A 55663-nucleotide genomic window follows, 5' to 3' on the forward strand; every position below is an offset into this window, starting at 1 on the left:
TCTCTCTGCAACACTATTCATGTGGTCCCCTTTCTCCACTAACCCATTTTGTTACCATTTTAACTCACAAAATATCCGCCACAAATGGTGACCCGTCACAAGGGAGACCAATTGTATAATAAATATAATAATAAGAAAGTAATATAAGATGATCCTCTCTATTGTGGAGGAAAAAAGATGTAGTAGAAATAAAGAGGATGTAGATAGTGGGAAATGAGGTGGATGAAAGAGGAAATGAGGTGTCAAAAAAAGAGAAAGAAAGAGAAAAAAATAAGAGGATGAAATCATCTTCTCTATTGTGGGTGCTCTAATAATATACTCCTTCGTATTCACAATAACTTTTCCCTTTCATTTTGACACAAAAATTAAAGAAATACAATACCCCACTATATAATTAAATTTGAATCACACAAATATACCACCCTACCATACAATTAAATCTGGACCCCACAAATATTTACCAGAAAAGAAAATAGGGAATATATTGTAAATAAACAAAAAAAAATAGGGAAGTTTATTATGAATAGAAGGTAGTATCTTATTTTACATAGGGTTTTTCTAACCTATGCCCACTAGGCATGTAAATATATTTTCTTGTAAATCCAAGTAAAAGTAGTTGATATCGCAATTTCCCATACAAATATCATTTATTACTTTCTATTTTGGGTTTCTTATCCTATGCCTAGTGGGCATAGATTAGAAAAACCGTTTTACCTATGGTATATTCTAATAAGATCCCATATTAATGTGAATCTTTAACTAGTATTCAAATGGTTAACGAGTATTTACTCGATGATCAATCCCGATTAATCTTACACCTGGCTGGTACTTGGAAGAAAGGAATGAACATGCCAAGTGGGTCCATTCGACCAACCATTAGAATCCTTTGCAAAGACCCAAGTAATTATGTCATCATACCTTTGCAACTATATTCAATTTATGATCCCCATAAAAAAAAACTCTTTGAGAAAAAGATTTTTATGTCATTTTTATCGGCAAGTCTTCTTAAAACGAACACTATTCGTCTTAAATATAAAACTAGTCAAATAGTACCTTATGATGGTAATATAAATAAAAATTTGATATTTTCTAGATAACTTATTATCTGATTTGGTATGTATTTGACTCATTTTAAGGTTAAGATGTATAATACCCATTTTAAATGAAAATTTGTGCATTTTTATGCATCTATCTACATGATGCTCCATATACTATTGTTTGGTGATGAGAAACACAACGACCTTAGCCAACTATTGGCTTAACCCTTTTGAGAGATCTCTCACATACCTAACATTATAATGGTTGGTTAGGAGGACCCTCAAATCTCAAGGAATGTATGCTTTGTTTAGCAAGAACCCTTTTGTACAATGGATTAACAACTAGAATACGGAGTATTAAATAAAAGGTGGTCCAAATGCCCTTAATGATGCACAAGAGTATTCATGTTCCCTCTATACACCCTCTTTATCTTGTAATACAGCTAACTAGTGGACTACTTTCTAGACATTTATGTATTGATTGTGAGCTAGATGGGACGAAACTGACCTGATTTCGATAATTTAACGTAAATTGTTCAAATTAAAACTTCTCATAGATAAAAATTGTAAGCTAGGAGGCTATACAACTTAGGAGATAGAATATCAACTGTTAAACTTAAGAAAAAAATAGATAATGTATGTAACAACCAAGAAATTAACTAACTATCGGCAACTAAAAAACGGTCCTACAGTCAAACAAAAGGATGGCTCGATCCGAATCATTCGAGGTCAATTTCATAATTATATAATATCAAAATAAACCCCATATATATTTTATGATAAAGAAATTAGAGTAACAAATAACAATCCATTTCTATGTTATAAATTATTCATAAGACTAGTAAATTATGCTTTATGAATCCAATGTGATAAGCATTTTTGTATTTAAGAGTATAAATAAGAAATGTAACCATTAATAAACAAAAAAAATGATCTAAATATGTAGAGTGGCAAAATTATTAAGTATAATAATAAGATCATTGATTCAATTTCAACTAATTCACTCACATGATATTAAAGTCTCACTTGACTACATAAAAGTCAATTCAAATCTAGGAAAATTCTTAATTCCAAAAGTAAAATTTTATCACATAATATGCATTATCCACTCTTCAACAAATATACTATCATCTATTTAAATGTTTTTAAGATATAAAATTATTGATTAATGATAGTCAACCATTAGTATAGGCTTTCATTGTTAGATTACCCAATGCCTAATACAAATTTGCAAATCCTTCAAATTAAGTAAACTAATATTGGTGTCCGGCCTCGTCCAGGCTACCTTAATTTACCATTTAAATTTTATTTTATATAAAATATAATTGTGTTAGCTTGTCTAATTCATATATTTATAATTTATAATACATCTTTATGGCATTTAATTCCGATTCAAATAAAATTTATTAAACAAATTATAAGACACATTTTTGTTACTTCTTACTCTTATTAATTTCACTATTTTTGTTGTTATTATCGCATGTTATTTTAACTATTCTAGTTGCTATTAAATTACTATTATTATTTTTTTTAAGGAAATAAATTACTATTTTTTTCATTACTCATCATGCTACTGTATTTACTTTAATTACTTGTGTTGTTTCTATTATAACATTTTTTTTAAATTATGATTAAAAAAATATAAACCAAATTATGAGATATATTCACTACTCGTACTGTGACTATGAGGTTACTTTTACCATTGTTGAAACTAAAATTGTTACGTTCAACACTCAAGCTACATACAACTATTATTACTTTCATTACTCATACTGCTATTATTTTTAGTTTCATTACTGCCTCATCTACTACTGTTAATAAATAAATAAATCATATTGACATCACAATAATGCCATTATTATATAACTATGGAAAAGTCAAGTAAATCTTGTTCTTATTCCAATTTTTCAATTTATAACTGTACTTATAAATTTTAGTTGTCTTTTCTAAATTAATTACTTTCTTAATACTATACTCCCTTCATACCACACCAATGGTAATATTGAGAATCTTCACACTATTCATGGTCGTAGGGAATCTTCAATATTATACTTAATCTATAAGACAAAATATAGTCATGTGAGATCTTGTTTGATGTATCGTCATGATGCTATAAAAATATCAAATTTTTATAATTTTTAATAATGTGTAACTAAAGATATTCACTTTGAAAAACGTGTCTTGGCAAGTGTGAAAAAGTCAATGTTACCATTGGTGTGGTATGGAGGGAGTATAATTTATTATAAAAAAATTTGTATATCTATACTATACTATATAGTATAATGAAATTTTATACTCCCTCTTATTCACTATATTCTTCCCCTTTACTTTTTACCCAAGAAATAAGGAAGTGAATTTGGACCACACAAAATACACTACCCCACATGCCATTGAATTTGGACTACACAAATCAACCCAAAAAAAGAAATAGGGAAGAAAACCCGAATAACCGAATAAGGAAATAGGGAAGAAAACCCTGAATAGGAGGGAGTATATTTATCTCATTTATTGAAGTCCGTGATTTCCGGTTTATATATATTGTATTGTATGTATTATTTTTTTTTATTCTTTTTTATGACGAGGGGGTTGAATCTCCCCCGGGCCCATGCATTCCCGCACCACCACTCGGGACCTCTCACCTCCTGCATTTCTGCAAGTTTCAAGGTTTAACCCGGCTACCACTGGGCTACCACCACTTGGTTGTATTGTATGTATTAGATAGATGAGTTTTTGTACAACCATGTACTCCGTATTTTCTTAAGAAAATATTTATTAAAATGAGAAAACCTATCGCTGCCCACTTGCTTTGTTGCTTTGTTGGGTTTGTGCCTTCAATATGTTAATCGCTGCTTCGAACGATTATACGGGGGTTTGTCATTTTTATTGGGCTAGGATTTGTCTTGGTCATTATTAGGTAATTTTGTATTAGGTCTTAGAAAATATTATTATATAAATTTTCTGAGCCTCTCCCTAACAGTCGTGCTTATTATACCGTCTGAATCTATAATCTGAAAACACCTCACATATCAATAAAAAATCTCTCCCTTCTGCCCTATGGACGTAGCTAACACACCGTTAGTGAACCACGTAAATCTGTGTGTTGCTTTCTTTATTGTTTTTATTTGTCTTTCTTACTTCTGTTATAGCATGCTTTAGAGAAGAGAACTTTTACTACTCACATCAACCAACTTTGATATCCAAACAAGTTATAAATATACTCCCTCCGTCCCGGTGAATTGTTGTCCTTTAGTTTTGGCACACAGACCAATGAAAGAGGAATGAGTCAATTACTAAATGACAAGTGGAACAAATTGAATGTGAATGATCAGATTGTTCATTAGGTTCATTCTTAAAATAGAAAGGACAACAACTCACTAAGACACCCAAATATAGAAAAGGACAACAAATAACTGGGACGGAGGGAGTATTAAACTAATAAGGATCTTGCCCTCTACATGACTTAATGATTATCAATTCCGAAATTGTACTTAAAATATATTGGATCGGGTAATCCACCTCGGTCAATTCAGTTTACACCCCTCAAAGAGGTAAGTCTTGGTTTAAACATCGTAATTTTTGCTAAAAATAAGATATTTCAAATGAAAATATTTATAAAAAACGTACTACTAGCAAAAAGAAAAACAAAATTATATTATACGCATGCTATAGATTTAATAGACCATGGACCATGTCGTTAATTAAACAATAATATAAGCATATAATAACAAGTAAGATGAGGACATAATAGCAAGTATTATAATAATAGTATCACAATGGAATTAATTGTACATAAATAGTGGCCTTTTCCAATTGCTATATTAGTAACCTCAAAGACATCACATTTTGCAACAATAATATGAACCCTGAAAATTGTCTCATGGCTTCTTCTACTGTTGCTTCTGAAGCACATCCTGAGACTATGGATTTCCTTTCTAATGCTTGGTGCAATTTCGCCGTCCAAGCCCTACAACCCGAGCTGTTGCAGGATCAATCCTGCAACAGCATGACGACGGTTATGTACGAGGGCAGCCCTAGTCCTCTCGCCATGGTATGTTCTCTCAATTATCAAATATCGCGTACATGTACATATTTTGGTTTGTGTTATTCGATTTAGTCAGAATTCGAACCAGATATTGAGACTTTACTTATTTACGTGTATTAATTGTGTTATTTTCTCAGTAATCAAGTACTGAGTATACACTTTAATCAGGATTCGAACCAGATATTAAACTTTACTTATTTACTGCATGAAAAGCTCGAGTTTTGTGTTAAAATTGTGTTATTTTCTTCTATGGTAGAAAATGGACAATTGTGCAAGGATGGATGACACAGACTATGGGAACTCCATGCCCTCTTGGCAGTCCAATGATCTTAAGGTAGTGGTGAAACCTGTATAATGTGTTTTTACTGTATTACTTTCTCCGTCTCATTTATTTGTTTTTTTTTTTTTTGTTACAATCCGTCTCATCATTTGTAGTATTATGGAAAATTGGTTCCTGATAAGTGTATGACTCGTAACTACTTGTTTGGCAGGTTGGTATAGACTAAAGACTACAGACATGAAAATGAAGTACAATGATAGAATATGTGATGTCCTTGCACGTAAAATCAAACTAAATAAATCCAACACAATGTCTAATTTGATCAACTTTGCATATAAAACTGTCCCATATTCGTACATATTATTACGAGTAATTTTTGGATGATAATTAAGTTATTTTTCTTAAAATTCATTATCAAAATACACTGACTGAAAAGAAAAATGAACCGTCCGAAAATTAAATAATTTAGTTATTGTATGGAGAATCATAAAAGCATTCACGTACACTCATTACTCATTCGATACACTATTCGTCAATAATTAGCACACCAAATTAAAGAATAGCTATGATTCTAAATTACTTTAGAAACACCATTGGTATTATTTAATCAAAAAGACAAACTCCATCTACTTTAGAAACACCATTGGTATTAACTATTAAACCAAAAAAAAAAAAAAACACCATTGGTATTTAATACTTCTAAGTCTTCTATGTACAAGAATTATGATCACAATATTTATTGTTCTCAACCTCGGAGATGAATATGATATATATTCCTACGGGACAATGGACAATGGACGACGTATTCTAGTCCCGCTGATAATTTAAGTTTATATACATTTCACTACTTCAGTGAATAAGTTATCATTCGACCTCTCTTAACTTAGTACTCTGTAGTTAAGTAAAGTATATTCACTTATGAGCTGATAATTTAAGTTTATATACATTTCACTACTTTAGTGAATAAGTCATCATTCAGTCTCTCTTAAATTAGTGGTTAAGTGAAATATATTCACTTACGAGATTAAGTGTTAAATGTTAAATTAAATTTCAGTCACCCCCATTTTTTATTTGAATATCCGCCACTACTAACCAACCCAATACACTAAAAAGTATAAAAACTATTACTTCCCAATAATTAGAAAAATCAAATTTTTGAGATTAATCATGTGTCTAAACTAATAAATTACTATAGTGATTCAGGTAGTTAAATGATTCTGGATTATATTGTTTTTCCTTATTTTCGTCTCGATTCTTTCATCTCAGTCTTGGATATGGATGCAACAAGCAATGCACCCTGAACTTAACTACAATGGCTTTTTTAAGAAGAAAATGGTATGCCTTTCGATTTAATTCCTTCTATTTTATCGGTTTCCTAAAATTAATCAAATATATTAACTATAATTATAATTATTTTTATTGATTTCTATAGTTCCAATGGAAAATGCCCTTTGGAAAAATGTCGATAAAAAAGTGGGTGAAGGAAATAAAAGAAAAAAGAAAAGAGGAAAAAAGGGTACAAAGAGCTGAAGTTCATGCAGCTCTATCAATAGCTGGCCTTGCAGCTGCTCTAGCAGCTATAGCTGAAGACACCACAACAAAAGGAAGACTCGACCACGAGCCTGTTGCAAGTCCATCTAGGGAAGCGGCTATGGCTTCAGCAGCTGCTCTTGTTGCATCTCATTGTGCACAAATGGCTGAGTCGCTTGGGGCGAAAAGGGACCAGCTTGGCTCTGTGATCGGCTCAGCTGTCAGTGGGACTAGAACAAGTGACATCCTTACTCTCACTGCTGCTGCTACTACATGTATGCTGATCTTACTTTATACTGCAATATATAAGTATTAGATTACATTATATCAGTACACACGGAAAGAAAAAGGTTATCGATAACATTAACAGTGTCAGCTACAATACAAAAGGAAATATATATGATTTACGATTTACAAATACTTCGTAAAATTTATAGGACATCAATTGATATTCAATCTTATTTCGCTTCAGTCGTAACTTTTGTTTTATGTCTTGAATGTCAAATTACAGCATTAAGAGGAGCAGCCACCCTGAAAGCAAGAGAAGGATGCAAGAAAAAGCTAAGTGGTACACCAATTCTTCCAATTGAAGTGAGTCATACCAAGCTCGACGAGGATTTGGACTTTGAGAAATGGAGATCTATACTTGCTAAGGGTGTTCAGCTCACTATTGAAACACCTGATGGTAATTACATCGCTCTTTACTTCCTACTGTCTCGATTTTTTTTATATTATATATATGTCATTCTCACGTTTCGAGACATTCAATTCTGCCTTCAATCCCTCTAAAAAACGACATGTTAAAAAACAAATTGATTTTAGAAGTTTATAAAAGGACAAATCAGTCACTAGTATTCCCTTTATGGGGAGCCCATAGTACAAATTCTAGATCATAGAAATCTATGGCTGGAGAACTAAAACAATATCCTAAAAGACAACAACGATATCTAGCCAGAGAGATTATTGAAAGAATCCAGACTAGTGCAACATAGTCCGAGCCTATTAACTATTTCTATTATTTTAAAATGTCATTTATAATTATGGAATTTTCCAATAATAATGCATGTTGCTTCGACTTATCAAATATTGTGCAGTCGCTTTCCGAGCCTCCTAGTTATATGCAGGCAATATAGCACAAAACAATTGCAATTGAACCACTCGTTCACAATAATAAGCTATTAACACTCCAACATATTTGTCTTTTAGTATTTTGTATAACCATTATGTGGTGTATCAATCAAGATTCAAAAAACAAAAAATATGTGGTGTATAATTGAAAAACAATTCATGCCTAATTGCCTATAATTGAGGACTATGACTCCAAGTGAAAACAATTCATACCTATAATTCAAACGTAGTCCACATGACATATGGATGCTACAACCTATGAATGCTTCGGAGTATGACTAGTACTCCCTCCGTCCCAATCACGGAATGATTGGGACGGAGGGAGTAGTAAAGATTCACCAAGCAGATAAGTCTCCCTACCAAACTGGGTCGAACTAAAAAGTACTCCCTCCATCTCAATCATTTGTTTACCTTTGATCAAAAATACCGCTCACAAAATATAAAGGTAGATAAATGAACGGGACAACGGGAGTAATTGTCAAAAAGGGAGTATTTCGTGGTTGGTATATATTACTTCTTTCCTTGCAAATCTTCCCTACCAAAATTTATGCAGTCCAAAAGAAAGGCGTTAACAGCATTTTTTAGGTTGCGATTAAAAATCCGGTCCAAACTGAAACAATGTGATTCCAAATGAAAAAATCTGATCTGAAGTGACTGGAAATAATCCTGACCACCTAATTTGAAAGAAGCCGTGTCCACCTAATTTGACGCTACACGACTTGAAACGACCAGGACCCATATTTACCCAACTTGAATGATATGACATGCCCATTTTACATTTTCCCCAAGGATCGAATTTATACGGTCTAACTATTGCATTCGTAAGGTGTCTAATTGTAATTTGTGGGATGTACAGGCAGATGCATGAAGAGAATTGTATCCCTGTATCTAACCAACGAAGCAAAGGTTTGAACCATAAACAACTCTACTTCCGACAAAATTGCTATCACAGTAACGTTAATGTTGCGTAAAAACACCCTTACCGATTTCATTTTAACACTTCCACAGGTGATTCTGATGTTAATGAAACGCAACATGTTGAACATCGTCACAAGCAAGAAAGAATGTAAGTCACTCCCCAGCCTGCTTCTACCTGAAACTTCATATCAGGTTCAACCCTGAATCTATACTAACGGGTCATTTTGGATCACGTGTCAAAACTATGAAGGCATAACCTTCAAAAACGTGGTCCAGGTTAGGTCAGATTTTGACAGGCCTACTATTAACCCATAGAATAGGTACCCAGAAACAACTCTTAATCGTGAATAGATTGACACTAACACACAAAAATTTCAGGTCTAGTTTTAGATCAGCATGCTGAACTGTACAAAGATTCAGAAGGAGATGAGTTTGATACATGTTACCAGATCGTGCTAACCACGACAAGGGGCGCAGTCAAGCTGGACATGGCTGATGATTACCAGCGTTATAAAATGTGGGCGACAACCATTAGTCAAATGCTGATGCTACCTCCGATCACCAAGTATGAACTTCAGTTCTGCAAATATTGAATGTTTATACTACTGTCTGTACTTTTGTATCAGTATCCTTTTCCGCTTTTGTATAATTACCCCCCATATTGTAAGAACTTCTTAAAAAAACTCTCTCTGTTTTTATAATTTCACATCTATGGAGTACCATTTTATGTAATTTACTATCACAACTCAATCCATACTCCAGAAATGCTCCAATTTCCCTCACTTCCCAAAAAGTTGAAGTACTAAAAGAAACTCAGCACAAGCGCACAACTGAACAGCGTACTTAGTTTTTACTACAGCCACAGATATTAACAGAATAACAGCTAATTCTCAATGATGAACCCCAATAATGGTTTGCTGGTAAACTTCCCACCCAAAAAACTTGGCACAACTAGACAGCCCGCTTAATGTTGTTCAACTACAATCAAAAACCTAGTTTTCACTTTTCACTCCAGCCACAGATACAAACAGCTGATCGTCAATGATGAACCACAAATCCACAATAATGGTCTATTAGTAAAATCCCTACCCATCTCCTACCGACAATTGATAATTAAGGCTACTACATGCCAGAATCAACAAGAGGCCATCTTGTAACAGTTGATTATTGTCCATTAGTAAATCTTGCACCCATGTCTGTCCTTTGTGACTTCAATTCTGAGAAGTGAGACCCAAAAATATCTTTTTCTTCCAGTGTGAAGTAGCAGGAAATGTTTCGTGTGTGTCTATGTGTAATTGGTTCAGACCACAGTAGCAGCGGGGTTGATGTTTGTATAGAACAGAAAATACAAAAACCAGAAGCTGAAAATGTCACAATCTTTGTAGGGTGCAGATCCTAGAATCCTAGGTTGGTGGGAGCCTTAAAAATCTTATACCTCATGTCATTTTGTAGTCTAATGAGTTGAATTTCGAAACGAAGTTTTTGTATTATACTTCGGAAAGTTAAATTTAATGTCGGTGGAGCCGCAGACTCACTATTATTTGGTTTTGGATTATCATGGGATGCAATTTTCATTATAGGGCATCCAACCCCACTTACAATGCCACTTGAAGCACTAAGGTGATTTAGTTGTTGTACACTTCAGAAATAAAAATGTTATACCTCTAATAATTGCTCTGATGCTTTGTAAATGAGAGAGGGAGTGCCTAGAAGGTACCTTCATCCTCCACTTTTGCTTTTGGCGTAAGGGTTTATCTTATTTCCAAATACTTCTTCCTTTAAAGTGAAATCCATCCATCTGTATAATATACGTGAGGTATATTTTGTATTCCCATAGTTGAATCCACCAAACATAAAGGAATATTAGCATTCGCTGTTTCACCATAACATGTCTGTAGGATGTAGGGAACACTAAAAAATGCACCTGTACCACAAATATAAAACCTTCCCCGGTAACACGAAGTTCACATATTTCCTATGGGTCTGAAACGGTACCAATGAGTTTTTTAGCAAAATAAATTGGTCAGCTGAACTGTCTATATCTCTGAAGTGTGAACAAGCAGAGAGAACAATCATGACCCTTGAAACTAAATGCCAGATCTCTCCAAACCCCTCCAAAACAACAACCAAGCTCATTCAGACAACCAAAATCGCCGTGTCTAGTGCAACAGATCTTCAAGACCGTTTAAGCTTATGTTCCACCAAGTAACTCTAAGTCTCTAATGACTATAAATAACTACACACATGGAACACCTAAGACTCTCCAAATCCTCTTGTGTTCCCTGGAATGCGGTCTTTGAGATGTTTAAGTTCGTGCTCATGATCCACCAAGTAACTTACACACAGAGACCATAAAATTGGTGTCGATTTTGCACGTAACTGTAGCCTATGCACCTACCAGATGAATTTTCAGTACCAAGAGCAAGCGACGATACAAAAATGCTCATATTAGCCTACATTTGATCAAACAACGGCACATTGAAATCCACATTTTAATCTTTTACCCCTAAAACACATATACCATTACTCTTCACCTATTACGTCTAAAATACGAAATTCAACATGAAAAGGAAGTTAATTCCACTCCAAAAAAAAAGCCACCCTCAGCCAACCAACCGGTTACTACCAGCATTGCAGCATCACCTTCTTCCATTGCAACCAATCAAACTCTACTTTCTACACCATATCTAAACACGGCACTTTGATTCCACATCTCACCAAAATCCACAACAAAAATACACTACATTTGCTCATCCTACCCAATATAAAAATAGGCATAGAAACCACAAACTAACCACAATCTTAAGCGCAAACTTCATTAGGCCTTCACTAATTTGGAAATTGATCTTGTAAGTCCTAATTAAAGTCAAACTCAGCCAAACCGTTAGGGTGATAAAGGCAATCTGACTTTACATTACATTAGCCAATACAACTAATATAAGCCTAATACCCCTAGTAAATACATACAATCTAGGAATTATATAGTACCAGACATGGAAGATGGGTAGTCCCATTTAGGGGATGCTTTGGCAAATACAAGTCACCTAGTAAATACATACAATCTAGGAATTAGCTAATACAACTAATATAAGCCTAATACCCCTCTCAAGTTGGAGCATGGAGATCAAGAATGCCCATCTTGTGGAGAAGGTAAGCAAATTAGTGTGTGCCTAAAGCCTTAGTGAAGATGTCGGCTAGCTACTCATTGGTGGGAACATGAGACAGATGGATTAACCAATCTATAATGAGCTAATGGCATCTCGGACAGACAGTCAATTTCAATGTGCTTCATTCTCTCATGAAAAACTGGCTTTTGGCCAAGATATAAGGCAGATTGACTATCACAAAACAAGCGCATAGGCAGCGGAGGAGATACCAAACTCTAAGCGATTTCAGTTCAGAGACAGCGGCAGCCATGGAACCGCTTATAAATGGGACTAGCTAATACGAGTATACGACTAATCTAGACCTAAGACAAACTCTGCTAGCAGCTTACGAATAATTCATCAATTCAATTCCGGAAACATATCTCAGCATTCTAGCCAAAATCAAACTAAAAGCTCATGTACTACATTGTTATCAGGATAATTAATCATTCACATAAACAAAATCTCAAGATTTATAATCAAAGAAATGCATGAAGTAATTAAGTAAAAGGTAAGGAGGTAAGTAATGAGAAAACGGAAAACAGTCACCTGACTAACCTCGATGGAGAAGGAGCCGTGCATGGCATGAACAAGCTGAAATAGCGGACTATAAGGATTACAGAAGCGGCGACTACAGCGACGGCAATGGCGACATCGGCGATGGCGGGGGCGGCGATGGCGTCAGAGGTTAATATGCTGACGCCTGTTATATCTCGCCCCTAATTTCTTCTTTTATTTTTTCAATTTTGCCCAAGGTCTTATTTTACTACCTACCCATGCAATTTTAAGAGAATATATATTTATATATAAATATATTACATATATGTATTAAATCAAATCGAAAAAATTATGCAATCTATATCTATCTATCTATCTATCTATATTATTAAAGGAAGCTTTTTTCGAGTGATTATAGAGTCTCCAAGTTTTATAAACTACATACCCTATATTTAATTCAATGAGATAATATCTAATTTGGTAGATAAAATTTAGCTTACGTTGAAACTCTACCATGATAACATGTATAGTTGGGAAAGATGATACTCATACACGAGGTGTATGAGTTTTTTCATACACGACCAATGAAAATGCGCCACATGGCAAACTAGAGTTAACTTGTAGAGGTTAGAGTAAGGTTAGATTAGTAATTTAACATATTGGGTTAATAAGTTAACTATAGTAGTTAACCATTTTTATGGAAGTTTTTTAATTTGTTTTGACTTTCTTTAATTTCTTTTAATTACCTAAATTTATGTTATTATTTATATTTTTTTTGTTATTTAGCTTTTATAATTAGGAAAATCGGTTTTTTAAAAACAATAAAATAAAATAGATAAAAATTGAATTCAATTAATCAAACCCTAATTTAATTTATTAATCAAATTGATGAATACCCTAATTTAATTCGTGAAAATCAATTAACCCAAATTTAATTAAAATCAAAATCGTAACCCTATTGTTATTTCGGTTAATCAATGAAATTCGATTATCCTATTGTTAATCAATGAAAATCGAATTAATCCTAATTTAATTTGATTAATGATAACCTAATTCATTTGTATTAATCAAATTGATGAATCCTAACTCAATAATCAAAATCGTAACCACAATTAATCCAAATCGTAACCTAAAACTTAATCAAATTGTTTGCGTTAGTCAAATAGCAACCAAAATTAATCAAATATTTTTAAAAATCGTATTCTTAATCAATTTTTAGGGTTTGCGTTAGTGTGGAATTAGGGAAAAAAGGCAAAAAAAAGAAAAAAGTGGCTATTAAGATTCGAACACGGGTGGACTTAGCAGCAACTTTTGGCAAAGCAACTAATAACCAAGTATGCAAGGGTATGAGCACATAATACTAACACACTACAAATCTTTATATTGTAAAACTTCCACATTTTCTAATTCCGAATTTTAAATTTTAAATTTTTCTTTTGTTAAACATATTTTTTCCTCGATTTTAGGAAATTAGGTTCTTAAGTATAGAAACTGCTTTTTTTAAAAAAATCTGATTTTAAATTTCAAAGTTTCCTTTTTTTAAGTATTCTTTCCTTGATTTTAGAAATTTAGTTTTTAAGTATGGAAACTGCGCTTTTAAAAAGATTTTTTTAATCTTTTAGATTTCCTATTGTGAAAATATTTTTGCTTGTTTTTAGGAATTTATTTTTGAAAATTTGATCTTACTGTTGATAGGCACCAAAATCTTCCCATATTTTTTAATGAATAAACCTTATCAAAATAACCGTAAAAATTAAAAACAAAATTAAGTGAAGAAAAAAACAAACATTTCATTAAAAAAAATAATAAAAATATTTAATTAATTGAATTAGGATTAATCAATTTCTAATTAATTGAATAAATCGAGTTTTATTAGGGATAACTGATAAAAAAAAATTGTAATTAATAATAATAATAATAATAATAATAATAATAATAATAATAATAATAATAATAATAATAATAATAATAATAATAATAATAGTTATAATATAAAACAAGAGAATAAAAAAAATTACCCTAAATAATGTTAACTACATGTGGGGAACAAATTAACTATATATATTTAATTACCAATTTAACCCTTAATTAATCACTTAAAATTGACTCAAGTTAGCCACATGTCACGAAATCATTGGCCGTGTATGGTTTTCTCATACACCTCGTGTATGTGTAGCCTTTTTCTATAGTTGGTTTATGGTTGCACAATCATAGGTGAATTAGATTTGTATTAAGCATACAACTCTATTAAAAAAACCACCAGCACGCACCGTCTAATGTACTCCGTACGTAATAAGACCTACTATTTATGTATATATATACTTAGTAAGAACAAAGAAAAATCCATCAATTTATGTAAAGCTTTTTTTTTTCTTTACTTATTTGTATATGCCCTCTGATTATAATTCAGAGACTACTATTGCTATCAGTTTTATTGTCCGAAATTCCAGATTATTTTCGAGAATTTGATATTTTCGAGCGATCTGAGAGCGTCCACATCATCAAAAATCAATTTAGGAAAGTATAATTTTTTATGTAAAAAATAAAGTGGAAAATCTTTTAATTATTATAATATGTATATTTCCTAAATTATATTCAAGTGATATTTCCAATTTTTATATCAAACTTTTACATTTCATTTGGCAAAAAAATATCGTTAAAAAAATTATGAAAATAATATAATTAACTTTGTGTTAAAAAATGCTATCATTAGAGTATAAATTTCATATTATTTGCACATGTTAAAGATGGTGTACTTCTTAATACGTAAAATTGTATAATTTTTAGTATGTTTTGTCCCACATTGGAAAATAAGTAGGTGTGGTGAATATACTACATATAAATAGTAGAATTGTCCCACATCGAAAGATTAGTATAAGGTGATGTGATCCTATGATTATAAATAGGATGCATATTTGGAACTTATGTATCCACCAAAATTGGTTGAGTCTCATAAATATTGTTTTAAAGAGCTCTTAAGATTTTCTATCGTTATCTACGATATGATATAAAAATAAAGTGGAAATCGTTGGGAATTACTCGGGAAAGAGTTAAGAATATGAACAAGAAAATCAAAAAATAACTAAAGGTTGAACAAGAAAATCAAAAAATAAAAGGTTTTACTAATGGTAGTCTCCTGACACAATACAAAACTAAAGATTTTACTAATGGTTGTCTTCTAAATGCAGTAATAGAGCTTCAATGAGTCGTTATATGTACGATGTAGAGATCCATATCTAATGATCGAGACTAAGTGGTTTTTACCTTCAAAGAAAAATAATATGTATACAATAGTGGTTTTTTAAGAAGAGACATGTATTTCTTGATATGTTATATCTTTCACATTGAAAAATAATGTAGGCATTATGAACATACTACGTCTAAATAATTAAATTATGTATCTCACATTGAAATAATAGTATACGGGTAGGGTGATTCTATAAATATAAATAGGAGGCATCCTTGAAACTTAGGTATTAATCCAAAAATTTTTTGATATAAAAGATATAGACTTTTTAGTATGTTATATGTCTCACATTGAAAAATAATGTAGGTGTTGTGAATATATTACGTATAAATAATAGAAATGTCCCATATATATACATTTTCTATATTATATTAAAGTGATGTTTATTATTTGATATAAAAACTTTATATTTCATTTGAAAAAAAATATCGTATGAAAATTATATAATTAGATTGTGACAAAAAAAATGCTATCATTAGAGTGTATATTGTATTGTATTTTCTCATTATTAAATCGGGTTGATCTCAAAGTAGGTACAAAAAAAATGGTGTACTTAGTAGTTAGTATGTTTTTTGTCCTACATTGAAAAGTAACGTAAGTGTGGTGAATATACTATGTATAAATATTAAAATTGTCCCACATTGGAAGATTACCGTAAGACATGGTGATCTTATGATTATAAATAGAAGTCATAACCCAAAATCTTTTGATTCCCTTAAGTATTGTCAGAGATAACTCTTAAAAGAGTTTATATTACTGTTTCTACAATAATGATTTCTAACCTAAGTTAATGTTTGGAAAATCTTTTAGTTATTATAATATATACTATGTATTTCTTATTTTACATTCAAGCGATGTTTCTAATTTTCATATAAAAACTTTTAAATTTCATTTGACAAAATAATGTCGGTAAAAAAATTATGAAAATAATATTATTAGATTCAAGGTAAGAAATGCTATCATTAGAGTATATATAGATTTCATATAATTTTCACATATTAAAGATGGTGTATTTCATAGTATGTTATATCTCCCACATTGAAAAATAATATAGGTGTGATAAATATACTACATATAAAAAATAGAATTTTCCCACATCAAAATATAGCATAAGATGGGTGATTCTATGAGCATCCTTGGAACTTACGCATCAACCCAAAATCTTTTGAGTCGCTTAAGTATTGTCTTCGAGCGCTCTTAAAAGTTTATATCATTATATTTTCTACCTATAGAATTTATATGTCCCATATTGAAAAATAATGTAGGTGTGGTAAATCCGTAAATATACAATGTTTAAATAATATAATTAGAATTGTGTTAAAAAATATTCTATCATTAGAATATAGGTTCTTATCATTTGCACATATTTTAATTATGATAAAAAAATAGAAAACAAACGTCAATGGTAGCATGTGTAATCTATCAAAGTTCAAGGTTACCATGAGAAATTTCCAATATTATAATGATATAGTTAATTAAATTTGCATTTAAAAGAGAAATATCCGTACCAATAAAACAATAAAGGGGGTATTATTTCTTAATTGTTATTTTATTGCCACGCCATCAAACTTAACGTCCATTTAACAGCCTTTACATTAGAGGGTACCATGGGCAAAAAAATGGAACCTCAAGGGTACCATGGGCAGATTTTTAAAAGTAGGGGTAACATGGAAAATCTAACAAAACTAAGGGGTACTACGGAAAATTTCAGTATCTCAATTATTTTAATTTTTTTTTTGAAGAAAAAACAACGTACAAATATTAATGGATCATATTATTAAATTAAATATAACTATTAGATATAATGAGTAGCAATTATCTGTATTCGGTATTCGAGATCTGGTTGGATGTCGAACTAAGTGCAAAAAAGATGGTGTAATTCTGAGTATGTTCTTTGTCCCACATTGAAAAATAATGCAGATTTGATAAATATATATTACGTATAAATATTAGAATTGTCCCAATCAGAAACAAAAATCCAATTTTTGTGAATATATTACTTATAAATAGTAGAATTGTCCCACATCGAAAGATTAATATAAGGTAGGGTGATTATATAATTATAAATAAGAGTTAACCCACGTATATATTAATCTTTTTTTTTTGAAAGAGATATTTTAATAATATGTAAACAAATCATTAGACATATAATGTAAACATTAAACTCTTATAACGTTTTTTTTTTTTTGCATTATAAATAAGTTAATTAACCCGTTGCAACGCACGGGCATTCAAACTAGTATTATATATTATGAAATCTAACTTGAATTATTTATAACCTACATATATTATATTTTTGTATGTTAAATAATAAACATCTCTATACATCTAATAAACTATAAAGTTTAATAAACATCCCTCCGGCTTGCTATATAATTTTATGATGATAATAATTAATACCATAAGTGTGCATGTTTATACTAATTAATTATTTTATTTTAAGAAAATTAACCATCTTCTAGTCTTCTATAAATATTTAGGAAAATTACGAAGCATCTTCTTTCTTTTAGTCTCCTTGAAATTGACCATCTTAATTAATTATTTTATTTTAAGGAAATTGATCATGTTTTAGTCTCTTACAAATGTTTAGAAAATTACCAAGTTTCTATATAATTTAATTTTAACCCAAACTATATAATATTTGCATTGAGATCCCTTAATCGGGTGCATCATACGGTGCTAGTGATTTAAACTATATAATATAATTAATTTGTATAACTTTCTTTAATTACGTGGAAGTCCCTTGGTTTCTGGATTTAATATATAGTATTGATTGATTGATATATTACATATGTGCATTAAATCAAATCTAAAGAATTATGCAATCAATACTATATATTAATTCCAGAAACCAATGGACTTCAATGTAATTAAATAAATCTATACAAATTAATTTTACTATATAGTTTTTAATCATAGCACTATGTGATGGACCCGGTCAAGGGACTTCAATATAAATATTATATAGTTTTGGTTAAAGTATAAATTTAGAGAATATTATAATATGGTGAATTTCCTTAAAATAACATGTCCTACTTATGGTATTAATTAGTATAAAGATGTTAAAATATAATATTAATATATATTTTGAAAACTATTAAAAGGTAAATAAATTAATCTAGATTTCCAAAAAAATATAATATTCCATAATCATTAGATTTATAATTTAATTAGTAAATAATAATGATTACTCTTAAATAATATTCTAATCTAATATTTTAGATTTATTTAAATATATAACTCTAATATAATTAGATAATCAACTATTATGATATGATAGTAACCACTATGTGAGTAGTAAAAGCAACAATAATAGCAACCGGAGTAGTGAAAGTCGTACTAGCAGTAGGGAGAGTAGTGAAATTAACAATAATAAATGCGGGAGTAGTGAAAGAAATAATTATAACGGCGGGAGAAGTGAAAGTAATAGTACTATAGTAGACACAAAACATGTAATGAAAGTAACAGTACGAACAACGGGAAAAGTATGAAAAATTAACTAACAATTCGATTTTAAGAAAATATTAATTTATTTAAATATATGAGTTCGGCAAAAGTAACAGGTTAACCGTAAAAATAACAAGGGTAATTAAACAAACAACAGTAACCGAAGAAGTTGTGAACATAATAGTATATATTAACATGGGATGTAGTATATATTAACATGGGATGTAGTAAAAGTAATAATATTAACAACGGGAGTGGTGAACGTGTCATATAATTTGTTGATTAATTTTACATTTAATCATAATTTCAAGATATAAATTGTAAATGTATTTGTTAACCAAATTAGCGAAACATATTTCATAAAAAAATAAATTTAAATGGTAAATAAAGAGCCCGAGCGTAGCCGGGCACCAAACCTAGTATTATATATTATAGAATCTAACTTGAATTATTTATAACCTACTTATATTATATTTTTGTATGTTAAATAATTAACATCTCTATACATCTAATAAACTATAAAGTTTAATAAACACTACTACAAAAACGCGGGATACCGACGGAAATAATCAGGCCGTACTGACGGCTTTTCCGTCAGTATTTCCATTTCCTGACGGAAATTCCGCCAGGAACCAGGGTCAGCGTATTTCGTCTTTAAAATACCTATCCTGACGGAATTTCCGTCAGTAAACACAAATACTGACGGATCACTGACGGGAAAACCGTCTTTGTTTCTAGCTTGCAAGTGACGGAATTTTCGTCAGAAAATGGAAATACTGACGGAATTTCCGTCACATCCTGACACGTAGCATTTTTTTGGCGCCAATCTGAAACACATAAAAAGGGGGATCTGACGGAAATTCCGTCAGCTTTTTCACATTACTGACGGAAATTTTATTTCGTCGATGTGTGGGACATGTGGCAGTCTTATGAAAATTATGGGAATTGGTAAAAGCATCGGAGCAACTCTTCCGACCAAGAGTGTGGGTGCCCAATGCTTTCCCGTCTTTACCACCCGACTTCCTATTTGCCGTGTTGATTTTCGAATGTTTGGCAAAAGTAGGATCTTGTGGCCTAGTCTTAAGGTTATCCCACCAAGTATCAGGCACCCACTTTGGCTTTTTCTTATTATATTTTAGTCCATTAATAAGAGTGGTTTCCTTTTAACATCTGCTTTCCTTTTAAAACCTAGGTTTTTGCATTTCTTACACGGAAACCTCATTTCACCTAAATTCTTGTACTCACTACTTTCTTCCGCGAATTTAATAAACTCTTTCACCCCCTCTGCAAATGCTTTCTTGGGTTTCTTTTATTCGTCTAATCTTTCATACATTCACTGTCGTTCTAATATTTTCATGTCATTAAAAAAGATAATAACCTAACAACAATCACAATCAAGAATAATACACAATAATTTAACATTTTAACCAATATAAATATTGTATTTCTTTGAATTGGGTCCTTGTCACTCCAACCTAAACCCATCAATGTACGTTTCAAGTCACTAGCAAACATGTACTTGTGATTTATTAACGAGGAAAAAAAATTCGGCAGCAATTCCCATCCGTTCTCCAAATACACAATGTAGAATAAATAATTACTCTACATATGCATTTAGAGAACATTAAAGAAATTGTCACCAAACTCTTTCCTCATTAACAAATCACAAGCACATATTTACTACCTAAGTGACTTAAAACGTACAAAGACAGTCCTAAAACGGGGACTATTCAAAAATTACTCCTAGTGAGTAATTTTTGAACGGGTACTAGGTCAGTATGAACAATAATTTTAACAATATTAAAAAAAACATACAACAATGACTACTTTTATTTTCAATTAACAAAAACTAACATGACTAATTTTTCATTTTACATATCTAGTCTAATTATCATTTTAAAAATATTAACATCTCACAAAATTTAACAATAATTTAATTAACAAAAATTCCAATTTATAAAAATATTATTTGTTATGAAATATTATGGTATAATATTATATGGATGTCCATATCTTAGAATACTCTAGAATATATTGTCTTATGGAAACTTTCTCCCATTGTATTGTATATATATACCCTTCATAATGGAATAAGAATACAGTTCTGTCTCCCTCCATTCTCTCTAACTTTCTCTCTACAATCTCTTGTCTTTATTTCACAACACGTTATCAGCACGAGTCTTAACCATCTGAGTAAAAAGATTAATATGTCCATCTATTAAAGATCTGATAATCAGGAGGTTCATGTCATATCTTATTCTATTATTTAGCTTTATTCAGATCTGATATTCAGAAGGTTCATATCAGATCTTATGATATAACTTCGATTAAGAATAATGATACATCAACGTATATCCCTCACACATGCATTAACCATAGTAATTTGAGCTTGATTACTCACTTGAATGTTGCTAAAATCATGATGTATTATGAAAATTATTAGTTATATATGTATATTATTAGACCTCGAGTTTTACATATATGGCCAACAATTTTTTACAAAGGACATATCATATACAAATTTTGGACCCGAAGTTCCAAGAGATTTATTTTACAAAGATGAGAGATATGTTCATATTATGACTTTGACCTGAAGTTCAAAGTATTAAAGGTGTGTAATAATTTAACACCGTCTCATCAGTACAATATATTCATATTGTATAAGTATAAGTGGCTAGAAGTCCACGTCTATGAGTATATGAATCGCTGTTCAATTTAAAGCGATCTTTATAAAAGGCAAATTTATTTGCGAATTGATTCTTGTTCACCTGAAGTTGAACAGTATAATGAGATATGTAATTTAATCCATTCTTTGAAGTGAATGTGACATCTCATAAAGACTCTGTCTGTAGCAGAGATCAAAAATATGGCGTTATGATAAGCCTAACATTGCGGCCTTAATTGAGCCTAATAATATGGCATTTGATGAGCCAAGTAAAGAAGCCTTAATTGAGCTTAATGATGTGGCCTTATTGAGCCAAATCTGTTCATTGAAAGAAATGAAAATATCTCATGAAAGTGAATATTTCATGAAAGGTCATATGAAAATACTCAAAGAGGAATATATTCCCTATTGGAATATTGATGAGTCTTGCATATATTTATGAGACACCTATTGTGTCCTATTGTTACATCATTTATTCGGTTGAATAAAGTATTGTTAACCACAAGATTAACATGAGAAATATAGTCAACTAAAAATGTGGCGTGTGATAAGTTAAAATATTGAACACAGCCAATTCTTTTGAAAGATTGCCATTGATTGTGGGCAAACTAAGAAAGTTGACATGAAATGATTTAGATGTGATAAATTAAAGCCATCCGGGTTCTTACTATACCCGTTTTGATAAACCTTGAGTTTATCTTCAAGAAAAGATAAGTGCTGAAATTCTCTCGTGTATAAATTTTATGAAAAGCAAGACACTACACTGAGATTGAGTATGTATGATGTTGGAGATCTAAACACTACTCGATATTGAATAAAGAACTTAAATGTTCGTGTATGGATTGACATTATATTGAGAGTAATCACATAATGATTTTTCTGAGTAGTTTCCGTGATTAAAAATCACATTCAGATTTTTATATAAAATCGTTGATCTCTTAAACTGGGCATTGTGAATCAGCACATTAAAATCCAACTGCATTGTACATTTCTTCCAGAAATATTTTGTTATTGTACAAAGATGCCCATATAAATTCTCATCGATGATATGAGAAATTGATATCTAAGGTGGTTATGATAAATATTTAGACTATACATTGGTTATAGTTTTTACCATCTTAGGGGGAGAAAAGTGAGTTAAAAGCTGGTAAAAACAAATATGATCTCATACTGAACCAGAAGTTCAGAGAAATGTTATACATTAAATTCATTGAGTAGAGGTTTTTGAATTTGATATAACAAAATGTTTTACCAGAAAATAATACAAGTACACATTAAGTGTAGTATAATAAAAGTCAAGATGAATTGACGGTTCCAATTAATGTGAAATAGCAAGTTCAAGCAGTTGGTATGACATATAATTGCTATATTTGAAGTGTCCCTGAAGTGACACGATATCTGAAGGATAATAGATGGCTTAAATGAATATAATGGTACCACATACATATTCAAATTCAGATATCATTAAACAGTACTGATATCATCAAGAAGTGATGAAATTATATCGATATATTTATGGAACCTACATACATTTGCGCGCGATATTTTATGGACTTTATAAATAGGGATCATAAATTTAAGTCCATTTTCATTGTCGACATATAATCTATGATTATAAATGAGCTCATGGACTAGATGTCCAGTTATTGACTTGAAGTCAATTTAAATTATAAATATTGGAAAAGGAAAATGTACAGTTTGCATTATCGAGTCATCATCAAGTGCATATAGATAATAAATTCATCACTGCATTTAGTTTTACTATATACATTATTATTATTGGATTATTTTAGGATATGTTATTTTTAACTTAGTTTCATATCATATGCATGCACATGTTTCATAATATAATTTTGAATGGATAATGTTGGAAAGGAGAAATATATTATGATCTCTACTCCTTTGAGGATAACTCCCTGTAGGAGCCTCTTATAAATGATCATCAATTGTTAATGGTTGATCAATTTGAGTTATTGAAAACTCTTGATGAAATATTTAAACCTCTACAATACGATTGAAAGATATCGTGATTAGTTCCAAAAGTGGAACATCAAAACTCCTATAGAGTTTATTTGAAAAGTTATTGTCTCAACCTGAAGTTTGAGCATATAGGAATTCATATTTAAATGAGCTTCTTGCTAAACATGTGAAATTAGTTTATGGTCCAGAATTACCATAACGATTAGAATAATGTAGTGGAAATCTACAGTGGAAAATGTCAATCCATACATATATGGTTTAGCAAAGAAAATCGCTCAAAAGTATTGGATGATTTATTCAATAATTATCGGATTGTTCTCCTTAAGACAAGGATTAAGGAATGATGGCTACACTCTTTTTCCCTTCGACTAGGTTTTTTTGTCCCAAGGGGTTTTTCCTAGCAAGGTTTTTAACGAGGTAGCACTATAAGCGCATTATTACGCTATAGTCATGAACGTCATTATATTTGAGATGACAATTATTTTCGACATATAATGTTATGTTACATATTGAGGAGAAACTCCATCATAATTATGGAGGTATTATTTGAAATGAAGATCCAAGAGTTATTATGAAATGATCATATCCAGATTGTGAGTTTCGATGAAATATGAAGATTGAAGTTATCAAGAATTTATACTAATTGAAAATATCAAGTTAACAACGAAGATGGATTATATTTCAACAATCGAGAAGTTATATCAAAGCATGAATTATTTCAAGATATATCAAGTTATGTAATCATCAGGGGGAGTGGCACGCGTTGTACTCTTTTTCCTTAGCCATGGTTTTGTCCCACTGGGTTTTCCATGGAAAGGTTTTAACGAGGCAGCTTGTTATGCGTGTTTGAAGATTAGTGTACTCTTTTCCTTCACTAGTGTTTTTCCCACGGGGTTTTCTAGGAAGGTTTTTAACGAGGCATCTTCTTCAGCGATGGACATCCAAGGGGGAGTGTTATGAAATATTATGGTATAATATTATATGGATGTCCATATCTTAGAATACTCTAGAATATATTGTCTTATGGAAACTTTCTCCCATTGTATTGTATATATATACCCTTCATAATGGAATAAGAATACAGTTCTGTCTCCCTCCATTCTCTCTAACTTTCTCTCTACAATCTCTTGTCTTTATTTCACAACATTATTAACAATAATTCTAATTTTTAACAATAAAATTACATGCATACATTAAAATATAACAACATACATTTAAACAAAATTGGCTTCTATCCTAAGTCAACATGCATCAATATCAATAAAAGTTCAACAATAATTAAAACAATAACTAATATTCTAAATCAATTAAGATAATTAAACAAAAAAAATTAAAAGGAGAAATACCTAATTAACTCCACAAAGGAAAAAAAAAATGAAAAGGAAGAATGAGAAAGAAGAAAGATGATGGCAGCAAGGGCGGCAACGGCAGCAAGGGCGGCGGAGGCAGCAAGAAGGGTCAGCGGCGGCGGCGGCAGGGTAGGGTGGCTGTGGAAAAAAAAAAATTAAAAACAAGAAAAGGAAAAGGAAAGGGAAAAAGAGAAAGGAAAAAAGGAAGAAAAGACAAATATAATTACCTTATAGTGACGGTGACGGCGTGGTGGTGTTGGTGGTGGTGGTGGCGCCGGGATTGGAGGAGGGTGGTGGTGTTGTTGGGTTTTAAGGTGGTGGTGTTAGGGTTTGACGATTTTTAATTTGGGCGAAAATTGGTAAAGTGATGAAGGAATGATCCCGTGTTTGAGTTAAAAGGCACGACTGACGGAATTTCCGCCAGTTAAATAGGATTCCTGACGAAAATTTCGTCAGTATTTCCAAAAAACTGACGGAAATTCCGTAAAAGGCCAACTTTATCAGATCAATAATGCATATACTATACACGTCACCTTATTTGACCAACTGACGGAAATTCCGTCAGTATTTTCAAATTACTAACGGAATATCCGCCAGTTGGTCAATTATTGTGACAGCTGTAACACCCACTGGATTCAAATATCTAATACATCTGACGGAATTTTCGCCAGTTTTTTTATTTTACTGACGGATATTCCGTCAGATATCCTAAATTATCACCAGCTGTCATCCACTGTTGCGTGTGAATGCCAATGACGGAAATTCCGTCAGGTTTTTGGAAATACTGACGGATATTCCGTCACATGTTTTTTAGCGCCATTGACTTTGTCAACGCGCCAATTACAACTGACAGGAAATCCGTCAGGAATTGATACCGACGGAAATTCCATCAAATAGCCGTCAGTATCCCTTGTTTTCTGACGGCTTGTTTTTTCAGTCGGTATGCCCGTCACTATGCCGCGTTTTCGTTGTAGTGAAAATTGCATAGATTTTAAATTTAATATATAATTTTATGATGATAATAATTAATGTCATAAGTGTGCATGTTTATACTAATTAATTATTTTATTTTAAGGAAATTGACCATCTTCTAGACTTCTATAAATATTTAGGAAAATTACCAAGCATCTTCTCTTTTTTAGTCTCCTTGAAATTGACCATCTTAATTAATTATTTTATTTTAAGGAAATTGACCATCTTAATTAATTATTTTATTTTAAGGAAATTGACCATGGTTTAGTCTCTTACAAATGTTTAGGAAAATTACCAAGCTTCTATATAATTCAATTTTAACCTAAACTATATAATATTTGCATTGAGATCCCTTAATCGGGTCCATCACACGGTGCTAGTGATTTAAAACTATATAGTATAATTAATTTGTATAACTTTCTTTAATTATATTGAAGTCCCTTGGTTTCTGGATTTAATATATAGTATTGATAATAAAAGAGGATATGTGGGTGACAGTGTGACACTATATTCAGTGTGCTTGTATCCTTTGCTGACATCACTATTTACAATACTGCCATTTTTCCATATACATGAATTCAATAAGCTTTCTCCTCACTCCTCACCTATTCCTATATCCTCCTCAGCCACCGCTTAACTCATGCTTTTATTTAGCGATTGGTTAGCTTTTTGCGCTGCTTTAATTTCCATGTGTTACGTCGGAATTAATCAGGTGCCTGCACTATTAACGGACAGCGATTCGTGCCATAGATGTTGCATTTTGAGGTCAATTTTACACCATCTTCTTGGTTTATATAATTGCTTGTTTGCTTTAACGAAATAAATTGTGGGAGATGCCACCTTGTAGTATATGCCATAATTCAACGAACTACTATTGTGTTCGGGGATTTAGTTGGGCGTATTGAATGAACACAACTTATTATACTTTGCTCTTTCTTTTGTACCGTGTGCATACATCTTTTAAGTTTGCCCGTCTTTTGTGAAAACAAGACCATTTCAGTATATGAAGGTGCTACGCTAACTACTACAATACAATAGTCTAGAAGGAGTTTGTTTTTTTGCATTCATTGTTTAATTGTTATGCAGTAGCAATGATAACCCTTGCACAGTTTTATTTGTACTTCTCATGTACACTGCTGTTAGATCTGAAGTTTGGACCACGAATCTTTGAGTTTTATTGCTTGACATAGGTTGGCGTTGGCTGCAGTAGTGGCAGTGTAGTGCATTGCTGAATTTGTGCTGAAATTTTTGGTTGTCTACTTCTGTGATTTGCACGTTATACGGAAGACTCGGGTTAGAGTCGGTGACAATTATGTCATCGACGTAAACAAGTAAATAAATGGTGTGCGATGGTGTCGTGCATATAAACAAAGACGGGTCAGTACGTGAGGCTGTGAAGCCGGTGGAAAGAAGGTGAAGCTTCAGTGTCGTATACCAGGCACGTGGGGCCTGTTTCAAACCGTATATAGCCTTGGTGAGCTTACATACATACGTGGGGTGTTCGGGATTTGTGAACCCCGGTGGTTATGACATATATACTTCATCAGTGAGAGCACCTTGTAAGAAGGCATTATTAATGTCATGTTGGCGAAGACACCAACCATTAACAAGAGCAAGAGAGAGCAGAGTACGAACCGTAGCAGGCTTGACAAATAGACTGAAAGTGTCCGAATAATCAACCCCGGGACGTTGAAGAAACCCCTTAGCAACAAGTCGAGCTTCGTATTTATCAATGGAATTGTCGGGTTTATATTTGATACGATAGATCCATTTACATACAATAACATTATAGGACGGGTTTTGAGGAACGAGTGTCCACGTTTGATTGTTTTGCAATGCATTAAACTCGGCAATCATAGCATCGCGCCATTGTGGATCAACCAAGGCTTGTTTTGTGGTATTAGGGAGACGAGATGGGGGTAGGATGGTGGCTAATTTTGCATACTTAGGATTGGGTTTCCGGATGTTATTTGCTAACCGGGTGGTAACACGAGGTGGAGGAGGTGGGGGAGGTGGTGGAGGTGGGGAAGGGGAAGTGGTAACAGTGGGTGAGGTGGTGGCAGGGGTCGTGGAGGAGGGAAGATCAGAGGAGGCAGGGGAAATGGGTGTCGAGGCTGGGGTTGTGTGTGGAGAGGCAGAGGAGGTGGGTGTAGTGTGGGTAGGCTGTCAAGGAGAGGAGGGTGGTGTTGAGGATGGAGAAGAAGATGGTGGGGCAGCAGCGGGAGGTGGGAGAGTATCATGGAGCCAATTTAAGGGTGTCGTGGTAGTGGTGGAGGTAGTAGAAGAGACAAGGTCGGGGTAGGGAAAGTGAGACTCGACAAATTTTACGTGACGAGAAACATAGATTTTGCGAGTAGTGGGATCGAGACAATAAAAGGCGCTCTGCGTGGGTGAATAACCAACAAACACGCAAGGTTTTGATCGGGGTTCCAACTTGTGAGAAGTATAGGGTCTAATCCAAGGGTAACAAAGACAACCGAAGCTTCGAAGCTTGGTGTAATTGGGTTCAGTACCGAATAATTTGTAGTAAGGTGTGGAATTGTGTAATGTGACAGTAGGGAGTCGATTAATGAGGTAGGTGGCAGTGGTAAAGGCGTGAGGCCAAAAGGAGTTGGGTAGGCGTGCGTGGGATAGGAGGGCAAGTCCGGTTTAAACTATATGGCGGTGACGGCGCTCAACAAACCCGTTTAATTCGGGGGTATTTGGAGGAGTGGTGAGATGGCCTATACCATTATCATTGAGTGTATGAGCCATTTTAAGATATTCGCCTCCATTATCAAAGAATAATTGTTTGATGGGTCGATTAAAAAAAAATTCAACAAGTTTCCGAAAACGAATAAAAATAGTTGTAGCATCGGATTTTAATTTGAGAGGATATAACCAAATATAATGCGTAAAGTGATCAACGAAAATTATATAGTACTTAAAATTATCATAAGATACGGTTGGATATGACCATACATCGGTAAATATTAAATCTAACGGTGCTTTCGAATTTAAAGTGGAATTGGAAAATTCTAATTTATGGCTCTTGTGTACATGACAAGAGTTACAAAAATCAAAGGATAAACTAGGAAGCTTAATTGAAAATTTGGAAAGTAAATGACTAAGTATTTTTGCCGACGGATGTCCAAAACGATGATGCCACCCATAATCTTTGGAAAGTCGGCTAGTGTACGCGGTAGGTTGAGGAGGATGCCATTCATAGACTCCACCATTAGACGTCCCGCTTAGTAGAATCTGATGCGTTTGAAGGTCCTTTATAGAAAATGAGTTTTGTGAGAATTCAAAATAAGCGTTGTTATCAAAACAGAATTGTGAGACGGATAAAATATTACGTGAAATAAGAGGAACAAATAAGACGTTTTTAAACAAAAGAGGCGAAGAGGAAGTTGGCAGCGGAATAGAGAACGAACCTATGCGAGAAATAGAAAGGGCTGAGCCGTCGGCTATGATAAGTTCATCGCTACCGTCATAGGGTCCATGAAGGGCGAGGTTTTCAAGATCATTGGTTATGTGGTGAGTGGCTCCACTGTCAACGAGCCAAGGGCGAGAGACAGAGGAGGATGGAGGTTGAGTGGTGGCGGTATTAGCCTGAGGTGAGGTGCGGGGTTGACGAGGAGGAAAGGCACTCGAGGGTGGGAAGACAACATTAGGATAGTCAAGTTTAAATTTGTAACAACTCGAGATAACATGACCTACGGCACGACAGTATTGACACTTGCCTTTGAAAGGGGCAGGGGTATTGGACTCCGTGAAGGGTGGTGGTGGTGAGGTCGAAGTGGATGGGCGGTAGTTGTTGGGTGTGTAGGGTCGGGTGGTGGCACGATTGGCTTGGGCAACGTGAGCGGAAGCAGGAAAAGGAGCGGGTTTGGTGCATTGTTTTTGGGTAAGGTCGAAATTGATGAGTTTCTCATGAAGCGCATCAAAGGAGATAGAGTCGTCTCGAGCATTGATGGCGTCGATAATGGGTTTGTAGGTTTCGTAGTCGAGTCCACGAAAGACTTCAGCAATAATGTCATCGTGGTCCATAGGTTTACCTAATATGGTTAGTTTGTCGGTGCAGGATTTGATGGAGTGCATGTAGTTAGTGACGGATTGGGTAGCCTCTTTGGAAAGGGATTTGAGACGGTCTTTTACTTGAAGGATATGGCCACGAGTTGATTTAGCATAGGTGTTGGTAAGTATGGTCCATACGTCATGCGAAGTTGGTGCACGCATAACGAGGGCATGGGTAGGGCAGAGTACGGATCGGGTATTTGATCCAAAGTGCTAGTTCGGATCGGATATCCATATTAAAAATCCTGAACTTAGATATCCAATATCCAAACCAAATGTTTCGGATATCCAATGTTCGGGAATCCAAAACAATCGGATCGGATGCGGATATCCATCGGATATTCATACTTTAGAATTTACTTTAAAATTAAGTTTGAAACACGATTATATTCATTGTCTTACATGATGATTTTCTTTAGTATTCTTATTCCAATGTTCTCGACATAAAATTTAAGTACCACCTAGATATTTCTCTAATATTTTAAAAATTAATTAAGTTGCATAAAATAAAATTTTATTTTCTCGAAATTATACTAGAAAACTATAGTTTCGGATCGGATCGGATATCCAAATGTTTTAATTCTAATATCCATATCCAAACCAAAACCAACGATTTCGGATCAGATATCCAAACCAAACTTAACTTTCGGATCAGATATCCAAACATTCAGATAAGATCCGGATCGGATATCGGATCAGTTTGGATAATCGGATTTTTTGCTCAGCCCTAGGCATGGGTGTCCGGGGTGAGAGTGCCAAGTAAGGCGCCTTTGAGGAGTTGATCTTGGCGAGTCCAGGTGTGGAAGGTTGGGTTTGCGGTGGTGGCGGTTTTGTTGGATTCGGTTGGGGCATCGATGGTGGCGGGTAGGCATGGGTGAGTACCGTCGAGGTACTTAAGAAGGTCATAACCAACAAGGAACGATGCAACTTGGTCTTGCCATAGCATGAATGTTAATGGTGTAAGTTTATCCACCATGGTGAAATTGACGATGTAGAGTGAGACACTCGGTTCATGAATGTTTTTGATTGTGTTGCTTGACATGGCTAGCTAGGGTTTTAGAAGAACGAGATTTTGGTGTTTTATGATCGTGAGGATCGAGAGGCGATTGATACCATGTAAGGTTTGAAAAGATTAATTGTTATTGATGAAATTTACAAGGGTTACAACCATAGTATATATACTATTACAAGGCTTGGTAGAGAAGAAAGCGATTAACATATTTACCTAAAATAAACAAGCTAGCTAAGGTAATTACGAGAATAAGGTAAGCGAGAATATTAACAAAATATTTACAATACGAAACTAGGAAATATTCCTAACATATTATTGATACTGTGTTTGTCTCACTGACATCATTTTTATGTGGAATTTATATACTGTTAATTTCATATATCCAAAGTCATAAAAATCTATTATTCGATAAAATAAAATAATATCTTTCACAAGAGTTGAATTTATGAGACACGTAATTTAATTGAAAAGCTATACAAGTCTGCGTTGCTGCTTATCTTGTTTTAAAAAAAGGGGGTACAAATTCACGGAATCACTTTGACGTCATTTTATGTAAAATATACTATGTACTTTTAGTTTAATCTTTGATAACTCATACAAATCCATTTGCCGATAAAAAAGAACTCATATCCTTCCCAAGAGCTGAATTTGTGAGACACGTATTTTAATTGAAGAACTATTCAGCTACACGTGTCCTACATATGTAAAATAAGTAAGAACGAAAGGTCATGTTGCATGCACGTAAATCGATAAATACAATGCATAGGGTGACAACCTAACAACAACTAATCATAGTAAATAGTTTGCGATAAGGATTAATTTCATCTATACTTTTTTACATTATTTATACAACGTAGTTCTTTCGATTATACATCTTTACGTACGTACTAAACTGACTTTGTTATCTGATTTATTTCAGACTCTTCAGGAGTACAACGATATCTACTATAAGTAAACTTAAAGATTATTTTAAATGATATACTTAAACAACTTGAGTTACCGACTGCTGAATTTAGTATTCATGTAGTTACTGAAGATGAACTGAAAGGTTACGTTCGAATACACGTAAGTAGTTCGTCTTTAGAGGTATTAAAAATTATCGGAACATCGTCCACTCTTGTTGGACCGCCTCATCAAAATTGTTCAAGAAAAGTTATAAAATTTCTGAGAAACTTAATTATATGGATTCGATGTCCTTGATTTCAACTACTACGAGATGCAACTACTACAACACAACTACAAGTCTACAACCCACAGGAAATGAAATAGTTCATGAAATTGAATATCTATCGCTTTGAGATGAAGAATGAACAAGTTAGACGACGAACTTGCCATTATCAAAACAATAATGTTACTAATAATGTAAATAGAAAATAAAGGCTACAGTAATTGTATATTTGTATGTTTAATTGTATTTATAAATAACATAAAGTTCTTGTACATTTTCTATATCAAATTTAAACAATTTTCTATATTATTTAGCCAATTGAACAACTTAAACAATGGTTGTACAACCGTCCGTAACCACAATCGCTACAAATGAAAAACGTTGGATGCCGCGTGCAGAGCACGCAGTGTTCCAACTAGTCTCTAAAATTCTCCAACACATTTTAGGTCGAGTTCGTGAAAATGGTTGTTTTTAACTTTTAGAAATTAAATTTATTTATTAATTGAAAATGAATATTACTCGGTATATTTAATCATTATAAATAAGTACTCGGCATACCAATGTTACTTTTTATGAAATAGATTTCGGTTGAAATTACTAATTTATATGTTTATCATCGACGATGTATTTTAAATAATTGTGAAGATACATTTACGAATTACGGAACTCGTTGTTACGATGTTACTGTGACTAACACATACTAATATTGTTATCACTTTTACTATAACTGTTGATGGTACAACTGTTATTTTTACTAATACTACAACTACTACTGCTAATATTACTCGTTGGTATTGTTGTTAATTTATGACTCGCGTTGGGATTTGAGTTACATTCATCACGACATTTATTCAATATTATACAGATTTTGAACATGGGTTATGAATTTGAACTTGTGTTACAATACAAAGTTTACGATTGATGATTTATGATTTTTATACATCAAAATATATCATATAGCTAAAATAAGTAACATGTTATAAACAACAAAACATGAATTAACCAAGCCGATATACATAATCAAATTATTCAACATACCGAGTATAACTAAGAGAAATGGAGATATAATTACTCCTACTAACACAAATTCTAAAATAAAACGGTCCTTTTCTAGAAGAAATCATTCATTTATTGCTATCGATAAAAGAGTAATTTTTATACAAATGTATAAGATTACAACGATGTGAGAGCGTCGCACGTAATAATTACTTACTGTAATACTAATGTATAAATAAATCTATTAATTAAATAAACAATTAGTTAAATTAACAAACTAAGAGTATGGCTAAACTTAGCATTGTTGCCCTCACTTGCTCACCATCATGTTTTCCATTATGATTAATGGATGATTGATATCATTTTACACCCATAATTCATTCATAAAGCCCTAAATTTCTGAAGCAGTTAACGAAGTCCTCACCCATCATAATCAACTAATCCTCCATTCATCTACACCATTAATAAAAGTATAATTCATTCATCTTCAACAATTCAATCAGTCAGGGTACTCCTTTCGAGCATGAACCATAAATTCCCGCCCTATTGGAGTTTGATGAGCAAAGGAGCAAACTTGACTTGGGTACCAGTCCCATATGCTGCCACGTCAAACCCTTTGTTTTTTTTCAGCACAAAATGACACTCCATGCTTCTGTTCTGGTTCGATGCATAAATGCATACCTCAGGTTCATTTTCTCCACTTTCTAATCCTTTATATTTAAAAAAACCCAACTGGGATATTATTTCAACTTTTTTCAATCAATTTCCTCTGATGATAGTCATTGAAACTTATAATCAAGCATTCAAGCCCAATAAAAAATCACAATCTTGATTATAATTACAAATTATGGAATTCTTTTCCACCTTTTCAAGTTTTGGACACTTGTAATTACTAATTTGGAAAGAATAAGAGATATGGTATATTAGAATATACCATATATCTTACCGTATAAGTTATACGAGTATTATATTACTGTCTTGTAGAATAAGTTAGTATTCATATCTAGGGTTAAGGTTTGAGCATAGTATTATAAATACGGTCTTATGTATTCATATATCACAACATAATTATTACCATAATACAAAGTACGTTTATGAAATACTCTCCCGTTATAAAATCTATCAATTGAACCAGTGGCGAATCTAGGATTTATAAAATGGGGGTGACGGTGCCAGGTTTAAGTCTCGTGCGGTCGCGAACGCGGGAGCAGTGAAAGTAATAGAAGTAACAACAGGAGTAGTGAAATTATCAATATTAATGCGCCAGTAGTGAAAGTAACAATAATTACATAACAATTATCACAGTGGGAACCGTAGTAGTAACGAATTATCTAATCAATCGATTTAAGAAAAATATTAATAGCGGGAGTAGTGAATTTGTCTCATAATTTATGTCATCGTAATTTTAAGCTATGTCATAAAAAAAATATATTAATGATAAAATTATGAGTTATGCAACTTAAAAGTAATTTTATTTAATTAAAAATAAATTTTAATGCTAAATAAAGATAGTCTATACGGGACCGGGTACCTATAATAATTAATAAAAATGTCAAAAAGAAGGGAGTTAAAAAAAAAACACTATCCAACCCACACATAGCCACGGCCCACAACACTAAACAATAAATAATGTTAAAAAAAATCATAAAGACAGTCAACCCATGAGTTCTACTTTCCTAGACATAAGACAATGGGTAAAATAGTAAAACACAGTTCATCAGTCACTACTTCATAGTTCAGTCGTTTTCATCCCTGTCAATCCGTCATCCCTATCTCCAACCCAGAAAAATTACCGACCCAACCCAAAAAATCACTAAAATAAAACCCTTTCATCTCCTCTATCATCTGCTCAACTTCATCACTAAAATACAATTGGTAATATTTTTTTTTAACTATTTTAATTTTTTTTCCCCTAAAATTAATGGGGGTGAGGGTTCACCCCCATCACCCCCTGTAGATTCGCCCCTGAATTGAACACACACTACAACAAAATTAGCATTGCCGCAGTTCCTTAATAGTCCTCGCAAATTGCGAAGTAGGTAGGGTCGGATGTACTTAAACCTTACCCTTGTTTCCAAAAATTAAATACAAATTATGGGTTTTATTTGTATCATTAGAGAAATGCCAGTATGAAAAACTAAACATGGTTCACTCTTAATTAAAATTACAGATCATGTGTTTTGATTTTTTGTAATTGTTAGAGGAATAACAGTAACAAAACTAAACAAAGATCAATTTTGTAATTAAGTTTACAACAGTAATGTTCATTGAACTGCACTGTAGATTAAAAATATGTAAAATTTACGACTATTAAAGAAGTAAAGAAGATAGAAGAAAAGGTACCTGGAAGAATGAAAGTTGAGATCTTTGATGACCCGAAGCCGATATTGGGGAGTTGAGAGGGGCATGAATGTTGAATGTGATGCTCAACAAAATGTTCCTGCCCTATTGTTACAACATAAATCACACTATTAATTTGTTTACGACGACGATTAAGATTACTCCGACCAAGAAAGTTTGCGAAATACTTCGTCAATCTTCCTTCTCTACTTTATGTGATCTCATCTGTGTTCTTGCTCCGTCCACGCAACACCTAGCTACATTCAAATCAAAGTCAATCACATAATTCATAATGCATTTTAGAACCTTATTTCAAAAAAAAAAATTGACAAAAAAATGACTCATTACAACATTTGTATATGTAATACCTCGCCAATCTTCCTTCTCTACTATTGCATTTGAAACCAAGTCCAGCTTTCTTTGCCAATTTTTCATATTCTTGTGATTGTTTTAAAAGAAACTCCAAAATATTCTGACTTCCTTCCCATTTTAGGTAAAACATCTTAGCCTCATCTAGCTCTTTTGTCAATGTTTTGATTTTAGCAAGATGGTTAAGATTTAGTTGACCAACATTGTCGAAAGCTTGTTTTGCAGGTCTTACTTCATCACTAAGCAATAAGCCAATTTGCTCAAGTTGCTTGTTATCTCTTTTACATATGGTGAGTTCAGCTAGAAGAGAGTCACGTTCTTTAATTAAAGAAGACACCATTTTAGTGAGAGTATCAATTTTTTTTCTTGATTCAGATGCCACAATAGCAGCATCTGTTGTATGGGTCAGTTCAGCCTTTTTCAAGGTCTCAATTTGACCAAGAAGGTCATCATTTGACTTTTAAACTCGATCTAAAGCACTTTTGACATGACTTGACTCATCATTCAACATCTCTGCAATCTTAACAAGATCATATTTTTCATTTTCACGAGTTGCTAAGTCAATCAGAAGTTGATTACGTTCTTGAGTTAGTGACAACACATTTTCTTTGTTAGAACCAGATGCAACAGTGCAGGGATTTGTTGCATATTTTTCATCAACTTTATTGGCTAGAAAAAGATTTTGTTTTCGAAGCTTTTTGATTTGTTTTTCAAGACTCAACATGGAACTAGGTTGATCATTCTCATTTAGACATTCTTTTAAATTGACATTTTCTTCGGCTATGTCCTCAATTTCGATTTGCATAACTTCCAATTTATTAGTTTGGACACGACACTTATCAATGAATTGGTCTAGGAGGAGACAAATTTTGTCTTTAGAGAAAGATCAAACCTTTTTCTTGAGCTTAATTACCTCATGGTCTGAATCTGAATCGGAACCTTCGGAGTGAGCCATAATACATTTGATGTCTTCTTTCTTTGATGATTTGGAATCACCTTTTGAGTAACTAGACGAGATGCATAATTTGGCGTCTAATTCATCCTCAAGGACATCGTCCTCTTCAGAATCAGACATGCCCCCAAATAGCAGTCATTACCTTGTTTTTGTAATCACGTTTAGCAAAATCGTGTTTTTCCTTAGATTTGATATCGTTCCACTTTGGGCCTTCTTTGATTTGATGACCCTTGTCACCATATTTAAAGCAACCAACAGTGGAATTAGATCTTATCTTAGGAAAACGACGTTTGCAAGAATTGTTGCTATACCTTTGAGAGTTTCGACCATTTATCATGCCAACAATGTTTTTAGTGAACATTGCGAACTCATCGTCTTCATTCTCCTCATCACTTGAGAGAGCATTAAGAGCGAGTCCTTTCCCTTTAGAGCTTTCACTAGAACGCTTAATGAGAGTTAACTCATGAGCCATAAGTGAGCCCATAAGTTCATCAAGGGTGAGCAATGAAAGGTCTTTAGCTTCCTCAATAGCCGTAACCTTCGGTTGCCATTTTTCAGTTAGGCTACGAAGAATTTTACGAACTAAATCCTCGGATTGAAAACTTCTACCTAAACTCTTAAGGGCATTGACAATGCTAGAAAAACGTGAGGACAAACTATTAATTGACTCATCGCTTTCCATATTGAACATCTCATACTGTTGCATGAGAAGATCAATACGGTACTTTTTGACTTGTGACATTCCCTCATAAACAAGGTTTAGGGTGTCCCAAATCTCCTTGGCCGAGGCACATCCGGATATTCGATTAATCTCTTGGTCACCAATTCCATATTGAAGAATGGACATGGCCTTAGAGTTTTTCTCGATTTTCCTATAGTCGGCCTCAACATATTTGTCCTCACTTTTCAAGGTACTAGTGCCATCAGCATTAATCACTTCGATTTTGAGGGGACCCTTTTGAATGATCAACCAACATTCATAGTTCGCACTTTTGACATAATGCTCCATGCGATGTTTCCACCAAGCATAGTTTTATCCCTTGAAGATGAGATACTTAGTATGTTTTGAATCGTCCATAACTATAGGATCAAATCTTTGGTTTTAACCAATATCAAGAGCACGAGGCTCTGATACCAATTGAAGAGTTAGGAATGATAAACACCTAAGAGGGGGAGGGGGTGATTAGGTGTACCTTTTTAAAATTTTGTTCTTAACTTAGTTACTTGATAACTTAAGTAAAGAACCTTGAAGTACAAACCTTGAAAAACTTAATAGAATGTTACTTCATAAGGTGGTACAACCGTTTTATGTCACATTATAGCTGACTCTGACACAGAAGTTGATTAGATATAAGCGAGAAATAGCAAAGTGAAAGAACGTAAAAGTAAATGAACAAACAAACAAACGACATTTAAAAATTGGTTCAACCTCTACTCCGAGGCCTACGTCCAACCGTTATTTTATTGCTTGTTTAGAAATTTACTCAAACTTACTAAACTCCTTACAATGAAAATAACTCGCCAACCTACTCTGTTGCACTCAAACTTAAAGCTACTCCGCTTCAAGAGTTTATGTGTTCTATCTCAAGGTGTACAGAATCTTTGAATCTCAAGAGTTCACTTGATGAACATGGAGATTACAATTAAGACTTAACATGAGAATCATGGAACAAACTCATTATGTCACAGTATAGCAAACTGATACTTGGAGGTGTACAGCTTTTCGAAAACAAATGAAGAATTTAAAATCTGAAAAACATTTTGCAAACACTTGAAGAACAAAGCTTTAAATGCACAAATGATTTGCAAGGTTTTACAATAAATGCTTTGGAAAGTTTTGAGAAATAAATGAGACTAAGACACTCTATTTATAATGGATTTGATCACAAGTAAGTACAACTTAGGTAAATTAAATCCAATATAAAATTAGTAGCCTTTGAGTGATGATAAGTGTTAGGCTTTAGGCTTGGGACTCAAGTCATTGATAAAAATCAGAAAACTTAGGCCAAAACACTCAACATGTGACATTTTACCCAAATGGAAAAAACTTTTCTAGCTTTAAAAGTTTGACAAGTTCAACTTACTATTTTGGTAAAAGGTGAATGCACAAATCTAGAGGTTTAATCAATATGGATTTGTGACTTAAAATTTCAGATTTGTTTTCAAACTTTGAAGATTCAAATGTTAAGGTTTGAAATTTGTGAAGTTTTAACACTTAAACATTCCGAGTGAAAAAGATCCTCCATACGGTAGTATCAGAAACCACAGTGCAGTTCACTCTTGCATGGTTTTGCAGCTACTTGACATAAGTGAGAGTGTTACACTTACTCTTACAATTTTCGACTAAGGTTAGGATAATATCATTGTCTTGACTTCTAGATTGCTTCATCTTGACCATCTTGAGCCATCATTGAGAGTTCATTTGATTGCTTCAATCACTAATCATTTTCAACTAAAAACAAACAATCAAATAACAAAGGGATTTGGCATCATCAACCAAATGTGTTCTAACAGTTATATGCAATTTTTTACGTCGTATCATAAAAGAAGTATTGGTATTGGTTCAGCTCCCCTCGTGTCGTGAGACGAGGCGTATTGTTTATTTATTTGTCGTAAGACAAAAGTATTTATTTATATGAGTGGGTAGGTTGTTACCCCTTGTATATTCGTATGTATTGCCGAGTTACGCACGTATTGAATTGAGTGGGTAGGTTGTTACCCCTCGTTTGTACTGGCGAGTTACACACTTATCTTGACTGGCGAGTCGATTACGCATTATCTTGGCCGGCGGGTCGTATACGCACCGATGAAGAAGAAGATAATGAAGACGAAGAAAAGTCGACATTTTTTTTTTCTTATTAATTATTGTTTTGTAATTTTCAAACTCATGCTAAGTCGGTGACTTGCCATAAGTATGAGGGAGGGTATTAGTAAAGAATAAGAGATATGGTATATTAGAATATACCATATATCTTACCGTATAAGTTATACGAGTATTATATTACTGTCTTGCAGAATAAGTTAGTATTCAGATCTAGGGTTAAGGTTTGAGCATAGTATTATAAATACGGTCTTATGTATTCATATATCACAACATAATTATTATCATAATACAAAATATGTTTATGAAATACTCTCCCCTTATAAAATCTATCAATTGAACACACACTACAACAAAATTAGCATTGTCGCAGTTCCTTAATAGTCCTCGCAAATTGCGAAGTAGGTAGGGTCGGATGTACTTAAACCTTACCCTTGTTTCCGAAAATTAAATACAAATTACGGGTTTTATTTGTATCATTAGAGAAATGCCAGTATGAAAAACTAAACAGGGTTCACTCTTAATTAAAATTACAGATCATGTGTTTTGATTTTTTTTAATTGTTAGAGGAATAACAGTAAGAAAAACTAAACAAAGATCAATTTTGTAATTAAGTTTACAACAGTAATGTTCATTTAACTGCACTGCAGATTAAAAATATGTAAAATTTACGACAATTAAAGAAGTAAAGAAGATAGAAGAAAAGGTACCTGGAAGAATGAAAGTTGAGATCTTTGATGACCCGAAGCCGATATTGGGGAGTTGACAGGGGGATGAATGTTGAATGTGATGCTCAACAAAATGATCCTGCCCTATTGTTACAACATAAATCACACTATTAATTTGTTTACGACGGCGATTAAGATTATTTCGACCAAGAAAGTTTGCAGAATACTTCGCCAATCTTCCTTCTCTACTTTATGTGATCTCATTTTGTGTTCTTCCTCCGTCCACGCCACACCTAGCTACATTCAAATCAAAGTCAATCACATAATTCATAATGCATTTTAGAACCTTATTTCCAAAAACAATTGACAAAAAAAAAATGACTCATTACAACATTTGTAAATGTAATACCTCGCCAATATTCCTTCTCTACTTTATGTAATCTCATCTAGATATGCTATTGATGTGATTCTAATTGGTGGTGATAACGTGTTCTCTTACGATTCCAACGGTTAGGTCACACGCCCAAAATGATTAGGAAACGAGTGATATGTGGCTGTTTTACGAAAACTGGTCATTGCTGAGAACTGTGTCGCACTCGACCGAGTGAGTGACACTCGACCGAGTGGACTCGCCACTCGATCGAGTGACGCTGTTCAGAACACGGGATTAAACCCTTTATTCCCTAACCCTAAAATCATTTCTATCTTCTTCCTTATCTCTCCAAACTCTCTCCCTTCACTCTAAAACCTTCACAAATACCATATTAGGGGATTCATGCTTGGTTTAGTGGATTGCTCACCTTCGTCCCTCCTTCCTCTTGATTTGTAAGTTAAGATCGACCATTTTCTTGTCTTATGAACCCTAACTTTTGGGGGTTTTCAATTGGATTGATTAATTAGCAATTAGTATGTGTTTATGGGTAATTATAGGGTAATAATGAGGGATTTTGTATTCTATAATAGATTAGGATGTACTATGATAGTTGTTATGTGATTATTGTAAGATAAGACGGTTTTATGAGATGGATTCTTGTTGGCTTGGATTAGCTTATGGAGTATGCTAAAAGGTAGGTTAATTCTACTTGGTGTCAATAATGTGGTCATTACATATGTTATGGTTAGTGTTGTAATTAATGTCGCATAATTAGAGTAATTGCATTATAACATGTTTAGTGGATAATAGCATCATTAAGAAGATAAGTATGTTGGATGGATTGCATTATAACATGCTATTGGTCAAGTTGATTGGATGAGTCGGTAATTGGTCTATTATATGGTATCTTGCATTTATTGTATTGTCTTGTTTGTCGAAGGACATGGTGGATTACTTGTTGTTATGGAGACGTGAGACGGTTGGGAGACCGTCTCACGCTCGAGTCGCCTCTTGGAGCTTCCAAATCCAAGAGGGATGTGCACATTAATGGCTTGAGTTACGGAGGGACTCTTGTGGTTGAGACACGACGTCTGGCAGGGGGTCCGGTTGGCTTCCGGACCCGGTACGTCTGGGCGTGTCCCGGTACCTGTTTGTGGTCGTTGGTATGTCTGGGCGTGTCCTGATACCAGTTTGGTTGTCGGTATGTCTGGGCGTGTTCCGATACCGTGGTGGTGGTAATATGATAGTGTGTCATCCATATCATAATCATGTTGCATATTCACACACTCGAATCTGTCACACTTTATTTATTGAAGCTGACGTTTGTGTGTCTGTGTCATTGTCACCTATCTCTTTTGGGGTGGCCTGTATCGATCCATATGATATCCTTTGGTCATATGGGAAGCAAATTAAGTACAGGTTGTTTGGATAGCACACGGGAGATGGGACGAGCTTGATGAGTCACGAGACGAGTCTAGTTGATTAGAAGAGTATAGATGTCATAAGTTGTATTTTCATTCATTTGTTTACGTTTATGCAATCATTAAACATTATGTTTATTTATAAAATGTTCTTTTATTGAAGTTTTGAAACATTACCTCGGGAAACCGAGATGGTAACGCTCCAATTATCTTGGCCCGGATAGTTGGGGTGTTACAGTAAACTTGGTCGTATTCTGCTGCCACCTTTCAAATACATGAATGACATTCACACAATGGCTATGGGGTTGCATTAAAGAACTAATAATCACAAAGAGTAGTAGTTCGGAAGCAAAAATTCCGTATGCTTAGAAAATACAAAATATAATACAACAAAACTGCAATAAAACAGAATTTCGAAGACAAAGGTATCAAGGGAAAACAATAGTTCAATAATAACTTTTTGGATAAAGCAAGCTCCAAGTTTCTCCATTGATGGTTTCAATCGATGTTTCTTGTTCAATCTCCATTTTCTCTGGGATTTCTATCTCCTCAAGACATACTTGCTAAATTTTTGCAGTTTATTCCTTTATAATATGAGATTTTTTTGAGGGTTTTGAATGTCCAATGAATTTGAAAGTTGTTAGGGATCTGAAAGTTGGAGAGAATTGATATGCTAAGATAATAACGGTGAAAGGGTAAGCAGAAGTTTGAGAGTTTTTTTGTGAACCGTGAAGCATGCTTCTTTTTGGAAAATTGTACTTCGTATTAGTGGTTGGGTGTTGGGATGAAAAAGGATATAGAATATTTTACCCATCTATTGTGTACTAAATAATTAAGTTTTATGAGTTTGTGGACAATTTTGCCCTTTTATGAGAGGGCTTGAAAACCAGTTTTCTAAATCCTCATGCTGCCACATCAGCAGGGAAGGTTTTTTCTTTAAGTAATATAATGATTACCCCCTTCATATTCAAATACACGGTCTCTTTTTTACATACTTGTCAATTTACGAATTATAACGTAAATATTTTTAGTTTTATAACGTATAGCGTGTCAAGAGGTGAATTACTTTTTTTTTATTCCGTTCAAACTTTTGAAAATGAGCCCAGAAAATGGTTCATTTGTTTGAAGAGTAAAAACTGGTTTTGGCTCATTCGTGTTTTTCACCTGCCAATAGGTATATAACCGAGCCTAATCGAGCTCGAGCTCACCTACGATTGAGCTCGGCTCATATTAGGAAAATCGAGTGCGAGCCTGAACTTGTGCTCGTGAATCAAGGATTGGGATTCTCATACAACATTTTATGAGCCCGGACCCGAGATCGAGCTTTGTTTAAGTACTATTTTTTCGAGCATTATTTCAATTATTATAACGTAACTTTTGAGTTAAAAATTCCAATCCAACTAATATTTTTTCCGTTTATTAACTTCAAATAACATTTATTATGTTATTTTCTTTTCTAAACTAATATTTAATCTAATTTAATTTAATTTATCATAAAATTGATATAAATTAAGTAAATATATTGATAAAATTAAGTAATTTAAAAAAAAAACGAGCTCAAACAAGCTTTCGAGCGTAAGCTCAACTCGGTTTGGGCTCAGATTGGCTCAAACCTGAGCTCGAGCTCAGTTTGATTGATCTCAAGCCGAGCCTTGATGTGCTCAGGCTCATCTAGGTTTAGGCTCAGCTTGGCTCAAGCCTGAGCTCAATCTTAGTTTGATTGATCTTGAGCAGAGCTTTTTGATAGGCTTATCGTATTATACCTACTAAAGATAACCAACTAGTTTCTAACTAATATAGCTAGGGAAGTCGGGATCGTATCCATAGGAAGACTAAAATGTTTTATTCATTACTAAAAGCCTGTCTAGGTAATAATTTGAGTTGTTTTGTTTTTTGTACTAAACTAAAAGTAAAACCGAAAGAGAAGTAAGTAGTAAAAATTGAGTCTTAAAAATATAGGGAGATGGAACTAGGATTGTCGGTTCACCAATGAATGTCTAACGGTCACAGTCTAGGTCATAGATTGGTCAAAAATATCGGTCTAAGGGGTAGTGAAAAAGTCATCTCGGTCCGCTATTCTCCCTAGAATGCTTCTAACGGGCTCTCGCAACTTATTAGGGCACTATAATGTTTGTAACATGTCTAACCCTCACCAGGCTCTCGATCTTAGGTCGGGGTTTACCAATTAAATTAAATCAATTATGCGCATTAACTGACTAATTACGGTATAATGCTACAATTAACAACATCGACATAATATAATTAACCAATCTGATAACCTGATTAATAATCGTCATCAATCCATGGTTCCTAAATCCTAACGAAGAATTTAGCTATGCATAACGGAATTAACAATAATAATTGAATTAGATGTGAAAAGAGGAGAATACATAATGAAACTAAAAGAGAGAATAATAAGCATAAACTAAACTAATAAGAATAGGAAGAGAAATAATGACAAGTAAACAAGATGAACAGAAGGGGAAAAGAAGAATTCAAATTACTAATAATCAATCCGAGTATAAGCAATGGAGAAGGACGGAGAAATTCTAGATCTAAAGTTTTAGAGAAGAAAGTAACGTAGTCTCAAAGTGTCAGGGAGAATTGTAGAGAATAAAGTGTAGCCTAATTACAAGTTTAAGAGAAGCTTTTATATCAAAAGCTCAAAAGAAAAACAAAATAGACGACTTAAACGATGAAAGCGTGCAGGGTGTTTTGAAGTGGATCGAGTAAGCTTATGTTCCTTCAAGTTGTTGCATTGTGTCGATCAAATAAGGTAGAAGTCGATCGACATTCATATAAAGGTCATTCGACCATTGCGTCGCGCAATTCGTGCAATGCGCACTGAACTTCAAATCGCTACCATTTCTTCGTTACTTGGCCGAATCAAGCGTTTTTCATGGTGTTTGAAAGCTAACACTACGCCAAATAATAGGATCAACAACGGTTAGATAAGGTGATATACCGTTGTAATACAAAACACGGAACCGTTATTACATCGACAGTTGTTATTTTGCGACCACGGTTGTTAAAAAGGCGGAACCGTTATGAAATGTAAATAATGGGTTCAAATAACTGTAATACAATATTAAGAACGGTTCAAAAACCGTTGTCTATAATATTGAAACTGTGGTAGTATTAGTTGGAATGCTCTACGGAAACCTATGACAACAATTTTACTGGAAAAAAAACCGTTGTAAAATATTAAATATGACAACGGTTTATGCTTATTAAACCGTTTTAAATGTCATGAATTCGACAACGATTTTATTTCGTTATATTATATTTTTGGCCGTAGCATTATGGATGAATATGTCAATGGGTTTCTATTTAAATGCGACTGTTGTCAATATATTTATTGACCACGGTTTTATTTTTAACCGTAATCGAATTTATAAATATTTTTGTAAAAAAAATGTTTTAGCAGCTGCTGAAATGCTAATTTTTGCAGTAGTAGGTTCCGCTGAAATGCTACTGCAAAATAGCATTTCAGCAACTGCGCATTGCAAAATTTCAATCCTGCATCATCAGAATATTACACAGATTGATCTATTCAACCCAGCATCAAAATATTATAAACAGAGTGACCAAAACTAAATACACATGGCTTTATATATACACATACATAATGAGCGGACTATTGACCATCCGTTAATAAAAGAAAATAAGTGGCCCACTTATTTCTCATGTCGACGATGTCTTCCTTCGAATAGGTTGGGTCTTTGTTATTGATTGAAAGTGAGAACTACAAATCAAAATATATTTAATCAAAATAGACAGAATAAGTGGAATATTACATAGAACTAAACACAACTTATGTTTGAAATGTTGGGGCTGGTGTCCTTTTCAATTAGTGCAAGGACTTATAAATCTCTAAAAGGATCAAAGGGTATACTTTTGTATCATAATCAGTTGGTCCACGTTTATCAATAACGGTTGGCTTGCTAGATAAGTTTGACGTTATTGTCATACAGATGGCGGTGATCAACTGGTCCCTAAAAGTCACACCTATAGGATACGTTTGAGAGATGTGACGGTATGAAAATACAGTCATGTAGATGCCAAATTTGACTAACCAGTTAGTCTGAGTTATTTGACTAATAATTAGTCAAAATGTGATGTTGAGATATTTTATTTAATACGGATTAAATAATAATGGCTAAGGCGAATTAAGCAGTTAATTCGTAAATTGAATATAAGCATTTTATATTTAATTAAATGTATATTGAATATAATTATACAATATCGTCTTTGTCGGACATGTATTAATGTTTCAACTAATCCGTATTATTAGCTGATGCTTTAATAACCGATAACCGATGACGATTTATATCAAAACCGCGTCATATACATTTTAGCGATTTGCGAACCAGACCATGAGCTAAAACTAAAGGGAAGTGGAAGCCCACTTCCCAAGAGAGCCCATGGCCGGCCGGTTGAGAGAGAACAAAAGAGAGGTTCTCCTCTCTTTTGTAACCTAACTCATTTTACACAAAATTTTAGGGTTTTGAGAAAATTGCCTCTCAAAATTCGGATCTCTCATCCAACGAAAACTCACAAAACAATCCTCTCAATATTGCAAGGCAATTAGAGGATTCATTCTAGCACAAGGGCATTTCTCGGACAATCTTGGGTGCATCATTTAGGAGGAGATCTACTTTGATCTCTCATTGCCATTTTGCACTAGGACCGAAGGTTAATCCTTGATCTTTATCGTTTCATTGTTGTTTTCGTTTATGACTATAAATCACGTATTAAATTTGCGTTATAATCCTTCAAATTATGGGTTTTATACGGATATTACCCTTCAAGTGGTATCAGAGCGAGGCCACGTAAATTTTTCTATGTGATTTTCATCAAACGAATTTTGAATCGATGGTTTTTTCTTTAAATTTTTGTCACGGCAGCCATTGTTCATCACGGCAGATTTTTTTTTTAATGTTGCGTTTTTTTTCTGTCTTGGGAACCGTGTCAAGTATACACGGTATTGGTTGTTGTTCGTCTTGTTTACGATTTGATCTTTGCATATTGTTTTTTGTAATCGATATTCATTACAATATGTTAAAGATCTATCTTTGGTTTGCATAAAATTTCGTGCGACACATAAAATTTTTTTTTCACGGCTGTTTTTTTTAACACGGCTGATTTTTTTTGTGTGCATTGGAAATTGTGCCTTGTGACGATCTTTTGTTTTTCGATTTGTTCATTGCGTATTGTTATTTTAAACGATAATTATAACAATATGTGAAGATCATGTCAATTGTAATTTTGCTTTAATACGGATTATGTTCCATTGCAATTGAGTTTTGTCAAATCGATTTTGCGAGAGTTTTATTGTTTTTGGGTTTTTCCCTTTTTGCTCTCGGCATTAGCTGAAAAAAAAAAAAAAAAAAAATTTCCTGTACTGTTCACGGTCAGTCCGTGAAGAAGAAAAAAAAAAAAATTTGCTTTGTTTTTTTTTTCGGCCATTTATTGCATAATACGGATTTATGCACTCGCTTGATAGTGAAACGGTTCACCCACGAACAATTTAGTTACTTTAAAACGATTTAAAGTAACGGATTATCATGAATTAAAATTAAGTTGATGAAGCGGTTTTGTCACATAATTTTAATTGTCTTTGGTGGTTTGGATAAATTTAACATAATTACGGAATTATGTCACGAATAAATTTAATTTAGTTGATGCATTTTATTTATCGTTCCTGTTTAATTTGAATGCTTTTAATTACGTATTTATTTATTTTTGCAAACGGTTGTAACTTAGTGTGGCCTTAGTAGAACGTGTTACCGTAATGATGGAACACGGTCTTGGTTGTATTTTGAGATCTCGTATCTCCCCTTTTATTTCTTTTAATTACAGTTTTTATTTAGAATGTAAATAGGTTTATATTTTGTAAATTTTAATTGTAATTTTGAGAAGACTAAAGAAGGAGACCGGATGCTCACTCCCGCTACATGGACAAAGATGGAACATCAAGACAAGCTTTTCGGGTCCAACGGTGGATTCCAAAGTTGTATTATGTTCTTTTTACTAGGATAGGCCACACTAGGAATTTTTATTTACGTATTGCATTCATTTATTTATTTTATCGTAACGATAGTATGCATCATTTTCCGCCTAAAACAATACCACCTAATTATTGCATGAAAACTGACTCATGTAGAGGTCACGCGTTAGTTTTCTATGACATTCTTATGTCACATGATTTAAGCCATCATCTAAATTAATTCATTCACGCGGTTGCTAGTTATTCGTTCACTTAAAATGAATTGAAACTTAGTTGATGGGATCTTCCTCGTATAAACAAAAATTGAGAACGGTCTTTATAGGTCAAACTCCAATGAATCACTTCTTCGTCGGTAGGCATAATATGACCCCTTCTACGTCGGGTAAGTTGGAACCGATTGACTTATTTTATCTCAACACTATGGTCACTCGTACGATCCTGTGATCATGGTGGACTATAGATAGGATTTACGGAAATCTATCGACCAAGAGTTTTTACGGAAGAACTAGCTAAACAGTTGGCTTATCAATTTACGGAAATTGAGTCTTGGGATCACTTGTATTATTCTTGAGGGAGATCAATTATACAAGTGCAATGAGTCTACACGATTAAAATGAATTTTAATAGACTTAAATCACCTCGATGAGTTGCTTATTTCATTTTGTATTTTCTTTCTTTTTCAGTGTAGATCACGTTCATATAAACTGCTAATATCTATATGGCTGGTCATCTAAACGACCCAATGCCAAGTGCCACATTGGACCGTGAGTCCTGGCTTCGGATCTTCATGAATCAGATGAATCAGTCAACTCGACTGAAGAATGATGGATCAAACTTCGCGGACTGGGAGGCAGCATTACGGAATGCTTGCCGCCGCGACGGAAGCTCAAATTTCTGCTTGAGCCCATGCCGTCAAACCCAGGCCCCACGGCTGGAGCTAACGAGATCGCTACATATAACGATTTCGTCATGGAAGCGGGTGCGATTAAAAACGTACTCATTTTTGCAATGGAATCCAATTTGCAGAAACGCTTCATAGCCCAAGGTGCAAACAAGATTTTCACCACGCTCACCAAGGAATTCTCGAAAGCACCGAGAATCGTGACCTATGAGCATACCACTCGCTTCTTTGATGCGAGACTCCAGAAGGGCCAACCAGTTAGCCCACACATTCTCAGCATGATTGAGAATGTCGAGAAGCTGGAGACGCTTGATTGTAAGATCAGCGAGAACATTGTTATTGACCGCATGCTTCATTCACTCCACGATGGTTTTTCGCAATTTAGAGCGAATTACTATATGAATGATTTGAAGAAAAGTCCCCATGAATCGCACTCCTTCTCGTACGCACCGAGAAGGACATGAAGTTCAGTGGGAGCTTGAAACAGGATGTTCTCGTTGTAACAAACAAGGGAAAGGGTAAGGGCAAAGCTCGTGCAAACCTAGCGAGAGGCAAACCGAAGTTCAAGAAGTCGGGTTCAGGTAAGAGTGGGCCTGGTGAGTCGAGCACCTCATCAGGCGCGACAAAGAGCAAGAATGAAAACATGGAATGCCATCATTGCCACAAGACTGGGCATTGGAGGCGTACATGTCCTGTTTATCATGAGGACTTAAAGGCAGGTCGTGTTAAACCTGTTGGTATGTCTTATTCTTCTACTTTTATTCATATGATTGAGATTAACCACGCAAGTTACGGAACTTGGGTACTTGATACTGGTTGTGGTTCTCATCTGTGTAATCATGTGCAGGGGCTCCGAAACATCGAACCCCTCGTAAAGGGTGAGGTGGACCTGCGTGTTGGGAATGGAGCACGAGTGGCTGCCGTCTCAAGGGGAACATATGTGATCCAGCTTCCTAGCGGATTTGAGTTATTTTTATATAACTGCTATTATGTACCCAGTCTTTCGAAAAACATTATTTCAGTTTCTGCACTTGACAAACTTGGTTTTTCATTTGTAATAGAGAATAATACTTGCATTTTCTCTTTACACGATATGATTTATGGCAAGGCAGTTTCCATGAACAGAATTTATGTTTTAGATCAGACCACCGAAATATTACACGTAATGAATAAAAAGTTAAAGGTTGGTGACAAAGATCAAACGTATCTATGGCACTGCCGTATGGGACACATTAATGAGAAACGCGTAAAACAACTCATAAAGAATGGAGCTATCTCGGCCTTTGATTTTCAATCATTTGGCACGTGTGAATCATGTCTCATCGGTAAGATGACTCGGATTTCCTTCAAAGGTGTTGGAATGCGCGCTGCTGACCTATTAGGACTCATACACACGGATGTATGTGGTCCTATGTCAATCACCGCACGAGAAGGCTATAGGTATTTCATCACTTTCACGGACGATTTAAGTAGATATGGCTATGTCTACTTAATGAAGCACAAAAGTGAATCCTTTGAGAAATTCAAGGAATACCGAATAGGGCAGAACCTATTGGGTAGAAAGATTAAAACACTGCGTTCGGATCGTGGTGGCGAGTATCTTTCTCACGAGTTTGATCAACACCTTAAAGACTGTGGGATTGCCCTACGCTTAACTCCACCGGAACACCTCAATGAATGGTGTGTCCGAACGGAGAAATCGAACACTACTTGATATGGTTCGATCCATGATGAGTCACACCGTGTTGCCCGACTCATTGTGGGGTTATGCTCTTCGTCGCTGTTGCTCTAATACTTAACCGAAGTCCGTCTAAAGTCATTGACAAGACTCCATATGAACTATGGAAGGGAACGGTCCCTAACTTGTCCTTTATACGGGTTTGGGGCTGCGAGGCTTATGTCAAGTGGAGACACGAGGATAAGCTCGGCCCGCGATCAGTCAAGACATACTTTATAGGTTATCCTAAAGGAACACTTGGTCATTACTTTTATTCGTCAACCGAACAACGTGTTTTTGTTGCGGCTAGTGCGACATTCTTAGAGAAGGAATTTCTCGAGAATGCAAAGAGTGATAGAACCTTCGACCTGTCGGAGATTCCAGAACCAAATACCGAGCAACCATTGGAGGAACCTATTCCTTCAATCCCGGCTGCGGTGAATATTCCTGAGGAACCTAGGAGGTCGGGAAGAGTCTCTATTCCTCCGCATGATACATTGGTATGGTCGAGGAACATGACATAGATGACGTTCTACTCTTAACGAGTAGTGATCCCGCAACCTATAAAGGTGCCATGACTAGTTCTGACTCAAAGCTATGGCTTGAGGCCATGCAATCTGAGATGGACTCTATGTATGAGAACAACGTATGGGATCTCGTTGACTTACCTGCTAAGGTTCGTCCCCTTCAATGCAAATGGCTTTACAAGATAAAGCATTCTGTGGAAGGTCAACAAGATATCTATAAAGCACGACTAGTTGCTAAAGGTTTCACCCAAGTGCCAGGTTTGCACTACGATGAAATTTTTGCACCCGTAGTCATGTTGCGTTCCATTCGGATTATCTTAGCGATTGCCGCTTTTCATGACTATGAAATTTGGCAAATGGATGTGAAAACCGCCTTCTTAAACGGTTTTTTGGAGGAAGAGTTGTACATGGTACAACCCGAAGGTTTCATCGATCCACAACATCCTAAGAAAGTGTGCAAGCTTAAGCGTTCCATTTATGGACTTAAGCAAGTATCTCGGAGTTGGAATCATCGCTTCGACCAAGTGATTAAAGAAAATGGATTTACTCGATCGGTCGAGGAACCATGTCTTTATATCAAGTCGAGTGGGAGCAAGATTGTCTTCCTAATATTGTATGTCGATGACATACTCCTGATTGGGAATGACATACCTCTCTTAACTTCGGTGAAAGTATGGTTGAAAAACCATTTCCAGATAAAAGATCTGGGAGAGGCACAAAGAATTCTGGGCATCCGTATCTATCGAGATAGATCACGACGGATGTTATCTCTCGATCAGAGTCTTACATAGACAAAGTCCTAGAGAGATTCAAAGATGACTAACTCCAAGAAGGGGTTTCTTCCTATGGCTCCAGGGGTGCATTTGAGCAAGTCTCAGTCACCAGAGACACCGGAAGAGAAAGAGCGCATGACACGGATTCCTTATGCCTCGGCTATAGGATCAATCATGTATGCCATGATATGCACACGTCCGGACGTGGCATATGCATTGAGTATGACAAGTCGATTCCAACAAAGATCCAGGTGAATCACATTGGATGGCTGTCAATAACATTCTTAAGTACCTACGGAGGACTAAAGATTGGGCATTGACTTATGGAGGCGAACAAAAGCTATGCGCAACCGGTTACGCAGATGCTAGCTTCCAAACGGATCGTGATGACTCGAAATCTCGATCCGGATTCGTTTTTACTCTTAATGGCGCTGCATCCGGGAAGAGTTCCAAACAAACTGTTACAAAGATTCTACGACCGAGTCCGAGTACTATGCCGCGTCTGAAGCTACAAAGGAAGCGATATGGATGCGTCAATTCTTACATGGACTATCTGTAGTGCCTAGTTCGAATGACCCGATCACCATCTATTGCGACAATAGAGGTGCCATCTTCCAAGCTAAGGAGCCAAAGTCTAGCAACAAGTCTAGACATGTACAACGGAAAGCTCATCTAATCCGAGATTACGTGGAGCAAAAGGAAGTAGTGATAGAAAAGATTGCTACAGATGATAACATAGCAGATCCTCTCACTAAACCATTACGACAAGATAAGCATGAAGGGCATGTTAATTCCATGGGAATTAAACGTGTTCCTAAGTTGTAGTACTCTTTTATGGATTAGATTCATTCTCTTTTGTACTCTATACGACATCATCGTTTTGACATTTATATATATTTTGTTTTTCATGTGGTTTTGTATGACATTTTTGAACACCACAAAGTGAACTGAACAAACATTATATTTTATGGTCCTTAATTACCCACGTGAGCTGATAACTCAAGGTAATTATTTTGTGACGTTGGTTGATGGTGGGTTCAACGAGCCATAAGTCAACAAAGTTGACCGACCAATCACAGAGGCGATTTATACGGATATCTCGTAGGACACAATTGTGACATCGACGTGGAGTCCTAAATGTTTTATAACATTCGGTGCCCGGTCGTGGATAGGACCTCCATGGTGATCCTAAGAGTCGATTCTTTTGACTATCGACTGTCTCTTGAGACTAAGGCAGATTTTGGGTGACTTTGGTTTCTTTCTCACGATCATCCGTAACAGGGGGCCAAGTAGATTGTTTCTGGGTCATTTCATGCTGTGCTTGGATCGGAAGGAGTTCGAGTTGAAGGAAATATTCAGCCTTTATCAGGTACTCGATATTTCTCGGGGCCACTCGAGGAGTCAGAATCGAAATGCATGGCCATGCTCGGATACGGATTCGTTTTATCGGTTAAGTTACTCTCTAGTCAGGGAAACCACTCTAGATACAGATCGATTGTAAAAATACGACCTTTGCGGATCCGGATCTGCAAATTGTTTTACATTGAGTGGGAGAAATTTTAAATGAATATGAGAATCGGTTATCGCACATACACTTGTACGGACAAGTGGGAGTTTGTTGGAGCTGTTTCCTCCAGTTAGTGCGGATAACGTCATTGCACATACACTTGTACGGACAAGTGGGAGCTTGTTGGGGCTGGTGTCCTTTACAGTTAGTGCAAGGACTTATAAATCTCTAAAAGGATCAAAGGGTATACTTTTGTATCATAATCAGTTGGTCCACGTTTATCAATAACGGTTGGCTTGCTAGATAAGTTTGACGTTATTGTCATACGAGATGGCGGTGATCAACTGGTCCCTAAAAGTCACACCTATAGGATACGTTTGAGAGATGTGACGGTATGAAAATACAATCATGTAGATGCCAAATTTGACTAACCAGTTAGTCTGAGTTATTTGACTAATAATTAGTCAAAATGTGATGTTGAGATATTTTATTTAATACGGATTAAATAATAATGGCTAAGGCGAATTAAGCAGTTAATTCGTAAATTGAATATAAGCATTTTATATTTAATTAAATGTATATTGAATATAATTATACAATATCGTCTTTGTCGGACATGTATTAATGTTTCAACTAATCCGTATTATTAGCTGATGCTTTAATAACCGATAACCGATGACGATTTATATCAAAACCGCGTCATATACATTTTAGCGATTTGCGAACCAGACCATGAGCTAAAACTAAAAGGAAGTGGAAGCCCACTTCCCAAGAGAGCCCATGGCCGGCCGGTTGAGAGAGAACAAAAGAGAGGTTCTCCTCTCTTTTGTAACCTAACTCATTTTACACAAAATTTTAGGGTTTTGAGAAAATTGCCTCTCAAAATTCGGATCTCTCATCCAACGAAAACTCACAAAACAATCCTCTCAATATTGCAAGGCAATTAGAGGATTCATTCTAGCACAAGGGCATTTCTCGGACAATCTTCGGTGCATCATTTAGGAGGAGATCTACTTTGATCTCTCATTGCCATTTTGCACTAGGACCGAAGGTTAATCCTTGATCTTTATCGTTTCATTGTTGTTTTCGTTTATGACTATAAATCACGTATTAAATTTGCGTTATAATCCTTCAAATTATGGGTTTTATACGGATATTACCCTTCATGAAATAGTTATTAAAACACACTAACCGGTGACTCTATGCTGGTATTTTTTCGGGTGATAATCTCCCACATGGACCGACAACAGTAAAAGGCGCATTGTTTGTCGCCTGGTTGTACAGGAGACTATTATATAAATCACATACAAATAAGCTAAATCATATCAACATCTCGCATAAACATAAATTAAATGATAGGAGTAATTTTTAAGAATACACTTACTTTTATCCGGAGAATAGTTGGACATGATGCTTCAATTGCTCGAAACACACTAATTCATAAATATATACAAGGAATTATAATTAGTATTTGGCTCAGTAATATTGATGGGGACATTAAAAGGAGCCTAGTCTTCAAAGGTCATACAATAACAATTGTCATTATAATGTAAGGTTGTAAACTTACTCAATTATAAACTTTACAAATTTCTCAGAGGGACAATGTCCGCAAGAGTCAATCCAGTACACTATGTTTTTTTCTCACATTGATTGCCACTAGCAGCCAATGGTTGCTATGAAATATTGAAAATTAAAATGTTAGTTTTATATACATGTATGTAAGCGTGTTAATAAATGAATAGAATCCTGATTCATTATAATAAAGTACTATACATACTGATTCTCATTGTATGGGGCAAACCATAGG

At 34.2% G+C, this 55663-nt stretch overlaps 1 protein-coding gene and 1 long non-coding RNA gene across 2 annotated transcripts; one reads left to right on the plus strand and one right to left on the minus strand.

Annotated features, from left to right (window-relative positions):
- The first annotated feature begins 4768 nt into the window (after positions 1–4768).
- On the plus strand, positions 4769–9677 carry LOC141597206 (VAN3-binding protein). Its single transcript, XM_074417578.1, has 8 exons — positions 4769–5085; positions 5336–5413; positions 6626–6694; positions 6792–7164; positions 7401–7574; positions 8874–8923; positions 9026–9083; positions 9314–9677. The coding sequence occupies exons 1-8, from the start codon at positions 4894–4896 to the stop codon at positions 9526–9528; spliced, it is 1209 nt and encodes a 402-aa protein (XP_074273679.1). The 5' UTR covers positions 4769–4893; the 3' UTR covers positions 9529–9677.
- Positions 6754–12851, minus strand: LOC141597207 (uncharacterized). The gene is made up of 2 exons (XR_012522721.1): positions 12640–12851; positions 6754–7185 (listed from the first exon to the last, which is right to left on the minus strand). It is a non-coding gene; the product is annotated as an uncharacterized LOC141597207 (long non-coding RNA).
- Between the last annotated feature and the right edge of the window lie 42812 nt (positions 12852–55663).

The sequence above is a fragment of the Silene latifolia genome, chromosome 8 (genome assembly GCF_048544455.1).
Source record: "Silene latifolia isolate original U9 population chromosome 8, ASM4854445v1, whole genome shotgun sequence".
Lineage (NCBI taxonomy): Eukaryota > Viridiplantae > Streptophyta > Magnoliopsida > Caryophyllales > Caryophyllaceae > Silene > Silene latifolia.

Bases quoted from the DNA above. Each gene is read 5' to 3' on its own strand.
- LOC141597206 (XM_074417578.1), top strand. From the start codon at position 4,894: ATGAACCCTGAAAATTGTCTCATGGCTTCTTCTACTGTTGCTTCTGAA. The intron at 6,695-6,791 runs GTATGCCTTTCG...TGATTTCTATAG, and splicing joins GCTTTTTTAAGAAGAAAATG to TTCCAATGGAAAATGCCCTT. The intron at 7,165-7,400 runs GTATGCTGATCT...GTCAAATTACAG, and splicing joins CACTGCTGCTGCTACTACAT to CATTAAGAGGAGCAGCCACC.